Source organism: Entelurus aequoreus, linkage group LG01 (genome assembly GCF_033978785.1).
Source record: "Entelurus aequoreus isolate RoL-2023_Sb linkage group LG01, RoL_Eaeq_v1.1, whole genome shotgun sequence".
In the NCBI taxonomy this organism is placed as follows: domain Eukaryota; kingdom Metazoa; phylum Chordata; class Actinopteri; order Syngnathiformes; family Syngnathidae; genus Entelurus; species Entelurus aequoreus.
The window spans coordinates 8,233,048-8,305,136 of NC_084731.1; the positions used below are offsets into that span (position 1 = coordinate 8,233,048).

General features: G+C 40.7%; 1 protein-coding gene across 2 annotated transcripts; it reads left to right on the forward strand.

The window, feature by feature from the left end:
- Positions 1-18,161: 18,161 nt before the first annotated feature.
- On the forward strand, positions 18,162-60,005 carry LOC133647877 (fibronectin type III domain-containing protein 4-like). Of its 2 annotated transcripts, XM_062043612.1 has the most exons (7): positions 18,162-18,545; positions 45,655-45,770; positions 48,801-48,902; positions 52,723-52,825; positions 52,900-52,989; positions 53,059-53,225; positions 58,952-60,005. In XM_062043612.1, exons 1-7 carry the CDS (start codon positions 18,467-18,469, stop codon positions 58,991-58,993), a joined length of 699 nt encoding a protein of 232 aa, XP_061899596.1. In that variant the 5' UTR covers positions 18,162-18,466; the 3' UTR covers positions 58,994-60,005. The 2 variants fall into 2 exon arrangements, with proteins under 2 accessions (XP_061899596.1, XP_061899604.1); XM_062043620.1 differs by lacking the exon at positions 48,801-48,902.
- The last annotated feature ends 12,084 nt before the right edge of the window (positions 60,006-72,089 follow it).

Consider the following 72,089-nt stretch of genomic DNA (forward strand, 5'->3'; position numbering starts at 1 on the left):
CCTAACCCTAACCCTAACCCTAACCCTAACCCTAACCCAAAGGCACAAAAAGAGGGCAAAAACCAAAGGTATAAAGTAGACTAAAAATGTACCATAGTAGCAATATATATATGCTACTATGACATATATGACATTAGAGATGTCCGATAATGGCTTTTAACCCTAACCCTAACCCTAACCCCAACCCCAACCCTAACCCTAACCCAAAATTTTAGGCTTTTTCTAAAGTTAATTTAAATAACCTGCAATAACCTGTGATTAACTTAGACTTAGACTTAGACAAATGTTACTGATCCACAAGGGAAATTGTTCCACACAGTAGCTCAGTGAAAAAGGATGGAAAGGGTAAGGCTGTAAAGGATAATGCACACAAGGGCACAAAAAGAGGGAACAAAACCAAAAGTATTAAGTAGACTAAAAATGTACCATAGTAGCATATATGTATATGCTACTATGACATATATGACATTAGAGATGTCCGATAATGGCTTTTAACCCTAACCCTAACCCTAACCCTAACCCTAACCCTAACCCTAACCCTAACCCAAAGGCACAAAAAGAGGGCAAAAACCAAAGGTATAAAGTACACTAAAAATGTACCATAGTAGCAATATATATATATGCTACTATGACATATATGACATTAGAGATGTCCGATAAGGCTTTTAACCCTAACCCTAACCCTAACCCTAACCCTAACCCTAACCCTAACCCTAACCCAAAGGCACAAAAAGAGGGCAAAAACCAAAGGTATAAAGTAGACTAAAAATGTACCATAGTAGCAATATATATATGCTACTATGACATATATGACATTAGAGATGTCCGATAATGGCTTTTAACCCTAACCCTAACCCCAACCCCAACCCTAACCCTAACCCAAAATTTTAGGCTTTTTCTAAAGTTAATTTAAATAACCTGCAAAAACCTGTGATTAACTTAGACTTAGACTTAGACAAATGTTACTGATCCACAAGGGAAATTGTTCCACACAGTAGCTCAGTGAAAAAGGATGGAAAGGGTAAGGCTGTAAAGGATAATGCACACAAGGGCACAAAAAGAGGGAACAAAAACAAAAGTATTAAGTAGACTAAAAATGTACCATAGTAGCATATATGTATATGCTACTATGACATATATGACATTAGAGATGTCCGATAATGGCTTTTAACCCTAACCCTAACCCTAACCCTAACCCTAACCCTAACCCTAACCCTAACCCTAACCCTAACCCAAAGGTACAAAAAGAGGGCAAAAACCAAAGGTATAAAGTACACTAAAAATGTACCATAGTAGCAATATAAATATGCTACTATGACATATATGACATTAGAGATGTCCGATAAGGCTTTTAACCCTAACCCTAACCCTAATCCTAACCCCAACCCCAACCCTAACCCTAACCCAAAATTTTAGGCTTTTTCTAAACTTAATTTAAATAACCTGCAATAACCTGTGATTAACTTAGACTTAGACTTAGACAAATGTTACTGATCCACAAGGGAAATTGTTCCACACAGTAGCTCAGTGACAAAGGATGGAAAGGGTAAGGATGGAAAGGATAATGCACACAGGGCACAAAAAGAGGGCAAAAACCAAAGGTATACAGTAGACTAAAAATGTACCATAGTAGCAATATATATATGCTACTATGACATATATGACATTAGAGATGTCCAATAATGGCTTTTAACCCTAACCCTAACCCAAACCTAACCTTAACCCTAACTCTATCCCTAGCCCTAACCCTAACCCAAAATATTAGGCTTTTTCTAAAGTTAATTTAAATAAACTGCAATAACCTGTGATTAACTTAGACTTAGAAAAATGTTACTGATCCACAAGGGAAATTGTTCCACACAGTAGCTCAGTGACAAAGGATGGAAAGGGTAAGGATGGAAAGGACAATGCACACAAAGGCACAAAAAGAGGGCAAAACCCAAAGGTATAAAGTAGACTAAAAATGTACCATAGTAGCATATATATATGCTACTATGACATATATGACATTAGAGATGTCAGATAATGGATTTTAACCCTAACCCTAACCCCAACCCCAACCCTAACCCTAACCCAAAATATTAGGCTTTTTCTAAAGTTAATTTAAATAACCTGCAATAACCTGTGATTAACTTAGACTTAGACAAATGTTACTGATCCACAAGGGAAATTGTTCCACACAGTAGCTCAGTGACAAAGGATGGAAAGGGTAAGGATGGAAAGGATAATGCACACAAGGGCACAAAAAGGGTGTAAAAACCAAAGGTATAAAGTAGACTAAAAATTGACCATAGTAGCAATATATATATGCTACTATGACATATATGACATTAGAGATGTCCGATAATGGCTTTTAACCCTAACCCTAACCCAAACCTAACCTTAAGCCTAACCCTAACCCCAACCCCAACCCTAACCCTAACCCAAAATATTAGGCTTTTTCTAAAGTTAATTTAAATAATCTGCAATAACCTGTGATTAACTTAGACTTAGACTTAGACAAATGTTACTGTCCACAAGGGAAATTGTTCCACACAGTAGCTCAGTGACAAAGGATGGAAAGGGTAAGGATGGAAAGGATAATGCACACAAAGGCACAAAAAGAGGGCAAAAACCAAAGGTATAAAGTACACTAAAAATGTACCATAGTAGCATATATATATATATGCTACTATGACATATATGACATTAGAGATGTCCGATAATGGCTTTTAACCCTAACCCTAACCCTAACCCCAACTCCAACCCTAACCCTAACCCAAAATATTATGCTTTTTCTAAAGTTAATTTAAATAACCTGCAATAACCTGTGATTAACTTAGACTTGGACTTAGACAAATGTTACTGATCCACAAGGGAAATTGTTCCACACAGTAGCTCAGTGACAAAGGATGGCAAGGGTAAGGATGAAAAGGATAATGCACACAAAGGCACAAAAAGAGGGCAAAAACCAAAGGTATTAAGTAGACTAAAAATGTACCATAGTAGCAATATATATATGCTACTATGACATATATGACATTAGAGATGGCTTTTAACCCTAACCCTAACCCTAACCCTAACCTTAACCCAAAGGCACAAAAAGAGGGCAAAAACCAAAGGTATAAAGTAGACTAAAAATGTACAATAGTAGCATATATATATGCTACTATGACATATATGACATTAGAGTTGTCCGATAATGCTTTTAACCCTAACCCTAACCCTAACCCTAAACCCAACCCCAACCCTAACCCTAACCCAAAATTTTAGGCTTTTTCTAAAGTTAATTTAAATAACCTGCAATAACCTGTGATTAACTTAGACTTAGACAAATGTTACTGATCCACAAGGGAAATTGTTCCACACTGTAGCTCAGGAAAGGATGGAAAGGGTAAGGATGGAAAGGATAATGCACACAAAGCCACAAAAAGAGGGCAAAAACCAAAGGTATAAAGTAGACTAAAAATGTCCCATAGTAGCATATATATATATGCTACTATGACATATATGACATTAGAGATGTCCGATAATGGCTTTCAACCCTAACCCTAACCCTAACCCTAACCCAAACTTAACCCTAACCCTAACCCTAACCCAAAATATTAGGCTGTTGCTAAAGTTAATTTAAATAACCTGCAATAACCTCTGATTAACTTAGACTTAGACAAATGTTACTGATCCACAAGGGAAATTGTTCCACACAGTAGCTCAGTGACAAAGGATGGAAAGGGTAAGGGTGGAAAGGATAATGCACACAAAGGCACAACAAGAGGACAAAAACCAAAGGTATTAAGTAGACTAAAAATGTACCATAGTAGCATATATATATATGCTACTATGACATATATGACATTAGAGATGGCTTTTAACCCTAACCCTAACCCTAACCCTAACCCTAACCCAAAGGCACAAAAAGAGGGCAAAAACCAAAGGTATAAAGTAGACTAAAAATGTACCATAGTAGCAATATATATATGCTACTATGACATATATGACATTAGAGATGGCTTTTAACCCTAACCCTAACCCTAACCCTAACCCTAACCCAAAGGCACAAAAAGAGGGCAAAAACCAAAGGTATAAAGTAGACTAAAAATGTACTATAGTAGCATATATATATGCTACTATGACATATATGACATTAGAGTTGTCCGATAATGCCTTTAACCCTAACCCTAACCCTAACCCTAAACCCAACCCCAACCCTAACCCTAACCCAAAATTTTAGGCTTTTTCTAAAGTTAATTTAAATAACCTGCAATAACCTGTGATTAACTTAGACTTAGACAAATGTTACTGATCCACAAGGGAAATTGTTCCACACTGTAGCTCAGGAAAGGATGGAAAGGGTAAGGATGGAAAGGATAATGCACACAAAGGCACAAAAAGAGGGCAAAAACCAAAGGTATAAAGTAGACTAAAAATGTCCCATAGTAGCATATATATATGCTACTATGACATATATGACATTAGAGATGTCCGATACTGGCTTTTAACCCTAACCCTAACCCTAACCCTAACCCTAACCCAAACTTAACCCTAACCCTAACCCTAACCCAAAATATTAGGCTGTTGCTAAAGTTAATTTAAATAACCTGCAATAACCTCTGATTAACTTAGACTTAGACAAATGTTACTGATCCACAAGGGAAATTGTTCCACACAGTAGCTCAGTGACAAAGGATGGAAAGGGTAAGGATGGAAAGGATAATGCACACAAAGGCACAAAAAGAGGACAAAAACCAAAGGTATTAAGTAGACTAAAAATGTACCATAGTAGCATATATATATATGCTACTATGACATATATGACATTAGAGATGGCCTTTAACCCTAACCCTAACCCAAAGGCACAAAAAGAGGGCAAAAACCAAAGGTATAAAGTAGACTAAAAATGTACCATAGTAGCAATATATATATGCTACTATGACATATATGACATTAGAGATGGCTTTTAACCCTAACCCTAACCCTAACCCTAACCCAAAGGCACAAAAAGAGGGCAAAAACCAAAGGTATAAAGTAGACTAAAAATGTACCATAGTAGCAATATATATATGCTACTATGACATATATGACATTAGAGATGTCCGATAATGGCTTTTAACCTTAACCCTAACCCTTACCCTAACCCTAACCCCAACCCCAACCCTAACCCTAACCCAAAATTTTAGGCTTTTTCTAAAGTTAATTTAAATAACCTGCAATAACCTGTGATTAACATAGACTTAGACAAATTTTACTGATCCACAATGGAAATTGTTCCACACAGTAGCTCAGTGACAAAGGATGGAAAGGGTAAGGATGGAAAGGATAATTCACACAAGGGCACAAAAAGAGGGCAAAAACCAAAGGTATAAAGTAGACTAAAAATGTACCATAGTAGCATATATATATATGCTACTATGACATATATGACATTAGAGATGGCTTTTAACCCTAACCCTAACCCTAACCCTAACCCTAACCTTAACCCTAACCCAAAGGCACAAAAAGAGGGCAAAAACCAAAGGTATAAAGTAGACTAAAAATGTACCATAGTAGCATATATATATATGCGACTATGACATATATGACATTAGAGATGTCCGATAATGGCTTTTAACCCTAACCCTAACCCCAACCCTAACCCTAACCCTAACCCCAACCCCAACCCTAACCCTAACCCAAAATATTAGGCTTTTTCTAAAGTTAATTTAAATAACCTGCAATAACCTGTGATTAACTTAGACTTAGACAAATGTTATTGATCCACAGGGGAAATTGTTCCACACAGTAGCTCAGTGACAAAGGATGGAAAGGGGGACATGTGATTATATTTTTGCGGGTGATCCCGATCACTGTCTGGATTTGGGATTTGTTTTTTTTAAAGCTTCTATATTATTGTGAGATATGGCCTGCATGCTGAGGGCTGCACTTTCTGCTTTTCTAATTAAATATGCCATCAGATTAACTTTAATTATTAACTTTGCTCAATAAAAATTGTATTTCAATGACCATTTGATCGTGAATTTATTTCCTGGGGATGCAAATGGCAGAAATTAAGTCAAATGGTCCATGATATGATTTTTTTTTAAATGCATGGAAGCAACGTCATGTCAGGGCATTTTTTCTCCACTTGCATTGGGGTTATAAGACACTATAAAGCACTCTTCTATGAGGAATTAAAATGAACCACCGCCTTCCTTCTTTTTTATAAAATCTGTTTTTCATCAGCTTATATATTATTTAGGTAATATCTCATTCATGTCAATATATAGGAGAACAAACATGACAAAACCTCCCTAACAGTTAGAAATCCCACAGTTTATATTAAACATGCTTCACTGATGAGAGTATTTGGCAAGCGCCGTTTTGTCCTACTAATTTCGGCGATCCTTGAACTCATCGTAGTTTGTTTACATGCACAACTTTCTCCGACGCTGCCACTGAAAGACGTGTTTTGTGCCACCCCTTCTTTGTCTCATTTTGTCCACCAAACGTTTTATGCTGTGCATGAACGCACAAAAGGTGAGCTTTGTTGATTTTATTGTTTCGCTGGAGTGCTTATCAGGCATATTTGGTCAATCCATGACTGCAAGCTAATTGACGCTAACATGCTATTTAGGCTAGCTGTATGTACATATTGCATCATTATTCCTCATTTGTAGGTATATTTGAGCTCATTTAATGTCCTTTACTCATGTCCTCTGTGTATTTAAATCATATTTGCATGTCTCATGACACATTATCTGTATATAATATTGCCTGAATTTCTGATAGTTGTTTGTGTGCCATGTTGTTCCAGACCACAGCAAACGTTACCCAGCTTGCAAAGATTGTAATAAATCCATTAGAAGAAGACAGCCTGCTGTTTCCGTTAACTTGGACTTACACATCTATACCTTTGGCCATTTCCAGGAGTTATCTCGTCCTGGGAGAAGCCTCCATTTGACTATTTATTTCCAATGTTGCAAAAATGTGTAGAATAAAAATTAAAATACAACATGTATGTCAACAAAGATTTGCGTCAACCTTTGATAGTAGGCTAATATAGCGAATATAGACACTTACATCATGTGTTGTCTTCATTATAACACTTATATAAGACTTTTAATCCGCCGCTTCCAGTCTGTGGAACGCTCTCCCTGACCACCTGAGGGTACCACAGACTGTGGATGCTTTTAAAAAAAACTTAAAAACCCTTCTTTTAAAAAAAAAAAAAAAAAGCCTTGTTTAGATATATGCATACTAGTTTTAGCTATTTGGCTGTTCTGGTTTTTATTTTTATTTATTTTTTATTATATTTTTATTTTTATATTTTTAATACACTGTAGCACTTTGAGGTTGTTTACTCAGTGTAAAGTGCTTTTTACAAATAAAATCTATTATCATTATTATTATTATTATTAAAGTAATTTTGATAGTAGGCTAATATAGACACTTATGTTGCCTTCATTATAACACTTATAAAAGTCTTTCAATTTTTTCGCGGCTCCAGACAGATTTTTTGTTTTTTTTGTATATTTGGTCCAATAAGGCTCTTTTAACATTTTGAGTTGGTGATCCCTGGTGTAGGTCATGAAAGTCTCAAAATAAGGAGGCTATTTTCATCCCACTGCTCATTTGTTTTTTTTGGCCCTGAGCATATTCAAATTCATTCATTAGTATACAGGATGTTTAGTTACTACACTAATTTGCTTTGTCACCTATGACGCAAAGCTAAGCTGTGGATTTTTTGTTCAGATATATTATTTTTATAGATATATTGACTTACATGGGTATCAAAATGGACCCACGGCATCTTTTTCATTTTTATGCATGTGAAGGTTTTGGACACACCTGGTCTGGCGGAGGTGAACATTGACCATTGCTGACAATTGAGCTCAAAATGATAAATATTTGTGTCAAAATTGACGCGTAAACGCCTTTAAATTCATATTTCACCTGAATACTACAGACCGGCCCCAGGAGGACTAGTCTGGATTTTGCTAATGCTCATCTTGTATGTCGTAAAAGGTTATAAATATACATGGAAAAAAATGAAAATGTATGCAAATATGTCAAATCCTGAATTAAGCAGCCTCCTTGCATGTGTGTGTTCTGCTGGAGGAGGATGGAAGTTGCTTGACTCATCATCTTATCCCCAAAGGTCAGATGATGTCCTGCAGGCTGCCGGCGCCCCCTGCTGGACAGAATCGGCAAACCTTATACTGGACTACAATATGTTTATTATTATGCTGGTCAGGAAGTCCTTTCTTAATACTGGTTAGTCATAGACTACTTTATTGTAGCTCTTTTGAATTTATTGAATTTATACAGTTTATTGAATTTATTTATTTATTTTAATTTATTTGTTATTTAATTTATTTGTTATTTTATTTTATTTATTGTATTTTATTTTATTTGTATTTATTTTTTATTTTTTACTTTATTTAATTTATTATAGCTCTTTTGAAGCAAAATATTCATCTTTTTTTCCTTTTCTTTTTTTTGCATTTTGTTTAATGGAGGCAATCCTTTGCAATGCATCATGGATAATTACACAAAGGACCCTCGTTAGCATATTGGAGCAACCGAGCAAGTAAGACTTGCCAACATGTTCTCCAGGGAGAGGCGATGAGGCACATCTCATCTTCAAGCAAAAGGCAAACTCCAGCAAGAAAACATCACTTGAAAGGTGACTTTTCCTGTATTCAAAACTTTTTTTTTTTTTTTTTTGCAAAAAGTCTCCCTTTTGTACTAAATGTCCTCCCGATGACGCAATATTGTCCCTGTTTGCTGTCAGCAAATCAGCCCGCAGGTGTTTTGTGGACAAGACGGGACTGGAGAAGCTTTCGGCATACTTTAAAGGGGATACTTGCTGCAGGCGTCATGCACAAGAGGAGTGGAAAGATAGAGTCAAATATCAGCAATGATTCAGTGGGGACACTGCAAAAAGTCAGTGCTCAAAAACAAGAAAAAAAAAAATTCAAAAGTTAGGGGCATTTTACTTGAACTAAGCAAAATGATCTGCCAATAAAACAAGATAATTTGGCTTGTCAAGACTTTCCAAAACGAGTAAAATTAGCTAACCTCAATAAACCCAAAAATACCTTAAAATAAGTAAAATTCTCACTAATAACAAGTGCACTTTTCTTGGTAGAAAAAAAGAGACCTTTTTGCTCAATATGTTGAAAAATATTCTTAAATGAAGTAAATGCTAGTGCCATTATCTTGACATAATGATATGCGCTCGGCATTACATTTCTTGAAACCAGCAAACTTATACTAAAAACTAATTTATTGTTCTTAATGGAAAGGCAACAAGGCAACCGCTTGTTACTCTCGGGGTCTGCTAGCCGCTCAGGCAAATCATATGGTCTAAAAATGCATTTTTCCATGGATAACATGACATCATCGCGCCAAGTGCCTGCTCTTTCAGTCAATTAGTGCGCTTATATACAGCCCGGCCCCCGGCCAACATTTTTTTAGTTGTAATTTTGAAGAATTTACCTGAATGTGCATGAACTATTTCTGTTCAAAATTGTTAGAAATGTCAAATGTTAAATGTTTAAATATTAACTGTCGGTTTACTGTACTGTGCCAACTGTACTACTATATGAGTAATTATTTTCTATTGTTTCATTGAGCTGGACGATCGTCCAGCTCTTCCCAGGGGGATCCCCAGGCGTTCCCAGGCCAGCTGGGAGACATAGTCTCTCCTCCGTGTCCTGGGTCTTTCCCGTGGTCTCCTACTGGTCGGACGCGCCCTAAACACATCCCCAGGGACGCGTTCGGAGGGTATTCTGACCAGATGCCCGAACCACCTCATCTGGCTCCTCTCAATATGGAGGAGCAGCGGCTTTAGTCAGAGCTCCTCTCAAATGACAGAGCTTCTCACCCTATCTCTAAGGGCAGGCCTGGCCCTAACCAATCTGGCGCCCTAGGCAAGATTTTAGGTGGCGCCCCCCCCACATCGGCAGTGAAGTGTATATACTCACAAGAAACTGAATAGCTTTGTCTTTGACCTTTTTTTAACTTAAAGAAAGCAAATTAACATATTATATGAGAATGTTATGTTATGATTATCTTTAACCAAATCACAGCAGTGCTCAAATTAAAAAACAGCATTCCCTCTCATGTGATATTGCTTAATTAACATTAATGATGTGCACTTTAACAACTAGGCTTACAACTATACCTAATATATAAAGGGGTGGAAAAGTGACTATTACCTGCAGGGCAAACATTAGCTAACCAGAAGGCAATAACAATGTAAACAAAAAACACCTGCTTAAAAGATCTAATACAAATGTCCCTGAGGAATGTAAGGTGGGAGTACTGTAAATATCTAACGTTACATTATTATTTTCCATAACAATTTAGCCCCCTCCACAATATTAACCCGACGTTAAAACAGAACTAGCTATTTATTGATTAGCAATTGCCGAATCATGTAACATTAGCTTAATGCTAAAAAGTCAGGTTACTATCACATTCTGTAACAGACAAATAATTTCATATAGGCTAACGTTACCTCCCTGCTACCTCTGTCTTTTTCTCGTTTCTCCTCCTCTTCTTTTCTATTTTTTCTTCCCTAGGCACCTGACAGTTTTGGCCGTTTTGACATCTTGTGTTGATTTTTTGATGCGGTGACGTCCATAAACAGTCATGATACGGGAAGGGAGGGGGCGCACCGTGCGGGGGGAGAGGGGGGGTGGGGGCGTAATGTTGTAACACATAATATTTCTATTAAATAGGCTTTACTTTGCATTTTAATTAACGTGGGATTATTTTTTGTATTTAGAAATAATAGTACCAACTTTTTTTTTTTTTTTCTTTCTCCAACATTTGTGGCACTGGCGTGGCGCCCCCTGATGGACGGCGCCCCTAGCATTTGCCTATACGGCCTATGCCACGGGCCGGCCCTGTCTAAGGGAGAGACCCGCCACCCTACAGAGGAAACTCAATCCAGCCGCTTGTACCCGTGATCTTGTCCTTTCGGTCACAACTCAAAGCTCATGGCCATAGGTGAGGATAGGAACGTAGATCGACCGGTAAGTTTAGAGCTTTGCCTTAAGGGTCAGCTCTTTTTTCACCACGACGGACCGAATCTACAAAGTTACTCAAGTATATGTAGCACATCCGTACAGGTCGTCATGAAATTTTATGGAAACGTCTAGGAATGTTGATAACAAAAACAAGCAGGATGTTGGTCATGCTGGTGTTGACCAGTGGTTTGGGGGCAGAAATCGTAATCAGTCAATGATACTGAAACATGTCAAGTAAAAAGTACTGGTGTCAATGTTGGGGTTTTGGTATTGGATCAGTACCAACATGTACATTATCGCATGGCTCTATACTACACAAAGACATGTGTTGGTGCTGTTGTTGTGCCAGACCGTCTACGTGGGTGGACACACTTCCCTGCCATGATGAATAATTCATTTCATTTTGTATTTTGCTCTTCAGAACAAACATAGAGAGATAAAAATATGATGTGGAGGTCACAAGGACAACATCTGAATGCTCTTGGTTCCTCTGTACCTTTTAAAAGAACATATTTGCTTTTATTGAATGCCAGAAAATCAATTACATTCTCAGAGACCTTTGTCCTTCAATCAGATGTGGAAGCTGCTAGAATACAATTGTTCTCTTAAAAAAGGACTAGCACCAGAGATCGTGCCAGCGATTAATCAAACCGTAGACTTCATCAATGGATTTTGTTTTTTAAGAGCATTTATCAAGAATGTCATTTTTTTCCTTGCGTGTCGTCTCTGGAAGAACCCCTGCTTTTCCTCTCTTGCAGCATAGCTTATTTTTTTATTAGAAAATAAGTATTTGTGCTTGGGCAGTTTCTTGCAATTTCCAAATAAAGCCATGCATTTATGATTAATTTGTACTACTGATAGGGATAGGTACTGATACGGTACCAATTCCTGGTACCGAGAAATAGATACCGGTACTTTTGTGTGTGTTCGTGTGTTGATAAATATTAATGTGTTTAATAATAAAAGAATTGTTTTTGTTTAAAGGCCTACTGAAAGCCACTACTACCGATCACGTAGTCTGATAGTTTATATATCAATGATGAAATCTTAACATTGCAACACATGCCAATACGGCCGGGTTAGATTAGTAAAGTGCAATTTTAAATTTCCCGCGAAATATCCTGCTGAAAACGTTTCGGTATGATGACGCCTGTGCGTGACGTCACGGAATGTAGAGGACATTTTGGGACAGCACGGTGGCCAGCTATTAAGTCGTCTGTTTTCATCGCAAAATTCCACAGTATTCTGGACATCTGTGTTGGTGAATCTTTTGCAATTTGTTCAATGAACAATGGAGACAGCAAAGAAGAAAGCTGTAGGTGGGAAGCGGTGTATTGCGGCAGGTGTTGTGCCAGATAACGCACCCCCGCCGTAGAATGCACCCCCTGACTGTTGTGCCGGATAATACACAGCCGGTGTTTCATTGTTTACATTCCCGAAAGATGACAGTCAAGCTTTACCATTGGCCTGTGGAGAACTGGGACAACAGAGACTCTTACCAGGAGGACTTTGAGTTGGATAGCAGACGCGGTACCGTGAGTACGCAGCTGCGGCTTCCAAACATTTGATCGCTTGCCCGTACGTGCGTGCCGCTATGTGCATTTCACGTATGTAACTTCGGGGACTTTGGGGAAATATATGTGCTGTATGAACTTTGGGGAGATGAACAGTACTTTGGGCTGTGGGATTGAGTGTGTTGTGCGGGTGTTTGAGTTGTATTGGCGGATTATATGGACGGGAGGGGGGAGGTGTTTGTTATGCGGGATTAATTTGTGGCATATTTAATATAAGCCTGGTTGTGTTGTGGCTAATAGAGTATATATATGTCTTGTGTTTATTGACTGTTTTAGTCATTCCCAGCTGAATATCAGGTCCCACCCGCCTCTCACAGCATCTTCCCTATCTGAATCGCTCCCACTGCCCTCTAGTCCTTCACTCTCACTTTCCTCATCCACAAATCTTTCATCCTCGCTCAAATTAATGGGGAAATCGTCGCTTTCTCGGTCCGAATCGCTCTCGCTACTGGTGGCCATGATTGTAAACAATGTGCAGATGTGAGGAGCTCCACAACCGGTGACGTCACGCTACTTCCGGTACAGGCTTTTTTATCAGCGACCAAAAGTTGCGAACTTTATCGTCGATGTTCTCTACTAAATCATTTCAACAAAAATATGGCAATATCGCGAAATGATCAAGTATGACACATTGAATGGACCTGCTATTCCCGTTTAAATAAGAAAATCGCATTTCAGTAGGCCTTTAACATATACTGTAACAGTGAGTTGATAATTATAACTGTGCTGTCCAGTGGTTATACATTGTTTTCTTACACTTATGAGTCTCTTTTGCAAGTATTATATAGAAGTCTTTCCATGCGGTTGCAATTCTAAGACAGTAGATGGCAGTAGTGTATTGACTACGGTGTGTTGTCTAGCCAGGGAGTCTTTGCGTCAATCAAATCAATCTTTATTCATATGGCACTTTCCATACCAAGTAGCAATAAATAGTGATTTAAACAAAAAAAAAGAAAGGAGAAGAAAACACTTACATGCAATCACACACACGCATGCACACACAGCACTATTGACCATAACAAAAACAAAACAAAGACAAAACATGGCATGGCACTGAAAATTAAGGAAACGCAACCCTTAGAATAGCCATCTATAGCCATCATATCCTAAACAGAGAAGCCCAGACTTCCCTCTCTCCAGCTACTTGGTCCAGCTCTTCCCGGGCAATCTTGAGGCGTTCCCAGGCCAGCTGGGAGACAAAGTGTCTCCTCCGTGTCCGAGGTCTTGCGCGGTGGGACGCGCCCTAAACACCTACCCGGGAAGGCGTCCGGGTGCATTCTAACCAGATGCCCAAACCACTTTATCAGGCTCCTCTCGCTGTGGAGGTTCATCGGCTTTACTCTGAACTCCTCCTGAATGACAGAGCTGTTCACTCTATATCTAAGGGAGAGCCTTGCCACCCGACAGAGGAAACTAATTTCAGCCGTCTGTACCCGTGATCTTGTCCTTTTGGTCATAACCCAAAGCGCATGACCATAGGTGAGGATAGGAACGCAGATGGACCGGTAGATTGAGAGCTTTGCCTTCCGGCTCAGCTCCTTTTCACCACGACGGACCGATGCAGGGTCCGCACCGATTGGCCTGTCGATTTCATTATTCACTCTTCCCTCACTCGTGAACAAAACCCCAAGGTACTTGAACTCCTCCACTAGTTGCAGGATCTCGTCCCCAACGAGAACCCTTGACTCGGAATAGGAAGGGTTGATTTTCATCCAAATCGCTTCACAGTCAGCTGAGAACCGATCCAGTGAGAGCTGAAGATCCTGGCCAAATGAAGCCAGGATCACATCATCCGCGAAAAGCAGAAACACAATCCTGCAGCCACCAAACCGGATCCCCTCGACAGGAAAAAAGTTGTCCATAAAAGTTGTAAACAGAATCAGGTAGAATGGGCAGCCTTGGCAGAGTCCAACCCTCACTGGAAACGGGTCCAACTTCCTGCCGACCAAGCTCTGACACAGATGATACCGGCATCCCTTACTGCTGGTGGACCGACCATCTTGCGGCCACAGCTCCGATCAGCTGCCTTGCAACTTGGTCCACTCGGACTCAATGTCCGGCGCCTCCCTCGTTACCTTCTTCCGTGGAGGGAGAAAAAAAAGGGAACAACAAAAATCTAAATCAAACATGCAGAGAAGTGTCATTGAATAAAAACAACAACAACAACAAAGAAAAAAAGAGTTGAGGTAAGTGGAAAGGTTCATTGACAAGAGAGAGTGTCGCATTTATCCATTGATGTCTTTAATTTAGCTATGTAACTAATTATGCAGCCCCAGGTCAAGTCAAATTGTTTAGGTGTACACCTCAGATGATATTTAATTTTGTCTAAATCTAAGAAAAGATGAGGTCCTTAAGCCATAGGGAGGCCTTGGGGGCAAACCGTGATTTCCACTCCGATAGAATCCTTCTACGAGCTAGGAATGATGCAAAGGAGATACTATCCCCAGAAGTCTGCTTGGTTTTTTGACAGTTTGGTGGGATTGCAAAAACAGCCAATTCTGCACAAGGCGTCAATTTAAAATGTAATACATCTGCAAGATGTTTAAAAATATTAGTCCAGTCGGCTTTCAGACAGGGACAGGACCAGAACATGTGTGTCATGTTTGTTGGAGTCGATTGACAGCGATTACATGTATCTGCAATATTGGCATACATTCTGGAAAGTTTGGCGTTAAACAACCTTAAACTGTATTAGATTAAGCTTTGAACAAGACGTGCTATCATTTAGTTGTACTAATGCAGATTTCCAGTCGTTGTTATCTAAAACTTTGACAAATTCTGCTTCCCGGTCGTTTCTAATTTTGTCCGGAGATGTCTCTTTAAGATGGGAAATTAGACTTAGACTTAGACAAACTTTAATGATCCACAAGGGAAATTGTTCCACACAGTAGCTCAGTAACAAAGGATGGAAGGTGTAAGGATGGAAAGGATAATGCAGGTATAAAATAGACTAAAAATGTACCGTAGTAGCAATATATAATATCAATCAATCGATGTTTACTTATACAGCCTTAAGAGCTGTCTCAAAGGGCTGCACAAGCCACAATGACATCCTCGGCTCAGATCCCACATCAGGGCAAGAAAAAACTCAACCCAATGGGATGACAATGAGGAACCTTGGAGGGGACCGCAGATGTGGGGACTCCCCCCACCCCCTGGCGACCGGTGCAATGGACGTCGGGTGGATCGGGCATAATATTGTTTGAGTCCAGTCCATAGTGGATCTAACATAATAGTGAGAGTTCAGTCCATAGTGGATCTAACATAATAGTGGGAGTCCAGTCCATAGTGGATCTAACATAATAGTGAGAGTCCAGTCCATAGTGGATCTAACATAATAGTGAGAGTTCAGTCCATAGTGGATCTAACATAATAGTGTGAGAGTCCAGTCCATAGTGGATCTAACATAATAGTGAGAGTCCAGTCCATAGTGGATCTAACATAATAGTGTGAGAGTCCAGTCCATAGTGGATCTAACATAATAGTGAGAGTCCAGTCCATAGTGGATCTAACATAATAGTGAGAGTCCAGTCCATAGTGGATCTAACATAATAGTGTGAGAGTCCAGTCCATAGTGGATCTAACATAATAGTGAGAGTGCAGTCCATAGTGTATCTAACATAATAGTGAGAGTCCAGTCCATAGTGGATCTAACATAATAGTGAGAGTTCAGTCCATAGTGGATCTAACATAATAGTGGGAGTCCAGTCCATAGTGGATCTAACATAATAGTGAGAGTCCAGTCCATAGTGGATCTAACATAATAGTGAGAGTTCAGTCCATAGTGGATCTAACATAATAGTGTGAGAGTCCAGTCCATAGTGGATCTAACATAATAGTGAGAGTCCAGTCCATAGTGGATCTAACATAATAGTGTGAGAGTCCAGTCCATAGTGGATCTAACATAATAGTGAGAGTCCAGTCCATAGTGGATCTAACATAATAGTGAGAGTCCAGTCCATAGTGAATCTAACATAATAGTGTGAGAGTCCAGTCCATAGTGGATCTAACATAATAGTGAGAGTGCAGTCCATAGTGTATCTAACATAATAGTGAGAGTCCAGTCCATAGTGGATCTAACATAATAGTGAGAGTCCAGTCCATAGTGGATCTAACATAATACTGAGAGTCCAGTCCATAGTGGATCTAACATAATAGTGAGAGTCCAGTCCATAGTGGATCTAACATAATAGTGAGAGTCCAGTCCATAGTGGATCTAACATGATAGTGTGAGAGTCCAGTCCATAGTGGATCTAACATAATAGTGTGGGAGTCCAGTCCATAGTGGATCTAACATAATAGTGAGAGTCCAGTCCATAGTGGATCTAACATAATAGTGTGAGAGTCCAGTCCATAGTGGATCTAATATAATACTGAGAGTCCAGTCCATAGTGGATCTAACATAATAGTGTGAGAGTCCAGTCCATAGTGGATCTAACATAATAGTGTGAGAGTCCAGTCCATAGTGGATCTAACATAATAGTGAGGGTCCAGTCCATAGTGGATCTAACACAATAGTGAGAGTCCAGTCCATAGTGGATCTAACATAATAGTGAGAGTCCAGTCCATAGTGGATCTAACATAATAGTGAGAGTCCAGTCCATAGTGGATCTAACATAATAGTGTGAGAGTCCAGTCCATAGTGGATCTAACATAATAGTGAGAGTCCAGTCCATAGTGGGCCCAGCATGAGATCATCTTGAGTGGAGACAGGTCAGCAGCGTCCCCAACTGATGCACAGATGAGTGGTCCACCCTGGGTCCCGACTTTGGAGCAGAAAAGAGACGGCTTAAATGCTTCTACTGAGGTAGCATCTCTAACTGTTACCGGTAGAACATTCCAGAGTACTGGAGCCCGAACAGAAAACGCTCTATAGCCCGCATACTTTTTTGGGGCTCTGGGAATCACTAATAAGCCGGAGTTCTTTGAACGCAGATTTCTTGCCGGGACATATGGTACAATACAATCGGCAAGATAGGCTGGAGCTAGACCTTGTAGTATTTTATACGTAAGTAATAAAACCTTAAAGTCACATCTTAAGTGCACAGGAAGGGTTGAGTTTTTTCTTGCCCTGATGCGGGATCTGAGCCAACGAGGATGTCGTTGTGGCTTGTGCAGCCCTTTGAGACACTCCTGATTTAGGGCTATATAAGTAACCATTGATTGATTGATTGATTGATATATTATAATATTATTATTACTTTGACTCGTATTCTTGTGGACTTGTGTTCTGCGCATGCCTCGGTTAATGTATTTGGCCGTTACACTCAAGGTGGATTTATATTTTAAAATAGTTTGTTATGGATAGGATCATGGCCATAGAGTGGATGATGATGTAATACATCATTTGTGTAAATCAGTGCCCACGTGCAGCCCACGCAGCCTCTCTTTCCCCATTCACCCACCATTACCCGTCATTCAGTGTGGTGTGTGTGTGTGTGGGTGTGTGAGAGTGTGGGTGTGTGTGTGTGTGTGTGTGTGTGTGTGTGTGTGTGTGTGTGTGTGTGTGTGTGTGTGTGTGTGTGTGTGTGTGTGTGTGTGTGTGTGTGTGTGTGTTTAGTGATTGGCTCGCCTCTCCATCTCTGTCAGAAGCCGTGCAGCTGTAGGTTGTGCGCGTCTCTCCATTTTCCTCCATAAACATAAACCGACTGCTGTGTTTTTTTTGCACCAATCCAACCACCTGCAGCCCTGCGGCAATAAATAATCGGCCGCGGTCGACGCCGAGCGCGATCCACCTGTTTGCGTCGCCGTGATGCTCTTCTTGCTGAGACGATGCTGAGCTGATCCGCGGTGATCTTGCGGAGACGCGTCCAATAAGCGGCGGGTGGTGGAAGCCCGGAGGAGAGAGGAGCGCTGGGAAGGATCCGGACGTGTGCGCCGCACTGCCAGGAGGAGGTGATGCCCGCGTCTTCTCACCTGGACCCCGCCGGGCTGGTGCTCCTGCTGCTGCTGCTGGGTGGCTGGGCGGTCGGAGGAAGTGAGTCCCTTGTCTTGTCATTGTGTGTCTGTGCGTAAAATACAACAAGAACAACAAAAAAATAATAATAATTGGTCGGAATATGTCATTTAAATGCCACAAACAAAGTATTTTTCTTCGTTTTGTGTAAGCCGGCGACGTAAAGTGACAGGCAGAACAATTCAATAATTGACCTGTGTATCCACCTGTTGCCGCTGTTTAACAAGATTTGTATCAATCAATCAATGTTTACTTATAAAGCCCTAAATCGCGAGTGTCTCAAAGGGCTGCACAAGCCTCAACGACACCCTCGGCTCAGATCCCACATGTGCAATGGACGTCGAGTGGATCTAGCATAATATTGTGAGTCTAGTCCAGGGGTCACCAACCTTTTTGAAACCAAGAGCTACTTCTTGGGTACTGATTAATGTGAAGGGCTACCAGTTTGATACACACTTAAATAAATTGCCAGAAATAGCCAATTTGCTCAATTTACCTTTAACTCTATGTTATTATTAATAATTAATGATATTTACACTTAATTGAACGGTTTAAAAGAGAAGAAAACACGAAAAAAAATGACAATTAAATTTTGAAACATAGTTCATCTTCAATTTCGACTCTTTAAAATTCAAAATTCAACCGAAAAAAAGAAGAGAAAAACTTAAAAAAAGAATTTATGGAACATCATTAGTAATTTTTCCTGATTAAGATTAATTTTAGAATTTTGATGACATGTTTTAAATAGGTTAAAATCCAATCTACACTTTGTTAGAATATATAACAAATTGGACCAAGCTATATTTCTAACAAAGACAAATCATTATTTCTTCTAGATTTTCCAGAACAAAAATTTTAAAAGAAATTAAAAAGACCTTGAAATAAGATTTAAATTTGATTCTACAGATTTTCTAGATTTGCCAGAATAATTTTTTTGAATTTTAATCATAATAAGTTTGAAGAAATATTCTTCGTCGAAAAAACAGAAGCTAAAATGAAGAATTAAATTAAAATGTATTTGTTATTCTTTACAATAAAAAAAATAAATTTACTTGAACATTGATTTAAATTGTCAAGAAAGAAGAGGAAGGAATTCAAAAGGTAAAAAGGTATATGTGTTTAAAAATCCTAAAATCATTTTTAAGGTTGTATTTTTTTCTCTAAAATTGTCTTTCTGAAAGTTATAAGAAGCAAAGTAAAAAAATTAATGAATTTATTTAAACAAGTGAAGACCAAGTCTTTAAAATATTTTCTTGGATTTTCAAATTCTATTTGAGTTTTGTCTCTCTTAGAATCAAAAATGTCGGGCAAAGCGAGACCAGCTTGCTAGTAAATAAATACAATTTAAAAAATAGAGGCAGCTCACTGGTAAGTGCTGCTATTTGAGCTATTTTTAGAATAGGCCAGCGGGCTACTCATCTGGTCCTTACGGGCTACCTGGTGCCCGCGGGCACCGCGTTGGTGACCCCTGGTCTAGTCCATGGGTGTCAAACTCTGGCCCGCGGGCCAAATTTGTAATTTCACTTGGCCCTTGAGGCGATATCAAATTAACACTAAAGCTGGCCCGCCGATTATATATTGCGGCGGTGCCGCGGTAGCACCGCATTCACCGCTACTTCTAATACTTGCCAACCCTCCCGGGAGTCTTCCAAACTTCAGCGCCCCTCCCGAAAATCGTCAAGTCTGCTTTTCAGCCGGTTCAACAAGTGCCGGCCCAGTCACATAACACGTGTGGCTTCTGCACGCACAAACAATTTAATGCAACGCATACTTCATCAACAGCGATACAGGTAACACTGAGGGTAGCCGAATAAAAAAACGTTAACACTGTTAGAAATATGCGCCACACTGTGAATCCACACCAAACAAGAATGACAAACACATTTCGGGAGAACATCCGCACCGTAACACAACAGAACAAATACCCAGAACCCTTTGCAGCACTAACTCTTCCGGGACGCTACAAGGTGTGTGTGTGTTGGGGGGAGGTTTGATGGTAGCGGGGGTGTATTTTGTAGCGTCCCGGAAGAGTTGGTGCTGCAAAGGATTCTGGGTATTTGTTCTGTTGTGTTTATGTTGTGTTATGGTGCGGATGTTCTCCCGAAATGTGTCATTCTTGTTTGGTGTGGATTCACAGTGTGGCGTATATTTCTAACAGTGTTAAAGTTTTTTGTACTGGCACTCTCAGTGTGACCTGTATGGCTGTTGATGAAGTATGCGTTGCATTCGCTCGTGTGTGCGTACAGAAGCCGCACATATCTTGTGACTGGGTCTGAACGATGTTAGAATGGATGAAAAGCGGACGTGACGATAGCTCGTAGAGTATGTTAAAGGCAGTGCATTTAAGGCACGCCCCCAAGACTGTGGTCCGTCCAGGTGGACAAGATATAATGACTGATGAACACCTTCGTTCAATAATGAAGGTTGCCTCAGCTCAAAGCCTGAGCCCCTACACCAGCATCCAAGAAAAGATGCCAGGTATCTGGCTTAAGCACATCAGATTAGATCAGTGTGTTGCAAACTGAGCAGTTTAAAGTCCTGAATGGTTGGTTTATTCATTATTTTATTTTCAAATTTAATAGCCTGTGGAAAAAGTTAATGTTGATATTTACCTCAGAAGGCTGCAAATAGAAAAGAGGCCTTCAATTTGTATTTAAATTGTATTTGATATGCCATTGATATTTTTTAATTATTATTATTATTATTTGAAACTCGATTTTGCATGTCACTATAAAGTTATATAAGCCTTGCTTGTTCAATATTTAATGCAAAACTTGTTTGGGTCCCTATTAAAAGGTTAATTAGTTCAACTTTGGCCCGCGGCTTTGTTCAGTTTTAAATTTTGGCCCACTCTGTATTTGAGTTTGACACCCCTGGTCTAGTCCATAGTGGATCTAACATAGTTGTGAGTCCAGTCCATAGTGGATCTAACATAATATTGTGAGAGTCTAGTCCATAGTGGATCTAACATAATAGTGTGAGAGTCCAGTCCATAGTGGATCTAACATAATAGTGTGGGAGTCCAGTCCATAGTGGATCTAACATAATAGTGAGAGTCCAGTCCATAGTGGATCTAGCATAATATTGTGAGAGTCTAGTCCATAGTGGATCTAACATAATAGTGAGAGTCCAGTCCATAGTGGATCTAACATAATATTGTGAGAGTCTAGTCCATAGTGGATCTAACATAATATTGTGAGAGTCCAGTTCATAGTGGAGCTAACATAATAGTGAGAGTCCAGTCCATAGTGGATCTAACATAATAGTGAGAGTCCAGTCCATAGTGGATCTAACATAATAGTGTGAGAGTCCAGTCCATAGTGGATATAACATAATAGTGAGAGTCCAGTCCATAGTGGATCTAACATAATAGTGAGAGTCCAGTCCATAGTGGATCTAACATAATAGTGAGAGTCCAGTCCATAGTGGATCTAACATAATAGTGAGAGTCCAGTCCATAGTGGATCTAGCATAATATTGTGAGAGTCCAGTCCATAGTGGATCTAGCATAATATTGTGAGAGTCCAGTCCATAGTGGACGTAGCATAATATTGTGAGAGTCCAGTCCATAGTGTATCTAACATAATAGTGAGAGTCCAGTCCATAGTGGATCTAACATAATAGTGTGAGAGTCCAGTCCATAGTGGATCTAACATAATATTGTGAGAGTCCAGTCCATAGTGGATCTAGCATAATATTGTGAGAGTCCAGTCCATAGTGTATCTAACATAATGGTGTGAGAGTCCAGTCCATAGTGGATCTAACATAATAGTGTGAGAGTCCAGTCCATGGTGGATCTAACATAATATTGTGAGAGTCCAGTCCATAGTGGATCTAGCATAATATTGTGAGAGTCCAGTCCATAGTGGATCTAACATAATAGTGTGAGAGTCCAGTCCATGGTGGATCTAACATAATATTGTGAGAGTCCAGTCCATAGTGGACGTAGCATAATATTGTGAGAGTCCAGTCCATAGTGGATCTAACATAATGGTGTGAGAGTCCAGTCCATAGTGGATCTAACATAATAGTGTGAGAGTCCAGTCCATAGTGGATCTAACATAATAGTGAGAGTCCAGTCCATAGTGGATCTAACATAGTGCAAAACGCCACAGGTGGGAGCATATGATGCCATAAATGTGCAGGGAAAATGAGTGTCTCCATGGTGATAGCCATACATACATGCAAAAACTTCATTTAAATAGGGCGGTCTGCACCACTTTTGCACTTGTTATTACAAGTACACATAGCCCAAGTAGATCACCAGCAACACACAGGGTACACACAATGTTACAGTCCGCACACACGGTTTAGCGCATGTATTTGGTTGCATGTAAACACCTCAATCGATCAATCATCAGACAAATGGCGCTGCCCCAACATTTAATACACAAGAGAAGGAGACGAAGCTGGAGGGAGGGAGGATGTTTACACCAACAAGAAGACAAGTTAATGCTAGAGAAGCTGAAATATAATTGCATTAATATAATAAAAAACTACCTTTTTTAATGAGCGGCAGAACTTTTAGACAACAACAATGACGAGATAGATAACTACAACCCGTTATCCTGAACTAAGTTGTGAAAAATATTTAACTAATGAATATACAGTCGTGGTCAAAAGTTGACATACACTTGTAAAGAACTTCATGTCATGGCTGTCTTGAGTTTCCAATCATTTCTACAACTCTTATTTTTTTGTTATAGAGTGATTGGAGCACATACTTGTTGGTCACAAAAAAACATTCATGAAATTTGGTTCTTTTATGAATTTATTATGGGTCTACTGAAAATGTGAGCAAATGTGCTGGGTCAAAAGTATACATACAGCAATGTTAATATTTGCTTACATGTCCCTTGGCAAGTTTCACTGCAATAAGGCACTTTTGGTAGCCATCCACAAGCTTCTGCTTGAGTTTTTGACCACAAAATTGGTGCAGTTCAGATAGATTTGTTGGTTTTCTGACATGGACTTGTTTCTTCAGCATTGTCCACACGTTTAAGTCAGGACTTTGGGAAGGCCATTCTAAAACCTTAATTCTAGCTTGATTTAGCCATTCCTTTACCACTTTTGACGTGTGTTTGGGGTCAGTGTCCTGTTGGAACACCCAACTGCGCCCAAGACCCAACCTCCGGGCTGATGATTTTAGCTTGTCCTGAAGAACTTGGAGGTAATCCTCCTTTTTCATTGTCCCATTTACTCTCTGTAAAGCACCAGTTCCATTGGCAGCAAAACAGGCCCAGAGCATAATACTACCACCACCATGCTTGACGGTGGTGTTCCTGGGATTAAAGGCATCACCTTTTCTCCTCCAAAGATATTGCTGGGTATTGTGGCCAAACAGCTCAATTTTTGTTTCATCTGACATCACATGGACAAAGATAAGACATTCTGGAGGAAAGTTCTGTGGTCAGTAATTGTAATCCATGGTTAAAAACAATCCATGGCACAGCGAAACGTTTCTTTTCGAAAAGTTGGTCTGAGCAAGCCATCTATATCTATTCAATCCAACCATTCAATCAGCCCACACCTGCTTTGCTGTGCAAGTGGATTTGCAGTGAGGGGAAGGAACCGAAGAGGGAAGATGGAAAAGCAACGTATACAAGAAAAGAGGAAACATCAGCAACTGCCGCATTCGAATTTGTGATGTCAACAACTTCACACTCACTATGTCCTTGTTGTTACTATTTCGACCACAACAACACCAAAGTCCCGTTGTTTAGAACAGATCTAATGGAGACTACTGGAAGCAACTTAACATGACCTTGATTGCGTTATTTCCAGCAAATTAAAGTTCATATGTGATGCACACCACCTTGAAGTAACAGCACAGTGAAATGAAGATGGACACGTACAAATATTAACACCTGCACACCGAGGGTGTAGGAACCAAAAGAGCATTATTTTCCTTGGCTAACTTCGTTATGTCTGACACAAAAGTCAAGCTTTCCCTACTGTTTGATTGCCTTGTTTTCAACTTCTGAATGTCTTTATCCATACTTGCCAACCCTCACAAATTTTCCGGGAGACTACCAAATTTCAGTGTCTCTCCTGAAAATCTCCCGGGACAACCATTCTCCCGAAAATCTCCCGATTTCCAGCCGGACAACTATATTGGGGGCGTGCCTTAAATGCATTGCCTTTAACGTCATCTCACCTGAAAAGGAGACTTTTATATATGTTTCTGTTATCCATAGGTTTATCTATAACCCATAAAGTAGGCAGGCATGGAACTAGTTCTCAGCGTGTGTTTATACCAGCCGGCACGTTCACACACTGACACACAACATCCGGATTCCCATCATGCATTGCTTCAAAACTACGGCAAGTTGTACTATCCAAAATTTCCAGCCGGACAAACAATATTGGGGGCGTGCCTTAAAGGCACTGCCTTTAGCATCCTCTCACCTGAAAAGGAGACTATTATATATGTCTCCGTTATCCATAGGTTTATCTATAAGCCATAACACGGTGGCCGAGTGGATATAGTCACTCATGAACGGTCAGAGAAGCACAAGGCTGGTCACAGCCCAGTATTATGGGCCACCTTGCAAGCAACATTCCGTTGTCATTTGCGGATGTTTTCAACAAATCCGTGAAGGATATGTTCCCGGATTCAGAGATCGCTAGCCAGTACTCAAATGGCAGAACAAAAGCTACTCAAATAGTGAAAGGTAAGTGTTATTTTTTTTTAAAGTAAGCAGCAAGTACAGTACAGTTAGTAGGACAACTGTGTTTTCATTACTGTTTACTGTACTATATATATATATATATATATATATATATATATATATATATATATATATATATATGAAATACTTTAAGTTCAGTGAATTCTAGCTATAAATATACTCCTCCCACTTAACCTCGACCCCCCCCAAATCTCCCGAATTCGAAGGTCTCAAGGTTGGCAAGTATGCTTTATGCCACACACCATGCACACTCACGCGATAGTAGTTGAACTTTTCTGTTATTGGCATAGGTCTATCATCAATGAGCTGTCCATATTGTCTCTTTGTGCAAGACTCAAGCACCTGATGAAGTAGCCAAAAAACAGGCTTTTATTGGCAGCGTTGCAAGTTGCAAAACAGGCACAAGAAAACCCTATCAAGTTGGCAGAGTTTTTGCTCATAACCCACACCACTCTAACCGTCACTTTCGTGACTCCTCCCGCACATACACCACATCCCGTACGTCACTCCCCAAGCTCCAAACACAAACACATTACATAAATAATACAATAACACATGAACAGAATAACATAACCCTAAGGGTCATTACACTGTCATTACATTACGATTAGTTATTTATGCCCGACGGAACAACACAGTCTCTGAGGCGGGGAGGCAGCCTGCGCTTCCCCAGGATGCCAGAGCCTCTTCAATCTGCAAGTCCGGGATGCGCGGAAGAGGCAACTGTCTCTGTGAGATGAGTCAGTGTGGTACATAGAAGGGAGAGGGGAGACATTGGATGAGGGGGGTTCGCTCCTGGTCTTCTGGGAAGGTGGGAAGGGTGTGTCCGCTATATGGTGCCAGTTTGTCTCTGTGGAAGACAACTTTCCTGCCCCAGGGTGGAAGCTGCACACTGTAGACTACCTCCCCAACTATCTCCAGCACCCTGCAGGTCCCCTCCTAGCTGTTGTGCAGCTTGGGACACCGCCATTTTTCCTCTTCAGGCTGTAGACCCACACAAGGTATCTCGCTTGGAAGTGTCTCCTTTTTGTTGTAACATCATAGCTCAGCTTTTGACGTGACCCGGCGTTTGCCAGCTGGTCTCTGGCAAAGGTGTGTTCTTCTTCGCATATTCCGGGCCAGGTGGAACATATGGACCACCTGGTGGTCTGCCGAAGGCAACCGCTGCATCAGCAAAGCAGGCGTACACCGGGTGGAGTCCTGAACAGTCGACCTGTAGACAATGAGGACCAGTGGAAGGTGGGTGTCCAAGTCCCGCTGGTGTTCTGCGGTCAACATAGCTAGTTGTTGTGCCATCGTCTGGTTAAACCTCTTAACCAGGCAGTCACTCTAGGTGTGCAGAGGGGTTGTGCGGGTCTTCTACATTCCAAGGCCGTCACACGGGGCTGCAAACATCTTAGATTCAAAATTGTAGCCCTGGTCGCTGCGCATGATGATGGCTGTCCAAAACTGACTAAACATACGTTCCACTAAGGCGTCTGCTACGGTCTCAGCCTCTTGGTCCAGGACAGCATATACTTCTGGACATTTTGTAAAATATTCCATGGCCACTGAGACATAACAGCTACATTTGTCTGTGCGGGGAAAGCGTGCCATGACATCCAAAGCCACTCTCTCCATCGGCGAACTTGCTAGCTGTTGCTGCAGCAGGGCGTGGGAGTGGTTTAGTGGCCCCTTGTGTGAAGAACAGGCATCGCAACTGCGGCAGAAGTCCTCTATGTCTCTGTGCTGCTGTCCCCAACAGGAGCCCTGTTGCAGGCAACAAATGACGGCGTGGCGAAGTTGGTAGAGTGGCCGGGCCAGCAATCGGAGGGTTGCTGGTTACTGGGGTTCAATCCGCACCTTCTACCATCCTAGTCACGCCCGTTGTGTCCTTGGGCAAGACACTTCACCCTTGCTCCTGATGGCTGCTGGTTAGCGCCTTGCATGGCAGGTCCCGCCATCAGTGTGTGAATGTGTGTGTGAATGGGTGAATGTGGAAATACTGTCAAAGCGCTTTGAGTACCTTGAAGGTAGAAAAGCGCTACCCAATTATCATTTATTTATTTATTTAAATGGACTTAGAGATGCCAAAGTGGCCTGAGACAGTGCCGCCATAACACACTGCCATTATTGCTGTCCTCATGGGTTTGGGCATCGTAATCTGCCACCTCTCTTCCCCCACAGCAGGGTCCCTCCAAGCCCGCTGCAGTATGCATTCATTTAAAAGAAGTGTTTTAAACTTGGCTTACAGTGCCTTTGTGAAGATGGAGAGCCCTGGGACCTCTCCCAAGGGTGGCCTCTGCCCTTGCTCCAGCCAACTCATCACTGGAACTAGCTTTGCATCTTGTTCTTGCTGTGTCTGCCAATCCACTGCTTCCACAGCCTGAATCATTCTACAGGGGAGCTGTGCTACCCTGTCCAACTGTGTGAGCTCTCTGTCCATCTCAGCGGCAGCCTGATGCAGCTCACGGCCATCGAGAGAGTGCGTCCACATTGCTGTGTCGTGCACCAGCCCTGTGCTCACCAGTGAAATTGAAGGACCGGAGCTCTTCCAGCCTTAGTGCCATCTGGCCCTCCGGCTCCTTGAATGACATCAGCCACTGCAATGCCACATGGTCAGTCCAAATGGTTAACGGTGTGCCACACAGGTAATACCTGAAATGCTTCACAGCCATCACCACGGCTAGGAGTTCTCGCCTCGGGACACAGTAGCGCCCTTTACTCTTACTCAGTATATGGTTGAAATACGCCATTACTCTTTCGCTGTCCTTCCCCTTTTGTGACAGCACTGCTCTCAGCCCGACGTTGCTGGCATCCGTGTCCAAGATAAAGGGCAGTGCTGGGTCAGGGGCGGCGGCACTGAGGATTCAGTTAGCGCTCTCCTGAGGTTATCAAGTGCCTGTTGACATTTCTCGTTCCAGTTAAAGATGCAGTCTTCTCCACAACAGTTTGAAGAGGTGTGCCGCAACAGAAGAAAGTCCTTTCACAAACCTCCTGTAATAGGAGGCCAACTGAGTCTGGTCTGCAGGTGTGGGCCAGCTGTTTACAGAACGGATCTTTTCTTTAAGCGTGCTAATGCCCTCACGGAGCTGTAGGCCTGCGGCCGCCACTCTACGCAACACTTCCAGCAGCGCATCCAGGCTGGCTCCAAATGAGCTTCCATGCACTAACAAGCTGTCGAGGTAGACCACACTATTGACGAGGGACTCCAGCTAGCACACTGTCCATCTACCTCTCAAAGTGGTAGGGGCATTACACAGGCCGAAGCTCATTACTTTAATTTTCCTGAGGGAACTCTCCTGAAGGAATCAATAAAGTACTATCTATCTATCTATTTAAACTGCCACAGTCCTCCGGTGGTGCAGAAGGCAGCCTTTGGTTTGTACCCGGGTGAGAGTGGGACCTGCCAGTACCCACTCCTGAAGTCAAGTGTAGAAAACCATGCAGACCCTGCCACCAAGTCCAGGGACTCGTCAATCCTGGGGAGGGGGTACGAGTCCTTTCTGGTAACGTTGTTTAGCTGTCTGTAGTCGACGCAAAAACGCACCCTCGAGCTGTTCTATTTAGGCAACATCACTGCAGCAGAGGCCCACGGGCTATCAGAAGGTTTTATTATGCCATATTTCAGCATCTTGTCCAGTTCCTTGTCAACAGCCTCCTGGCGAGCAAGGAAAGGCGGTGCGGTTGCACAAAGTGAGTCAAACTTACTTCCCTTTTTTTTTTTTTAAATGTCCTTCCACTACAGAAGCAACTACCATAGTCTCTTCTTCTGCTGGTGATTTAGACCCTTACAGTTCTTTACTCAGATGTCTTTCATTGCAGAAGTCCGTTTCTCCCCGTCCATCTGCCGTTCCACCAGCGACGCTAATGGTGCCTCCACGGTGCTAGCTGCCTCTCCAGTAGATGTCGAACACGTGGTGGGGGGGTGACAGGTGCACCACACCGCTGGCCATACGTTTGACACTCCTGTCTAAGATTGAACATTTTGATTTAACATTTGGATTTGTGATTTGACATTTAGACTTAAAATTTAAATTCACCATTTAATGTTTACCTCAAATGTGAAGAAAAATGTGATCAAGGTGAGAAAAGTAAGCTACAAACATTTGTAAATGTAACAATAGTAATCAAAACGTTCAAAAAAGTGAGCTAAATATTTAAAACAGTGGTTCTTAACCTGGGTTCGATCGAACCCTATGGGTTCGGTGAGTCGGCCTCAGGGGTTCGGCGGAGCCTCCGCCGCGGAGGTCAAGACACACCCAACTCATCGTGTAAATAAAAACTTCTCCCTATCGGCGTATTATGGATACCCCCAAAATATTCCCTCTATTTTTTCCATCTGATTTGCAGGTGTGTAATTTGTTGTGGTTCATGCACAGTTCATTTTGTGCACCAGTAAAAAACATATAACATTGTCTTGAATTTGAAAAAAAAAACATTTTATTTTTTACTAAAGAAGGGTTAGGTGAATGCGCATATGAAACTGGCGGGGTTCCGTGCCTCCAACAAGGTTAAGAACCACTGATTTAAAATATATCAGCAAGAAAAGTGTGATTAGTTTTTTACGTTTCCATTCTCCGGGATTTTGGGGTCCAGGGCAGTCTATTATGGCCTTAACTTTTTCATAGTGTCACCGACTCCGACACCGACTTTGTTTGATTTTTATTATATTTTATCTAAGTAACATTGGATTGTTATTTAAAGTTATTTTGTTATGTCTGTCTGTGATTATTCTCATTCATCCATTGTATTCTTAGGGCATTGAATCCATCACAACAAAACTCTTGAGGTTTTCTTAAGATTATCAGTTAATGAACAAAGACCAACAATATGACAGCTATGGTCTAAAGGGATGGTGCAGGATGAAAAGTATTCAATTCTGTAAGATACAGAGACAAGCCCCAATAAGTATGGTTTCACTCGTTTGTGTTGCAAAAACCACAATCGTTAAGAGACACTTTTCTACGCAACATATACTGTACTCTGCTTTACGCCCTGGCACCCTTGAAATGTAATGTCCTTTTTATACCAACACATTTTGAACATTTTAAGTTAACCTGTGGGAGTTTGATGAACAGGCAAAGAAAACCCACGGACACAAATACAAATATAGAGAAAAATCTTCCCAGGAGTAAAATGCTACAGCTGCAAATTTGACTACGTGTTTCCTTTTTGGAGGGAACACGAGTGTGTCCCAATGTTCTTGACTAACTAGTCTGTCACATTTAGGCTGCTTCAATTAAGTGACAGAAGCAAATTTGGGGTAAGTGGGTAGTTTACGCCTTCATATTTCAACAAGAAAAAACATTGTAAAGCTGTCAAAATTGTAATCGATTGCATGCTCTGTGGCCTTTTTAATTAGCTGCATTGCAAATCCACAGGTGTTTAAATCATCCAGTCAGCCTTTCGGCTTCCTTGACATCAGCTTGAGCAAAGCCTCCGCGACGTGCAGGTCCATCCCAGCTGGCCGCGTGCCAGGCAGGATGAGGCTAATCTAAGTATTGATTTAGCAAATTAAGTGCTTTTAGACTCCTGGACTTCACCCTTTCCAACATAAACAAGCAGATCAGCCACTCAGTTAAATTCCTTCTTCGACGGGCCAAAACATTAATTTTATCTGAGATATGAGAAAAAAAGCTGATATATTTATTTTGCTTTAAACTTGCGCTAATGTAGAACTGAACTATGATGAAGCCCGCTTAAGTCGGTCCCCCGTCAGCCTGTCTATGTCGCCCAAGTCAGCAAATCAAACATGTTTTTCTCATTACTTAAAAGTGCTCATATAAGTTGTTGTCCGCTGATATCATAAATTTCCATGTACCTCTAGTAGTTGCTACACACGTTGTAAATCACACACTGCAGGGTAAAATTACTTCTTGAGGCCATACGTACAACTTGACATAAATTACACAGATCGCTTTACCCTTCGCACAAGTTCAAATTAATAATTGGCCATAAGTCAACATTGGCAGCCACCTGTAATGTTCTGTGTATAGAAGTTGTGTACTGTGAGACAAAATACTTTTCTCACTACTTGCTCTGCTGATCTGACCACAAACTCCACAAAATCTATCCATCCATTTACTTCCGCAACGTTCCCAGGCTAACCGGGAGACATAGTCTTCCCAACGTGTCCTCGGTCTTTCCCGTGGCCTCCTACCGGTCGGATGTGCCCTAAACACCTCCCAAGGGAGGCGTTCAGGTGGCATCCTGACCAGATGCCCGAACCATCTCATCTGGCTCCTCTCCATGTGGAGGAGCAGTGGCTTTACTTTGAGCTCCTTCCGGATGGCAAAGCTTCTCACCCTATCATGGGAGCTTGTACCCGTGATCCTGTCCTTTCGGACATAACCCAAAGCTCATGACCATAGGTAAGGATGGGAACGTAGATCGGCCGGTAAATTGAGAGCTTTGCCTTCCGGCTCAGCTCCTTCTTCACCGCAACGGATCGATACAGCGTCCGCATTACTGAATATGCCGCGCCGATCTGATAACCTGACTCTCGAAAGATCCTTGTAGTTGGCTGAGCTCCACACAAGGATCTGAGAAGGCGGGGCCTTGTAAATAAATCATTGTATATGATTGGATAAACCACCTGTCCGTTATCTTGAATGACGGGCTACTTCAACCACTCACATCGGAATCAACTCGTGACGCTGATGAGAGCGACGCTGGGAAATCCAAAACAGAACAGCCAACATATTGGATAACAACAGAGCGAAACCGTTCTCTGTTCATCTTTTAAAGAATTAATATCCGATAGATTCGACAAAACAGTTGCAATAGCAGAATCAATGTCAGTACACGACTCCTCGCTGCGTGCCGCCGTTGTTGTTTGAATCAAACAGTCGATTCGGTGCTACATCACATCTATGAAATCCCGCCCGGCGATCCTGATTGGTTCATTATTGTTTGATATCTTGAATGAGTTTGCATTGCCCTCGATCCCAGATCCTTGTGTGGAGCTCAGCAAACTATAAGGATCTGGCGGGAGTCAGGTTACCAATCTGCCTATCGATCTCACGATTCACTCTTCCCTCACTCGTGAACAAGACTACGAGGTACGAACATGAAGTCATCTGATACATTTCTCCAATATCGATATTAAAATCATTGCCGTGCTATCAAAAGCTTCTGTTAGCAACACCTTTCAAAACCAAAGTCCCCATTTCTACTAGAAAATTGATGTTTTATTATTGTTAACTGTGTCATTATCCCTAAGGACCAATTCTTCGGTGTGCTTGAATGAAAAAAGGTGTGCGACTGCGTGAATTCAGCATTCACCACCTCAACTGACCCTTGCGCCTGCATCCAAAATGCACACTCTGGGTGGAGTGTTAGGTAATTTTGCTTGTATGCACTTGTAAAATAATAACATCATATTGCACTTGAATTTTGGAAGCAGTGTGCACAAAACATAATCAAATTATAAAAGAGACTTCCTGAAAACCATTAAATCTGGTGGGACACCGACTTAAACAAGTTGAAAAACTTATTCGGGTGTTACCATTTAGTGGTCAATTGTACGGAATATGTACTGTACTGTGCAATCTAATAATAAAAGTCTCAATCAATAAATCCAAAAAAATCTATTCTGACCTCTTAAATTGAGACATCTGAAAATTGAGATGTGCATAAAAGGATGATAATGCCACTCTGAATTACCTATTAAAAATCTTTTTTTGGTGAGTGAGCCCACACCTGAAGGGGACCGCGTGTATATCGGCATTGTTTGAACATCCTGGTACAAACGGACGTTCAATGTGTGCAACAATTTCATCTGGACAGTGATCATTGAACTATGTGACTATTTAACAAAAATACATTTCTAATGCAGCGTCTATCAGTTGAGACATTAATTTTTTTGACAGTTAATGTCAAACTGTCAGCTGTCACTCTCCGACTTGCGCACACACACAAACACACACAAATATGGGACACACCCAGATAATTGCCCTGGCAAGCCTCTCTGACGTGTAATGACTTCACAAACATTTGTACTAAACACAATTCTTAACATCACACATAACATCATGGTGGTTATAATTACAGTAAATAAAGTTAAAAGTTATTCACATCCAGCCAGGAAGAAGACGCTGTTGTAGTGTGCATACACACACTACATCACCATAGCGACACACTGAAAGTGTTAATCTTTTTCATGTATTTCAAAAACATTCCCAAGTGTTAGTAAAAAAGATTCCGCAATTTTCACGCATGTCAGGTTCAAACACTGATGGCATCTATTAAACAAGACAAGAAGCAAATAATCAAATAGAGACAGAATTCAATTTGGACTCAATATTGAGGAGAGTTGCCTTTACACTGTACTGCCTCCTTCTTTTATTTTGGACCCTCCCCAACCACATGGCCACGACTGTTTCCATAGAACAAACGTCGCAAAAAGTTCACAGAAAAGGTCGTAAACAATTAACAGAAAAGGTCAGTTCAAAAAGAGTTCGTAAAATAGTTAAAAAAGAGGTCCATGAAATAGTTCAAAAAGAGTTCGTAAAATACTTCAAAAAGAGGTCGTCTGGAAATTGGGCAGATCCTGTCATCTCTCCGCTTTGAAGTCCTTGGGTTAGAACAATATCTTTCTGTTGATTACCATTCATGAAAGAACATAGGAACACCTTCATCTTGCTTCCCCCCCTACACAGTGGAGTTGTACGAGCCTTACTCTTGGTAGGTTTCAAAGACAGCTTTTGTCTTCTTGCCTGGAACTCATTTCAACACAATGTTTTTTGTGATAACTTACAAACAATTATTCTAACAACGCAACTAAGAAAAACAAAAACGACACGGCAAAGCACGCCTCACTTATGCAAGGGTGGGCATGTCCGCAGGCTGGATGGGAGAGTACAAATAAGAGAAACGTGCGCAATTTGAAAAACGTAAATAAACACTTAAGCGGAAACAGGAGAATAGGCCCTAAGCACATAGATATTGGTCTAGTTACAAAGCATTAACATTTGTAGGCTGTGACTTTCTATTTAGTGCCAAGTCGGCTTCAAAATAAAAGCATGACAACTAACAGCAACTAATGAAATGCACCCTTTATTTTTTGCCACCAGATGCAAGGCAAGGCAAGGCGATTTTATTTATGTAGCACGTTTACAACCATTTTTAAATTGGACCAAAGTGCTTTACAGGTTAAAAAGCATAGAGCAAAAAACTAAACAAAAACAAACAAAGAACATAAACAATGAATGAGCTAAACAAGATAGTGCAAAAGCAATACGGTAAAAGGGTTCGAATAAAAAGTAAAATTGCAAGATAAAAATAATGAAATAATAAAAGTGCGACAAATTGGAAAAATATAAAAACTAAAGAGGGGGACTAGAAATGGTGGCCTAGTGGTTGAAGGCCAGCGAGAAGAGATAGATCTTAAGAAGGGTTTTGAACAGTGGTCCCCAACCACAAGATAAAACAAATGTAAATTAAAATTTTTTATTTTATTTTATTTTTTTATTAAATCAACATAAAAAAAACACAATATATACATTATATATCAATATAGATCAATACAGTGTGCAGGAATACAGTCCGTAAGCACACATGATTGTATTGGGGACGGCGTGGCGAAGTTGGGAGAGTGGCCGTGCCAACAATCTGAGGGTTACTGGTTCAATCCCCACCTTCTACCATCCTAGTCACGTCCGTTGTGTCCTTGGGCAAGACACTTCACCCTTGCTCCTGATGGGTCCTGGTTAGCGCCTTGCATGGCAGCTCCCGCCATCAGTGTGTGAATGTGTGTGTGAATGGGTGAATGTGGAAATACTGTCAAAGCGCTTTGGGCTCCTTAAAAAGGGGTAGAAAAGCGCTATACAAGTACAACCATTTACCATTTATTTCTTTATGACAAAAAATTTTTTTTAAATAAAAAAAAAAAAAACATTAATCCCCCCCACACCCCCAGGTACGTGGGACAAATTTTCAAGCGTTGACCGGTCCACAGCTACAAAAGGATTGGGGAACACTGGTTTTGAAGGCTGTTCCAGAGTTTAGGGCCGGCAACGGAAAAGGCTCTGTCCCCTCTGGTCTTTAGCCTGGATCTGGGTACCGCCAACAGTAGTTGGTCACCTGACCTTAGGGCTCTAGACGAGGTATGATGGTGCAGAAGCTCGGTCAGGTATTGTGGGGCCAGGCCATTTAGGGATTTAAAAACAATTAAAAGTAATTTAAAATCAATGCGGTGACGGACAGGGAGCCAGTGGAGTGAGGCCAGGACTGGGGTGATGTGCTCGCGTTTTTTGGTGCTGGTGAGGAGACGGGCAGCCGCGTTTTGCACAAGCTGCAAACGGCGGAGTGATGCCTGATCAATGCCAGCGTACAGTGAGTTGTTGTTGTCTAGCCGGTGTGTCCAGAAGAAGGATTTGTGCTTGTACGAAACCTTTGGGGCTTTTGTTTACATGGCTGCAATGTACCCTTCTCCGTCAGGGGCGTCACTAGGTTTGAAGAACATAAGCGTCATCGTTATTCACCAAAATAAAAGGTTACGGTATAAATATTTAACATATTTACAGAAACATGCACAATTTATGTTTTAGGAACTCATATCAATCAATGTTCCACCACTTACCGCCAACACGCTCTTCAGAGCAGACATCGAGGCAAATGTCCCCAAAACTGCGGCAGACATCTTCTTTCATGGTCTTCTCCGTGGTTCAGAAAATGTTGACTTTGATTGCGCAGAACCCTTGAAATTGCAATAAAATGCGCAAGTACTGAGACGACTAAAATTGCAGCATGTCTACTTCCGAGTTTACTTCCGTAAACCCTGCAGGACGTGCGTCGTCATGACGCCACGTCTATATTCGGGTCAGTTTGTTTTTACGTTGGAGTCCGGACACAATGACTGCATTAAAAGATAAGATATGACAACAAAAAAATTCTGAATTGGACATCCTACCCTGCAGTGCCGTGAACGCACTGAACATAAACTTAATGGTTCTGCGAGCTTGCTGGACCTTGCAAAGGCAACAGTGAAAACGTAGACTGGATTCCAGTATAGCAATGCGAATGGAATGGATTTGATTGGATTATAAGCGATGACAAAGGGTCTTCAAATTATTTATAATCATAGTGAATAATAACAGGTTATGTTATTATTTATTTAAACCCATATTCTTGCATATTTATATTGACATTTTCTGCAATATATTGTAAAAAATAAATAAACAATCTAATTAAATTAAGAATATTTTAGGGGGGCTTCAGCCTCCGCAAAAAATAGGTCCAACGACGCTAATGTGAGAGAGAACAACAAACCGGATTAAAATGGAACATATACAAAATTTTAAAAAATGAAGCGAATGTACCGAGACAAACTGGACCCTGTTCCAATGGCTCTCTACCTCAAAAAAAAAAATTTAATAATAATAATAATTAGTGGAATTGATCCGTATGAGAGCATGTCCAATGGACAAGAGTAAGCTGCTGTCATGATCTGTGGTCTAGATCATGTTTTGTTTGGTTATGTTCTGTTGGTTTTTGAACTCCACAGTTCCTGTTTTTGTGCACTCTTGTTTGTTTTGGTTTCCATGACTACTCATTAGTTTCACCTGCACCTGTTCTAATCAGGAGATTATTATTCAAGCCTGTCGTTGTCAGTTAGTCGGTCTGGCGACATTGACATTTTCATGCTCTGCTCATGCCATTGTTCATGCTGCTCTGTCCATGCCATAGTTCTTGATGATCTTTTCATGCTCTGTTTTGACTTTTCTTGCCATAGTTCATGCTGTTCGATTCATGCCGTGTCCCGTAAGTCTTTTTGTTTCATGTCCATAGTTCTTGCTATTTGTTTCAAGCCACAGTTTAGTGAGTTTTTTCATGTTTTTAGTTTCATGGTTCATGTCCATAGTTTATGCTAAGTCTCAGCTTTTGTTTCCTGCATTAAGCTTGTCTTCGCCTTGAGCGCTTTTTGTAGTACTTGAATAATTAAATAATGTTCCTACCTTCAAGCCTTGTCCAGTATAGTCCGATTGCATCCCGGGAGAATAATCCTCGCAGTAAGCTGCGAAAAACCCCTCGTCCTGACAGCTGCCGCTATTGTCAAAGCCTAACTTGTCTATATCTTGTCAACGGAGTCAGTTTTTATACAGGTAAAACATTTCAGAATGCAAAGTCTGTTAAGGCTCATTGTCCGCCGTTCAAATTGTACGTAATCTGAAGCTTCCATCTCTTCCTGCTCAGTGGCCTGGTGGTTATATTGTCTGGCCTGAGATCGGTAGGTTGTAAGTTCAAACCCCGGCCGAGTCATACCAAAGACTATAAAAATGGGAGCCAATACCTCCCTGCTTGGTACTCAGCATCAAGGGTTGGAATTGGGGGTTAAACCACCAAAAGGATTCCAGAGCGTGTCCACCGCTGCTGCTCGCTGCTCCCCTCACCTCCCAGGGGGTGGAACAAGGGGATGGGTCAAATGCAGAGGGTAATTTCACCACACCTAGTGTGTGCGTGTGACTCTCAGTGGTACTTTAACTTTATGTGTCCAAGATGGAGTCAGGGTGCCCAGCCTCATGTCAAAAGCAGGTAAAAAAAACAGCCTACTATTACTTTTAAATACTTTGTTCACTGCGCTAATTCTCCGAAAATAATATGCATTCGTGTTTGTGCTTAACCATGACTAAAAGTAAACAGACAAAATGCTTGACGATATTGCAGCCTTTGTTGTTGGTAGCCCGCAGCTAGTACGCCTACTAAATGCTACGTGTGGAACAGAACAAAACATGCTTTGATACAAACTTAGCAGTCTGAAAATGCCTTGAACACACCAACGTGTAAGAGGGGATGGCGTTATAAGTGATGTTTGATCATCTCGCTGCTATTTGCTGTCTTTTTATTAGCTCACTGACTCAACTTCTAAGGCTTTGCTTTCAAGCTGGAAATGAGAAAAATCTCACAATAATTAATTTTTCCCTGAAGCTATCGTGACGATTGTGGCGGTTAATGATGCCGCACGTCATGTTTTGAACTTTGTTAAAAAAAACAACAACAACAAAACTTCAGCACAAAGTCTTGCATTTAGTCGTGTGAATAAGCTGTTCAGAGGCCAGCAAGATCCACAATGCATTGAGTTTACTACATCACACTTTCAAGCCCTATATGGAGCATCATATGGCAACAGAAGAGTCAAAACACAAATGGGGGCAGCAATTGTTAGCAAAGTGTAGTCGGTTTAAAAAATAATCCTGAACTATCACCCATGTTACTTAGGTCTCTGGCCAACGACACAAGTGAATGTGCAAGCAGTGGTTAGCTCAGGGGTCGGCAACCCGCGGCTCCGGAGCCGCATGCGGCTCCTTGACCACTCTGATGCGGCTCAGCTACATACATGCCGACGCCCCCGATTTTCCCAGGAGACTTATGGATCTCAGTGTCTCTCATAGATTACTCCCAGGGTAAAAATAATCCTATTTCCACTCTAATTACTAAATAAAGGACGTGCCCTAATTGCACTGCAGTAATTGTCCTCTATAGCATTTACATACAGTGTGCCAGTCCAGCCACATGTTGCATGTTGTTATTACTTGCACACACAGGAGACAGCAAAGCATACTTACTCATCAGCCACACAGCTTACACTGACGGTAGCCGTACCGTATCAAACAACTTTAACATTGTTACGTTACAAATATGCACCACACTGTGAACCCACACCAAAAAAGAATGAAAAACACATTTCTGGAGAACATCCCACTGTAACACAACATAAACACAACACAACCATTACCCAGAATCCCATGCAGCCCTAACTCCTCCGGTCTACATTATACACCCCCGCTACCACAACCCCCCCCCCCACACATCAACCCCCCCCCCTCTCCGTGCGTTGGTTGAGCGGAAGAGTTAGGGCTGCATGGGATTCTGGGTATTGGTACCGTCAGTGTAAGATGTGTGGCTGCTGACCTAGTACGCCTTGCTGTCACTTACGTGAGCAAACTGAAACTGCATTCTACATGTGGTCGAGCAGGTACACTATTAGGGCAGACTGTAGAGGGCGCCAAACGTAGTGTCATCACGCTCTGATATTCGTAAGTCTCCCGGGAAAAATGAGAGGGTTGGCAAGTATGACGCTGTCAAGCGCCAATTATTCAAAACTCTCGGGCTGCACTAACATCAAATTTCCACATGAAAGTGTGTGCCGGTGCGTGTGTCTGAGACCCCTGGTTAACATAGCACAAAGCATTTAAGCTCTGTATGCGGTGTTTTTCATTTTAAATTTAAAATTTTTTTTTTGTGGCTCCCATTACTTTCTTTAATTCGTGAAACTTGCCAAAATGGCTCTTTGAGTGGTAAAGGTTGCCGACCCCTGGGTTAGCTTATGTCAACGACAGTTAGCCATTCCATAAAACCCGTTCCACTTTCTATCATACTGACAGGAGACTGTCAGGTGTACCTAAAAAAGTGGCCTGGCAGTTTATTGTCTTGCCGTGACACATAGAACATGTGAAGTCACTCCCTGCATCCTGTCAGCCATCAGAAAATTCATAAAAATCCAATCTCATCTCTTGATATACTGTATCTACATCAGCATGCACAGCTTGTCACACACACACACACACACACACACACACACACACACACACACACACACACACACACACACACACACACACACACACACACACACACACACACACACACACACACACACACACACGCACACACATTCTTGTATTTGCCACCTTCTTGAGACCTCCGTAAAATGCCAACCTCTTTAGGACCAGCCTTTCTAGATATATAAAGATGTGTATTTACAACATTAATAATATATACATACTATGCAAATATAAAAAAGCTTGTTGTGAAAAATGAGTTGGAATTTCACAAGAAAAATGTTTAATTTTGGCAGTATTATAATAAATGTTGTCATTTTACTCAACGCAAGTCAAAATTTTACAAGAAAAACGGAACATGTGTGCAATATTATGATAAAAGTTGGAATTTTACTCAATAACAGTCGCACTTTTACAAGAAAGACTCGCAATTTTATGAAGAGTCGTAATTTTACTCGACAAAAGTCACAATTGTATAAGAAACACTTACACATTTGGGCAATATTATGATAATAATATGAATTTCTACTTGGCAAAATGATGACAAAGGTCATATTTTTGCCAAGTAGAAATTCAGATTATTATTATAATAAAATTATGACAAAAGTCATAATTTTACTCAAAAAAAACGTCACTGTTTTACAAGAACAACAAAAACATTGGCAATGTTGGGATACAAGTCTGAATTTTGTACGACAAATGTCACCATTTTGCATTAAAAAGTAATAATTTTACATTAAAAAGTAATAATTTTACGAGAAAATATTGCAATATTACAGAGAGAATATGAGAAATTGTTCCCAATTTTAATAGGAAAAAAGTCCACACATTGTGAGAAAAAGACTGCTTTTATTGAATTTTTTTTTATTTTTAATTTCTTGTTTGTAATTGGTTTATAATCTTCATAATTTACTTCAAGTTATGACAGTATGTATCTATAAAAAAAAATATATATATATATTAATTTTGGCCGAAGGGGGCGCATTTCAATTTCTTACACACACTTGTTATTTCATATGTTGACCAGAGGGGGGAGCACTTTTAAAACCGACACACAGTCTGATTCTGATTCAGTCAGTTAGAAAAATCCCTCCTTTTAGGGACCACCCTAATTTTAATAAATGTCACCACCAGGGGTGCAAATGAGACATTCTCTATTAGATGCAATGTTACTGGGACCATGATTTATGTCATCACTTGTTCACACCTCCTCATATGGAAGATACTTTTCCTTGTTGATGTCTCAATAAGGGTAGAAATACAAGAACACACACACAGCCACACATGCACACGCACACACAGATTCTTCACTGCGAGCCATTAGCCAGATGAAGCTGTCTAAGTCGATTCAGCAAACTGTTTGTTCCTTGTGATTTAACATCTGACGTCACCAAATACTCCAACATGGGGACCGGCCAAGGAAGCAAATGTCACCTGCCTCGTTTTTTGCGTTGTTGCGTCTGGAGAAAAAAACAGCTGTGCGAGGCAAAAATGGCTGCGCATGGTGCCAACAATGTTTTAGTCTAGTTAGGTTTGGTCTCTCGCAAAGGCTTTTACAAAATATATGGATGAGCATCAATATATAACCTGCACAGGGACCTTATGTCCTGCACTAATGCAATTTTTCAGAGTTTCATCAATCAATATATTTGGTTTTATCACCATGTCTTGCTCTACCATGACTCTCTCCATCACTGATCCTCCATCCCCCTCCTTTGTTCATCCATCCCACTTTGCCCATCTTGCACCTCGCCCTCTAAGACCTAAGCATTGAAAATTCACTTGCCATGGTCTCGAGATCTGACTCGTTTATCCCTGTTTATGTTTTCCAACGGCGTTCACCCTTATCTCGCTATGTGAGCCCTTTCCTCCCGTTAGTTTGTTTGAAGTATTTGCAATGTGGATTGGCGGTGTGCGGCACAGGAACGTGGGTGGATTCTTCTGGAGTTAAGATGTTTGGTGAGCTACAAAACCCAAAACCAGTGAAGTTGGCACGTTGTGTAAATCGTAAATAAAAACAGATTACAATGATTTGCAAATCCTTTTCAACCTATATTCAATTGAATAGACTGCAAAGACAAGATATTTAACGTTGGTACTTGAAAACATTTTTGCAAATATTAGATCATTTGCACAAGGGGCAAAACAGATTGAGAAAGTTGAGGAATACTCATCAAACACTTACAGTATTTGGAAAATCCAACAGGTGACCAGGCTAATTGGGAACAGGTGGGTGCCATGATTGGGTATAAAAGCAGCTTCCATGAAATGCTCAGTCATTCACAAACAAGGGTGGGGCGAGGGTCACCACTTTGTCAACAAATGCCTGAGCAAATTGTTTAAGAACATATCTCAACCAGCTATTACAAGGAATTTAGTGATTTCACTACCTACGGTCCGTAATATCATCAAAGTGTAAATCACGGCACGTGAGCAGCAAGTCTGAAAACTAGAGATGTCCGATAATATCGGTCTGCCGATATTATCGGCCGATAAATGCGTTAAAATGTAATATCGGAAATTATCGGTATCGTTTTTTTTATTATCAGTATCGTTTTTTATTTTTTATTAAATCCACATAAAAAACACAAGATACACTTACAATTAGTGCACCAACCCAAAAAACCTCCCTCCCCCATTTACACTCATTCACACAAAAGGGTTGTTTCTTTCTGTTATTAATATTCTGGTTCCTACATTATATATCAATATATATCAATACAGTCTGCAAGGGATACAGTCCGTAAGCACACATGATTGTGCGTGCTGCTGCTCCACTAATAATACTAACCTTTAACAGTTAATTTTACAAATTTTCATTAATTACTAGTTTCTATGTAACTGTTTTTTTTTGTTTTACTTTCTTTTTTATTCAAGAAAATGTTTTTAATTTATTTATCTTATTTTATTTGATAATTTTTTTAAAAAAGTACCTTATCTTCACCATACCTGGTTGTCCAAATTAGGCATAATAATGTGTTAATTCCACGACTGTATATATCGGTTGATATCGGTATCGGTAATTAAAGAGTTGGACAATATCGGCATATCGGATATCGGCAAAAAGCCATTATCGGACATCCCTACTGAAAACCAACATTGAATGCCCGTGACTTTCGATTCCTCAGGCAATACAGCATCAAAAACCGACATCAGTGTGTAAAGGATATCACTACATGGGCTCAGGAACACTTCAGAAAACCACCGTCAGTAACTACAGTTGGTCGCTACATCTGTAAGTGCATGTTAAAACTCTACTATGCAAAGCGAAAGCCATTTATCAACAACACCCAGAAACGCTGCCGGCTTCGTTATGCCCGAGCTCATCTAAGATGGACTGATGCAAAGTGTAAAAGTGTTCTGTGGTCTGACGAGTCCACATTTCAAATTGTTTTTGGAAACTGTAAACGTCGTGTCCTCCGGACCAAAGAGGAAAAGAACCATCTGTTATAGGCGCAAAGTTGAAAAGCCAGCATCTGTGATGGTATGGGGGTGTATTGGTGCCCAAGCATGGGTAACTTACACATCTTTGAAGGCACCATTAATGCTGAAAGGTATTATGAAGCCTAAAATACCACAACGAAGACCCCAGACTGTTGAACAACTTAAGCTGTACATCAAGCAAGAATGGGAAATAATTTCACCTGAAAAGCTTCAAAAATTAGTCTCCTCAATTCCCAAACATTTACTGAGTGTTGTTAAAAGGAAAGGCCATGTAACACAGTGGTAAAAATGCCCGTGTGCCAACTTTTTTAAATGTGTTGCTGCCATTAAATTCTAAGTTAATGATTATTTCCAAAAAAAAATTAGTTTCTCAGTTCGAACGTTAAATATCTTGTCTTTGCAGTCTATTCAATTGAATATAAGTTGAAAAGGATTTGCAAATCATTGTATTCTGTTTTTATTTATGAATTACAAAACGTGCCAATTTCACTGGTTTCAGGTTTTGTATAATCCGTAATAATACACATTTCTCCTGTATCACTTCATTGTGAGAATGGCTCGATGCGCTGGCCAATTCCTGCACGCCCACCATGTCAGTTACTAAACCAGAATGCAGATCCATAAAATACAAAAAGCCACTTTGCTACAGTGTTTATACATTACACCCCCACACATCGAATATAGCCGTGTAGAATCCTCTGATGGAAGCTGATCACATAAGTGCATGCTCACCATTGCTGTCTATGAGCTTTCCTGAATAATAAGATGCTTGTTTCCCAGTTGCAATTAGCAAACAAGCTCCATATCCTAAGACATGTTCACAAACATCCTTAACCTTAACCTAACATCTTCTTACGTGCATTGGAGTCATTATTTGATCGGATTACAAATCAACACCTGGAATGTTCCCACGCCTACACACATGGCGCAATGTTGCCACAGCAATGGAGTAGAGTCCCTGCATGACAGGGTTCTCTGACAGGCAGTAAAAGAATCACTTATTGATTGGAATGGAGGGTTGCTCATCACCAAGAGGAGCGTGATGGATGGACGCTTTATCCTCCCTTGAAGGGAAATACTGCTTCAAAGAATAAGGGGATCACTTACATCATACATCTAAGGGTTCCATGCATTATATATTCAATTAATAATAGAATACGTACATAATGATTGATTAATGGGAAACATAGACCATTAAACAACTAAGGTCTGAATTCAGAGTCATTCTTAAAACCGAAGGCTGATCTAACTTGTGAAATTCCAACTTCTAAAATAACTCATAATGTGGCTCACTAGTGCATATGGCCTGCATGCACTCTGTACAACATTTCAGCATGTATCAGTCAGCTCCTGGACAGTCTGTGGTGCAATGTGTCAACAATATATAGTGTCCCAGAGGGGCTCAATTGGATTAGATTAGTAAAATCAATACTTTTGTCCTCTAGAAACAGCTGACACACTCCAGCCACATGAACCTAGGGCCCACTGCACCAGCATGTGATCTGATAAAGGGTCTAAGCTACAGTAGCATCCCTCCAAGGATATGACCCACTACTAAGTAACTGTTAAAACTGGAGGATGTTGCAGGAAATTAAACTTTCTACACGACATCCCTCAAATCTGTCATCAACTAAGAAGGTCCTTCTACCCACCATGGACCGTTGGACCCCTACCAGTCTGCGATGCTTTCCTCATCAACAATGTTGCAGTAGAGAAGGCCAGTAGAACTAAATTATTGCCAGTACACATCCATGAGGACCACTACCCTTGAAAGAGGCTGAGCAGCGTCTCTGTCCATCGCAAACTGAAGAAGACGAGAATGCCCCCACTCATCATGTACTACCTTCTACTGTGGTACATTTGAAATCATCCTGACCAGCTGGATCACAGTCTGGTCCCTAAGCAGCATGTACTATTATCGTAAAGCTCCGCAGCGCAAAGTGGGCATGAGTGGAAAGGTTATTGGGAATTTTTCAACACCCACTGAGCACTCAGGATTGTGGGTTACCACAACCTCCTTACTATCAGAGAATTCATCCACCAGTCTCCAGGCTTGCTCCACTAGACTCTGGAACTGTTTTGTGTACCAAATTGTGACGGAACTGAACTTTTTTCATTAGTTGCTACTGTTTGGTTGGTTAAAGAAAAATGTAATAATTTATGAGGTTATAGTATATTATTTTTTGTTTGATGCTTTCCATTGATCAGATTTCCAAAAACAATGGTGGTTTTCATTAGTAATGTCTTCCAAAAGGTCAAACGAAGACATAATTGTACGAGAACCGAATACATTTTTTTGCGAAATGTTTGGCAAAACTTTTTGTCGAAAACCGATTTGTACAGAACGTTTCATTGTGATTGCCTCCCAACATAGCTCTATGGTCACTTGTTTTTTTTCCTCCAAATTACAGTAGTCTTTTTTTGTGTATGTGTGTGTTACCATGGCAACAGCTGTGCCAGCTGCCCCGGTGAACGTGTCGGTGACCCAATTAAGAGCCCACTCAGCCATGGTGACCTGGAATGTCCCCCAAGGAGACACAGTCATTGGCTATTCCATCTCGCAGCAGGTATGTTGTGTAGATGTGTGTGTGTGTGTGTGGGTGTGTGTGGGTGTACAAATGTGTGTGGTTTACTTTTGGGGGCTGGGTCAACAAGCTTAAAAAAATGATGTGGACGTTTTGTATCTGTACTGCAACCACATAATTTTCCCATTGTGGGATGAATAAAGTATCCAATCCAATCCAATTCTTCTCGATCTGTTCCAAATCAAAGTAATTCTCACTCCTGAATGGTTGAAGACAAATATTTCAGGGTTAAAAACAGAACATTTTATTCATGGAAATTAGTTAAGATTCAACTATTAATATGACTTGTGAGTGTTGTTTATGTCACCTTACCGCTCAACATCATATATGTATTTTAGTTCCTAGAACTATAGGTTCCCACCGGCCTGTGTGGTTTGTGTTCCCACCACATTTCATAGTTCAGGGTAGCTTGAAAATAACCGACAACAGTAGGTCAGATTCCTTTAGCTAAACTGTAAGTAAATAAAATACAAAGCAATAAGATACAAAACGTTGTGATTTAAAAACAAAGTGTACCACATTTTACACAAACTGTTGTTTGTCTACAGTGTCCAACAGTCAGAAAGTGGTCTCCTCTGTAATTGACAAATTTCATGATGGTCAGGCAAGTCATTGTTGTCAATTTCAGGTGTAAATAACAATATATAAAGAATACATGTTAGTTTTTATCTCACAGCAGCAACATGAACACATCAGATTTAGCGTTAGCCTTTTAACATTAGAATTCGATTCTCTCGGGTAGAGGCTAAAAAGTACACAAATGGCGTGTCGCTGTCTACTGTTACAACATGTAACAAAGTAAATAGTTACTAGTTTATGTGGTTTACCTTCGTTCCACTCGTTTATGGGCTCCTCTTCATCCTCAAACAAGTCCCAGTCAACGGCTCCATTTGCCGCTTGGAAGTCCACCTGTATACTGAATATTCTTCTGCAAATGTTTAAAGAGTTTGTCCACTTCTTGTTGCTTCATGTATCAAAATGAAGAGTGTACAACTTTGTAAACATTATGAAATTGCACACTAGTTTAACACTACAAGATAGTTCAACTAATCAGTGTACTTCAGCACACAGATGGCACGCATAGGTTATGCAACTCAAGTTCCTCCTGTGCTTCTTTCTCTCAGTTGTGAAGTATCTCGTAACAGAAATACCCAAAAACTATGAAATAAACAAGTTTTCCCCGCATACTGTACTGGCAGCTGACATTTCCAATACAGCGTTTTAGAAACGCCCCAACAGTGTTCGAACAATGGGGGGTTTTATAGCACAGTCCGCTGCGCTAAAGTTCCTGCTCAAACTTTCCAAAGTCCTACTTGGCGACCAGGGACCAATATAGTTCCTGGTGGAAGTTTATTTACCGGAATTTTTTTTGGGTGGAAACGCAGGGGGGTGTTTTATTTACCAGTTTAATGGGAAAGTCCCTGCAATAGTATCTACGGTGGGGGAAAAAAGAGTCTAATGTTTTCACTCTTGTAGTACGTAATGTGGAAGTACCATACTTTATACTGATGTTGGTATGTTGTTTAAGTTATATCTGGTTGATTTTTATGGTACCCCTAAATCTCGTGAACTGTTGGGTATGACAACTTCATAAGATTTCTACGAGATTGTTAGACTTTCTCACATCACAACTTTTGAAAGTCCATGTATGACGACCGGCGAACGTTGCTATGTACTATTTGTTGTTGTTGTTTTAAATGGCAGCCAGAATGCGTTTTTTTGGATTCAACAATTGTATAAACCGGAGTGAGGCGGCAATGAAAAATAAGTTTCGCTATCTCAGGAGAAAAACACCGGTAAGTGCTCCTTTCTCCACATCACAGACAGCTGTTTTGTTTGACAAATTTGACGCTTGATTCTCCAATATTCATTTTTTTCTACTGATTGCCAAAAACCATTAGCATAGCGCATATCTTTACAGCTTCATGCGGTAGAGGGCTGGGTGACTGGATTCAAAACTTGATCAATCTAAACAGAGAAGGTGTTGCCGGCCAGCAGGCTGCGGATTCTGAGCACTTTGACCAAGAGGAGAAGAATGCAGATTTACCCTGGCCTGTACACAACTTGAGATTGACGTAGTGTTTTCTTCTTAAAAACTTGCTGACCCAATAGGCTTCAATGTAGTTTTGACTAGGATAGGGCACCTTTTAATGTTGAGAGTTTCTCTGGTGGCACCTAATTAGTCACACTTCCTGTCTCATGTCCACAAAAAGATCTTGTCTGTTTGCTTGGCTACAGTCAAGGTTTCACGCGCCCACAGTTTGGCAGCAGATACCAGCTGCACTCTAAGTGGGCGTCATCTAGTGGAAAGGATTTTACCCGCTGCCTATCTCACAGGCCAGTGGCAATTTCTTTTAAATCTTTTTATTTTATTTTTAAAGTCACCTCTTGTCTGACTCCTAAACTTTCACTAAGACTGGCTCTGGGATGGGAAAATCTTCTGGCATCGCTTCAAAGAGTCAGAAATAGTAGAGGCTTTTATCTGATGCCGTTTGTCCTCAGTCCAATTCCAAAAAGCGAGTTGGCATTTTCTGACAATCAATTGAATTGCCGAGGGAGATGCTTTCACACACTGCAACATCCCGAGCGCCAAGGAGACGCAGGACAGGAAAACTGCAGACAGAGCCTCACTTTTGCATTTCTAAATCCCAGCGCGATTACGCAACGCTCTGTTTCTGACACAAACACAGAGGAAACCACACTTCCTCCTTGTAATCTGTGTTCATGAATCCCAGCATACTGATTATGCATGAGGCACACGTGAAGTCATTCTGGTGTGTATTTGTTAAAATGCACCACATAAGCTGCATTGCTATGTGAGAGCACATCTGTTAAACAACCAGCCTTGTGTGAGCATGTGCGCAATTGTGTGTCCAGATAAGGGATTTGATTTGTTTAGACGCTCTAAATTGTTTTTTTTTGTCTGTTGCCTCAAAAAATGATTATTGTGACAAAACTCCTCCCAATTTCCTTGAGGGGAAAGGATTTATTAGATGTTTGTCTCATCCGCAGAGACAGGACGGCCTGATGCAGCGCTCCATCCGGGAGGTGAACACCTCAAGCCACTGGTGTGTGCTGTGGGATCTGGATGAGGACACACACTACAGCGTGCAGGTGGCACACACTCCTCCCAAGTTTCTTTAACTTTGATGACCCTCAAGAGTTTCATGGGCCGACATTGTCCTTCGGTGTGGGGACTTAGTAAAACACTCATTACAAAGATGTTTCATTGAAATCTCCCAGGCCCGCGGGTGGCATGATCTTTCACCCTTGTGAGGATAAAGCAAAATCCCCTGCGGGAATCCATTATTAATATGGAGGACAAGTATACGGCACACCGCAAGGACAGCTAGTTTTTTCTTTGTTTTTAACGAGGCCTTTATCAAGGGTATGTTCACCGGTAAAGCATATTAATTAACAAAAAAAAACCAACAACATACAATAGTACTGTGGTTTTTCTTAGTGAACCATTCCAAAAGTGGACAAAGACCTAAGACAAAACAAACACCCAGAATCCCATGCAGCCCTAACTCTTCCGGTCTACCCCCCCCCCCCCTACCACCAAACCCCGCCCACCTCAACCGACGCACGGAGGGGGGGGGGGGGGGGGGGGTGTTGATGTGTGGGGGGGGTTTGGTGGTATGTAGACTGGCTGCATGGGATTCTGGGTATTTGCTGTGTTGTGTTTTTGTTGTGTTACGGTGCGGAGGTTCTCCAGAAATGTGTTTGTCATTCTTTTTTGGTGTGGGTTCACAGTGTGGCGCATATTTGTAACGTAACTGTTTTAAAGTTGTTTTAAACGGCCACCGTCAGTGTAAGCTGTGTGGCTGTTGACCAAGTATGCCTTGCTGTCTCCTACGTTAGCAAGCAGAAGCTGCATACAACATGTGGCTGGGCTGTCATGCGATTTGTGCAGGCTATAGAGGACAATTGTTGCAGTACCGCTAAGGTACACTCTTAATTCAATTGTTAGGGTGAAAATCGGACAATATTAACCCCGGGAGATCACTAGGAGAGGCACTGACGTCTGTAAAACTCCAGGGAAAACCGGGAGGGTCGGCAAGTATGCAGCTGAGCCGCATCAGAGTGGTCAAAGAGCTGCATGCGGCTCCGGAGCCGCGGGTTGCCGACCCCTGACCTAGTTCTACGAAAACAAAGCCATTTTTCCTATAAGAAATTATGCTAATCCACTTAATCCGTTCCAGACAGTCAAAAATATAAACACGGTCGTTTAGTTTTGCAGTATTGCAGAAATCAATGTGAAATGCATTTAAATGACAAATAAAAGTGATAAATTATCATTTAACATTCCTTTTACCTTCATTGACGACTTGTGTTGGTGAAGACTGCAATGAGCAGAGGAGGAGAAAGGGGGCGGCATCTTCTTATTTAGTTTTTTGTATTTAATAGTGTTTCTTAGCCTTTTTATCAGTGCTGGCACATACTACTTGCGTTGGCCCCATGGTGGCTTATTATGCTGGTGTATTCAATAAAAAGAAGGGAGACTGAATCACTAACTCTGGATTTTTGTTAGGGCACTAGCGCATAACAAACTGACTAGTTTTCCATAATGTTTGGCCGTAAGATAACCAAGACGGTAAATGAAATCTGGGGTAAAATTTTGCCAAAACATTTTCATCGAAAACCAAATCATGAGATAAATCTGGTGTATGATAACTGAGATAACACTGAAATATGTTTACATTTTTATGAGTCGGGCTTTCGTCTTCGCATCTTCCATGTATTTGTTTTTGTCTTGTCTGCGTGATACGATATGTGAAGACATATGTATTATTAAAGGGGACCTATGATGATTTTCCTCTTTTTTTGACATATTAATGTTGTTACAATGTTGGATACTCGTGTTAAACAATGCCAAAGCCTCAACTCATAAAGTTCCTGCATTTAGGCGTGAGCTTGCGCGCAGTTTCGGAAGCCTTTGAATGCTGTGTTTTGCAGTCTTTTTTTTAAGGTGGGCCGTCTGTGATGTCACAGATTGACAGACGTACTTATGTGGGCATCCTCGTAAATGCTGCTAGCCAGCCAGCCTCCTCGCCCTCTGCTGAGCCGAGACTGCTGCCTGTTATTCCTTTTCGCCTCCTGCCCTCCTGAAATGAAATTAAACTGAATTAGCCACTAAGTTCAAACAACAAAGATGGAGCAGCTTTGTTATGATGTGGCATTGTGCACCACACAAGATGTGCATAATGTTGTGGCTGGTGACTATATATCGTTTAGGATAGGATGGGATGGGATGGACTTTATTTATCCAACAATGGGGAAATTGTGTGGTTGCAGTGCACATTCAAAAAGTACACAAAAAATAAGGTGAAACCACATGAAAACAAGAGAGAAACACAAAGAACATAAAATGCATTAAAATAGCACAGCAGCGCCATTTCTCCGTACCGCTACAAAAGCATAACACAACGAAAAACCAAAACATGAGCATTAAATAAAAAATATTGCGCACATGCGATTGCACCATGCATGGACAAACAACAAAACAAAAGCACCATTTCAACACCCACATACACCATGGTGGCCTCTGCAGTGCTCTACGTCATCGTCTGCTGCTGGGGCAGCACATCCAGAGACAGGAATAAACCCAACAAAGCACCAAGGGAGCTGACTACATCCTAGGCTGCCCACTAGCTCTCCACATGTCCAGTCCGCGCAGATGAGCGAGAATCCGTTGAGGGAGACCGAAGTGTCCGTTACATGATCATTCAGCCAGGTGTCCGAAAAGTGTGTCCATCCCAATGCTCTATGCTCCCTGTGCAGCCCTGTTTCTTCCTCTGCATCTCCCCACGTGGACTTCAGTGTGGTAGAGAGCCAACAGCTGGTCTGCACGTAAACATGCCCATGGCAAAAGGCTCCCCCAAAGCATGCCCAATAATCTTACAAAAAAAGCACCACAGAAGTCACAAAAGTGCAAACTCTTGTTGCGCAGTCCCAAAGGGCCCGATCCAAAAGGCAAAAAACGCATGAAAACAGGAGGGAAAACCTCAAGAACACAATAAGGGGACACACAAGAGCACGGAGCTCCTGCAACCAGCAGCCACTACAGCGGCGTCATTTTGACATTTTTTTTCGACTGTGTCTGAAAGAAAAATAGTGGTGATTTTTCCAGATATATATTTAACTATGCACCTGTTCAAAAGACAGAGTGATCATTTTGGAGCGGGTGGGACTTGGAGGTCTTCATTTGGGGCGGCATGGCGTAGTGGGTAGAGCGGCCGTGCCAGAAACCTGAGGGTTGCAGGTTCACTCCCTGCCTCTTACCATCTGTAAGTCAGTCTACCCCAGGGCAGCTGTGGCTACGAAAGTAGCTTACCACCACCAGGTGTGAATGAATGATGGGTTATATATACACCTGTATATATAAATCTAATCCATTATAATTATTATTATTTGCATTCTAAAGGGAACGGATTCATTTCCTGCAGACACAAACCATTACAGACATGCAAAATGCAAGTTATAAATGTGACGGTGGTGCAAAATTGAGACCATTGCATACCTAATACATACTGTGTTATCTAGACCACAAGAAAGTGTGTTGAATCGTCATCCTGTAGGTCTTCTTAACTTCTCCATTTTTTCTACTCCCACATCCCAAAAACATACAACATGTTGGGCTAATTGGAGACTCTTAAATTGTCCAAAGTTGTGAAAGTGAGAGTAAAGGGTTATTTGTCTACATGACAAATGCAAGTTGTGCAGGTGAGATAGGCTCCAGCTCACCCACGACCATAACGAGGACATGCGGTATTGAAAATTATATCCAGGTGGAACTCGACATCAGTCTTAACACTTTGAAAACAAACATAATATATCCTTACAAAACTTTGCTGAGAGAAGAGAAATAACCTAATATCTTACGATCAGTTTTTAAAGATAACCCTACATGTATTGTATGCGCTGTGTTCAGGTGCAGTCCGTCGGGCCGCACGGCGACAGTCAACCAAGCAGAGCCCTCCACTTCAGGACATTGGAAAGAAGTGACCACTATCCGGCCGGAGTTTTGGACCACCGTAAAAACGATGCAGAAACCAACATGGCAGAGATATAACAAAAAACAAACAAATTCTGTCATTTGTGTCCTCAGATGAGCCGGCCATGGAGGGTTTGGGTATGACACCTCACCTGCAAACTGGAGAGCTGCTCATCATCACGACAGTGCTGCTGCTTTGGGCAGGTCAGCGTTCTGTGCTGTACACACCTCACAAACACACACACGCTCACACACCGCTGTCTTCCACCACAGCGGTCATCGCCCTGTTCTGCCGCCAGTACGAGATCATCAAGGACAACGACTCAAGTGGGACCAGGGAGAAAACCAAGAGGCCGCTTGTCCAGGCTGCATCCTCCTACTACAACGCCTCAGCCCCGAGCTCGCCAATCTACCACAATGGCGACATCCACAGCGGAAGGGTGATTCCTTTATTGCTAAACCTCCTTCTCTTATTCTCCTTCTTCTTGCAGAACCTCCGCATGCATGATTGGCAGCTGGGCATATTTGAATTCAGAGCCGCCTCTGCAGTTGCATCAAACATCTCCTAGCAACCAGAAGTGCTGTCATGTGAGCTAAATATAAAACAAGTAGTCTGGAGGCACAGTATGCATTCCATAAAGTGCACCTAGTCTTTGATTCCCATTCTTGCCTGTTCAGACCAAAAAATAACTTAAAGACTAAAAAATTAGGAAACATCAGGCAAATTGAACATATGTAAAGAAAAATAGCATAATTATTATGTTGTACAGTAGATCCAAGCTATTTGCGGGCGTTACGTTCTGAGATCACCTAAATATTGAACAAACACCACTCATCAAGACATCAACATTTTTTTTTAGATTTTTGACACTTTAAAGCCCTTTTCCCTCCAAACCCTCCTGCTAGTTTAAGTTGACAGTCTCCTCTGATTTCAATATTTGCAATAAAAGTGACAGTTGTAATCATTACAATATATTCAGCTCCAGAACCCTCCCTGACTCTCTTCAATTGCCATTGTTCACTCACGATGAAGGAAGCTGACAAGCACAGAATAATAATCCATGTTAAAGTCCAAAATATGCACTACACACTTATTACATTTATAGGTACTCACTACTAATGATAATGAAAGATGATCAATAGAACAGACGTATTTGGAGCCTTATGCGTGATCCTCAAGCTAACCACAAATTCTTCGTTGCAGCTGAAGGGGACAGGCAATAGGCTGTCCCCAATAATAATCACATGACACATATCGATAGACAAACAATAATTCCCATTATACCTATGAACAATTGAGACTCTCCAAAACCTTCCATGCATGTTTGAACACGGTGTAAACCTGCAACTTTCACACAGAGATGCCCAAATGGAGATTCACACCCTTGATTTCCTAACTGTACTGCCACCGTCTTAACAAGTAGGCCACCGCCATGCTGTATTTTTATGCTAAACATTTAATCAGAATCGGCTTCATTGGCCAAGTCTGTTTAACACACAAGGATTTTGACTTGGTAAACAATTTATTGTAAACAATAAATATTAATGATCAAGTCATTAAATAACTAATATGTGCAAAGCTGATAATAGTGGAGTGGTGAATAGAGCCTGATGAAGTGAACACGAGTTACTCAGTAGCAGATTAGTTCCAGAGTTATTTCACAGCAGTCATCAGATTCATAGCCTGAGGGAAGAAACTGTTCTTAGGACGGGTTGTTTTGGCGTACAGTGATTTGTAACGATAGGAGTTTGAACAGCTTGTGACTAGGGGGATACAGTGACCTGCATTTTTCCTCACCCTGGACTGGTACAAGTCCTGCATGGGGGGGGAAGGTGGACACCGATGATCTTTTCTGCAGTCCTAATTGTCCGTTGCAGTCTGTCGCTCCAGTTTAGTTGCAGATCCAAACCAGACACTGGTGGAGGTGCACAGGACAGACTGAATAATGGAGGTGTAGAACATGATCAGCAGTTCATGGGGCATGTTGAGCTGACACAGGAAGTACTTCCTCTGCTGTGCCTTTTTTCTGTTTGTTTGGGAGGTCCACTTCTCCTGAAGTCCACTGTCATCTCCACAGTCTTGAGCGGGTTCAGCTCCAGATGTTACTGACTGCACCAGAGAACTAGCTGTTCCACCTACCTGGCGATGGGTGACCATGACCAGACCATGAGTCTGTAGGCAGACCACCCTGTATGGGACCAATGACGATGGTGTTGTCTAAGAACTTTAAGAGATTTACAGAAGGGGCCCCTAAGGTGCAGTTATTGGTATAGACCAGCGGTCGGCAAGCCAAAACGTTGAAAGAGCCATATTGTACCAAAAATACAAAAAACAAATCTGTCTAGAGCCGCAAAAAATTAAAAGGCCTAACATAAGTGATGTAATGAAGACAACACATGACATAAGTGTCTATTTTAGCTATATTAGCCTACTATCAAAATGACTATGTGTCGCAGGCTGAAGCAAATCTTCATTGACAGAAATGTTCATTTTTATTCTACACATTTTTACAACATTAGAAACCATTAATAAATCAGAGGCTACTCAGAAGGTGAGATAATTCCTGGAAAATCACTGGCTTTTAATGGCCTAAGGTATAGATGTGTGTCTCCAAGTTAAAGGGAACGGCAGGCTGTCTTCTTTTAATAGATTTATTACAATCTTTGGCAAGCTAGGTAATGTTTGCTGTGGTCTGGAACAACATTGCACACAAACAACTATCTGAAATGTGTCATGAGACATGCACAACTAAATTATATACAAAGTGGACAAAAGTAAAGGAAATTAAGTGAGCTCAAATATACCTACAAATTAGGCAAAATGATGCAATATGTACATACAGCTAGCCTAAATAGCATGTTAGCATTGATTAGCCTGCAGTCATGCACTGACCAAATATGCCTGATTAGCACTCCGACAAGTCAATGACATCAACAAAGCTCACCTTTGTGCACTCACGCACAGCATAAAACGTTTGGTGGACAAAATGAGAAAATTTTAAATGTACACAAACCGTTGCGTCACAGTCCACACTATGGTGAGTTCAAGAACCGCCAAAATTGATAGGACAAAATGATGTTTACCAAATACTGTCATCAGTGAAGCATACACACAAACATATTAAACAGTGGACTTTCTAACAATTGGGAAGATTTGTGTCATGTTTGTCCTAAAACAAACAAAAAAAATTAACAAAAAAAATATCCCCCCATCTTTTTCCATTTTCAATCCTTTTTAAAAATGCTCCAGGGAGCCACTAGGGCAGCATTAAAGAGCCGCGGGTTGCTGACCCCCGTTATAGACTATGATGACTAGGGTAAATTAGGGGCGCCAGTACTGATTGTTTTACTATAATCAAATGTATCAAGTATCACTGACTTAGGCTTGATAAGATGTGTTTTCTGTGGAAAAAAACGGCCTTGTATCAAACAACACAGCATAACAGAGTACTTATCAGCCATGTGCACAGAACATACTTGCCAACCCTCCCGTTTTTAGCGGGAGAATCCCGGTATTCAGCGCCTCTCCCGACAACCTCCCGGCAGAGATTTTCTCCCGACAAACTCCCGGTATTCAGCCGGAGCTGGAGGCCACGCCCCCTCCAGCTCAATGCGGACCTGAGACTGAGTGGGGACAGCCTGTTCTCACGTCCGCTTTCCCACAATATAAACAGCTTGCCTGCCCAATGACGTCATAACATCTAGGGCTTTTTAGAGAGTAGTGCACAACTGCGCACACAACAAGGAGACGAAGCAGAAGAACGAGGAAGTTACAGACATGGCGACGCCGTCGACGAGCAAGATGAAGAAATACGCTTGCAAGTTCCAAAACGAATGGAAACAAGAATTTCAGTTCATCCAGGACAGTTCGAAGGGGAAGGTGTATGTTGCCTGTAAATTTTGTAGAACAGACTTCTCCATTGAACACGGTGGCCAAAATGATATACTCATCATGAACGGAGAAGTTAAACAGGACAATACTGCCATCTAATGGATAGCCACCGGAACACTGAAATTCAAGTTTTTTTGTTTTTTTTTCTATGTAAACAAAATAAATGTATATATATATATATATATATATATATATATATATATATATATATATATATATATATATATATATATATATATATATATATATATATATATATATATATATATATATATATATATATTAGGGCTGCAACAACTAATCGATTAAATCGATTAAAATGGATTACAAAAATATTTGCCGATTAATTTAGTCATCGATTCGTTGGATCTATGTTATGCGCATGCGCAGAGGCTTTTAAAAAAAATAATAATATTTTTTTTTTTAAATAAACCTTTATTTATAAACTGCAACATGTATTTATGTAAACAAAATAAATATATATATATATATATATATATATATATATATATATATATATATATATATATATATTAGGGCTGCAACAACTAATCGATTAAAATCGATTATAAAAATATTTGCCGATTAATTTAGTCATCGATTCGTTGGATCTATGTTATGCGCATGCGCAGAGGCTTTTAAAAAAAAAAAAAAAATTTTTTTTTTAAATAAACCTTTATTTATAAACTGCAACATGTATTTATGTAAACAAAATAAATATATATATATATATATGTATATATATATATATATATATATATATATATATATATATATATATATATATATATATATATATATATATATATATATATATATATATATATATATATATAATTCTCTGAAACTCAAGTATTTCATACATATATATATATATATATATATATATATATATATATATATATATATATATATATATATATATATATATATATATATATATATATATATATATATATATATATATGTATATATATATATATATATATATATATATATATATATATATATATATATATATATATATATATATATATATATATATATATATATATATATATACGTATATATATATATATATATATATATATATATATATATATATATATATATATTAGGGCTGCAACAACTAATCGATTAAAATCGATTATAAAAATATTTGCCGATTAATTTAGTCATCGATTCGTTGGATCTATGTTATGCGCATGCGCAGAGGCTTTAAAAAAAAAAAAAATCTTTTAAATAAACCTTTATTTATAAACTGCAACATGTACAAACAGCTGAGAAACAATATTCAAAATAAGTATGGTGTCAGTACGCTGTTTTTTTTCAATAAAATACTGGAAAGGATAGAAATGTAGTTCGTCTCTTTTATCCGATTATTAATCGATTAATCGAATTAATAATCGACAGATTAATCGATTATCAAATTAATCGTTAGTTGCAGCCCTAATATATATATATATATATGAAATATATATGAAATATGAAATACTCGAGTTGGTGAATTCTAGCTGTAAATAACCGCGCGCCCCCCCCAGCCCACCCCCGACCAAGCCCCCACCCCCTACCCCCACCTCCCGATATTGGAGGTCTCAAGGTTGGCAAGTATGGCACAGAACGACCCCGAGTAGTGCTCAGGCACCTGCCCTTTTGCTCTGCATAGGAAAAGTGCACTTTGCTGGAGCCCAATTTTCCCCATTTATGTTTTAATATCTGACGGGGCATTTATTTGAGTTCTTGTGAGAATTGTTACCAGATTTGCTCCCAAGCCCCCGCTGCACCCCCCTCCCACTTTTCCTCATTCAGTGTTGAGCCTATACAGTACACTAACTACAGTCTCCTTTGACCGAATCCGGTTATAACAATGTTTGGGCAATCTCCTGAGGCACTTTAATGCTACATTAACCACTATATTAGCGCCACAAAAACATTATACCTGTCCCTACAGTGTCCTAAAAAACATAGAAAAAACAACTCGAAGCCCTAATTATCCAGCTGTTAACATATGTTATCATTTGTCTCTATGCTGAAAGGAAGCACGATGCCTAGGCACTCACTGCTGTGACTTTGATAATAGGAATAGTTTTTATAGATAATTTAACCCCAACATTTCTGTACACCCATGGCAGTGTAAGTATATATCCATCCATTTCCTACCGCTTGTCCCTAGAAGTGTGCAAAATGTAAACACCGCCTATGTATTTGACATGAAAAAGAAAAAAATAATCATATACACACTGTTTACTGTGTCCATGTTGTTCCCTCTCTCAGCTTCACAGAGCTTCCTCCTCCATCAGCATCATTCGAGTCTGAGAGGTCGGCTTCGGGGTCAGCGGGGTCTATTTCAGAGTAAAACGTGGACAAAACAAGCAACACTTCTCAACTAATAATACCTGGCCGTCCCGGAGAGAAGATAAGCTGCTGCCATCTTGTGGCAAAAGACTTCAATGGTTCGACGTGTGCTGATCAAAATGGACGCGGCAGAGGTTTTGCTTTTCCCGCTGGTTGACGTCACCCTCACTTCCTGTTTCCGGTTTTACTTTCCCGCTCGTTCACGTCAACGGCTTCTGACTGCGCAGACGCGGAAGTAGGTTTGTTTCCACCATTACTTCCATAGACATGTTATAAGGAGACGCAGCATTGGCTGCTGTGACGCGAGATATTCGGCCGCCATCTTGAAGTGGTGACGAGGAGCCGGCGAGCAGCCTAAATTGACAGGTGACAGGCAGAAAACAAAGATGCCGGGCTGGTGTTCAGCGTTTTCCTGCTCAAATGAGCGGTCTGTTGAAAATAGGAATCGGGGGATTACTTTTCACAAGTAAGATTGAACATTAACGTACTATTGGTTGTATTTTGTGAAAATAATATTACCACAGAGTTGAGAAGGAGCAAAGATCTTTAATAGGGATGTCCGATAATGGCTTTTTTGCCGATATCCGATATTATCCAACTGTTAATTACCGATTCCGATATCAACCGATACCGATATATACAGTCGTGGAATTAACACATTATTATGCCTAATTTGGACAACCAGGTATGGTGAAGATAAGGTCCTTTAAAAAAAAAATTATTAAATAAAATACGATAAATAAATTATAAACATTTTCTTTAATAAAAAAGAAAGTAAAACAGTACAAAAACAGTTACATAGAAACTAGTAATTAATGAAAATGAGTAAAATTAACTGTTAAAGGTTAGTACTATTAGTGGAGCAGCAGCACGCACAATCATGTGTGCTTACGGACTGTATCCCTTGCAGACTGTATTGATATATATTGATATATAATGTAGGAACCAGAATATTAATAACAGAAAGAAACAACCCTTTTGTGTGAATGAGTGTGAATGGGGCAGGGAGGTTTTTTGGGTTGGTGCACTAATTGTAAGTGTAACTTGTGTTTTTTATGTTGATTTAATTTAATTTAATTAAAAAAAAAAAAAAAAAAAACGATACCGATAATAATAAAAAAACGATACCGATAATTTCCGATATTACATTTTAAAGCATTTATCGGCCGACATCTCTAATCTTCAATAGTACTGAAATCGTAGCCGCTAGCAAACAAGAGTACGACCATAATAGAATTGCTTGTCAATGAAATTAATTACATTTAAAAATGTCATACTTGAATAACATAAAGTTGAAATAAATGATTGTGACACCTAAAACAAAATTCACCAGCCGCCACTGATTATGATGCATTCTCATTTTAGGCAAAGTATAAGACAATACTTTCTTAACAGTATAATTGTTACCAGGAATAAGTCTTCAAGTAACAATATTCAAATACTAACATTGTTGGGTAAGACAGAATTTGGTTTTGTTCTGAATCCAGTGAAACAGATTGGTGGTTTTAGCTGATATAAAGACGTTCATGTGTTTATATATGTTTAAGTATTTGGCAGATGCTTTTATCCAAAGCGACATACATAAAAAATACATATAAAACAATCACTGTAAACATGATCATTTAAGGGAAGAATGTAATACAAAATATCAATACAAAGTGTCAAGACACAATAAACTATCTGCTGCTACAGCAACAGAGATACAGTCTATAGGTCCCTAAGATATATAGATATCTAATGTATTCATACATTGTATATGTAGGATATACGCATGTATATATAACCTAATCATATTGTTTCTTCAATTTTTTCCCCCTTCTCTGGGATTATATTCCCAGTTTTGATCTCGGATGTCTGGTCACTTATAGCATATAAGAATATTCTATTACTGTTAAGCAAACTGAATAATAAAACGCACCAAAACATGTGTCCTTTATCATAGCTACACGTATGACAAAAAAACTGTGTGAAAATCAGTGGTATTCAGTGAGGTAAGATGAATTAAATGCACTGACAGTTCATTGCTCCTGCCAAATGAATTGCAATGAGTGGAGCGGATCACCACTCCAAGATGGCGGCCCCGCGTCTCGTCAGCGGCAGTAGGCAGTAGTGGTCGATGCTGCGTCTACTTATAAGATGTCTATGGTCAATACACTTCAATGTGCACACTGCATACTTATTTACCATAATTAACTATTGTTTTAAGAATGTTGAATGTAATGTTGTCCCAAATCTTTTTACTGTCATGGCGTACTTACCAAAAATTATGATCATTTTGTTAAACTAGATGAGGCCATTCCTGAGGGAATTGCGTGTGAATGCTCCAATGCTGAAGTTGAACTGAAATCCTGGATTTTTTTTTATTTTTTAGAATTGTTGAAGTACAGCACACAATTCCTGAAAAGGCTGAATATTTTAAAGTTGGAACAGTTTGAATCAGAAGAAAAAACGTGGGGATTGGGGAACTTTGAAAAAATGTCCCATTGATTTCAATGGGAATTTCCAAACAACTTGGGAGTTTCGGGAAAAGCGGGAATTTTTTTGAAAATGGTAAAAAAAAACATGAATGGCCTGAATGAGTTGAAATAGTTGGCGTTGAAATTGTTCTAGTTGGTCAAGAAATGTTGAAGCAGTAACATGTTGAATTGATAAATAGTATTATGGAATTCCTGGAATTTTGTGAAAACCGGGAATTTTTCCAGTTCAAAAAAACACTTTGTTTTTTTGTCCTGATTAAGAGAAATGTTTTGACGGTGGGACGGTTGAAATGCGTTGAAAAATGTGGAAGGAGTAGTCGTCAGGAAAAAGGGTGGAAATAGGGCTTTGGAAAACCGGAAATTCTAGAAAATCCTGGAAAAAAAATGTTGAACTTGGAAAAGGGGAAGTTTGAATTTCCAGAATGGTGAAATGTGTTGAAGGTGGAATTGTTTGAATAGGTTGAACAATGTGGAAAGGGTGGAAGTTTGAAAAATGGCCAATTCATTTTGAATGGGAAAAAATGTCCCGGAAAACCTGGAATTCTGGGAAACCTGGGAATTTTGGGGAATTTTGTCAAGGAAAAGCCTGCGATTCCCGAATAGGCTGAACAGTTTGAAGTTGGAACGGTTTGAATCGTGCGAAAAGAAGAAGAAGTTGAATAAATAGATTAATTTTGGTGTAAAAAACCATATGTGTGAATGCTTACAATTAGGATCCATCTGAGTGAGTGCAACACCCGGGTATTTTTTGCTGTCCTCAAGCGTGTGGAAGTGCGTGAATTGAGACGCGGCCATGTAATTATTCCATGATAAGATTACTAACATTATCCCAGTTTGTCATGTTTCTGCGAGAATCGACCATGACTGAAATGTAAAACACAAAGTGCTGCATTGTAAAATTCCTAATGCATTTAATTAAAATGAATTCATGTTTACCATGAAGCTGGTGCGTTTAATATATATGTGCCAACGAACCAGATTTCTCTACAGAATCTCCTCTCTGGTCAACAAAAGCACCATGAAGATTCTAGCGGGAACTCTCGCTCAACCCTTTTCCGATTACGCATGCACCTCCTGGTACCCCAGCACCTCCAAAACCCTCAAATCTAGACTCCAAACATCCCAGAACAAGCTAGTCAGGTTACTTCTAGACCTCCACCCCAGATCACATCTCACTCCTACCCACTTCTCCAAAGTGGGCTGGCTCAGGGTGGAGGACAGAGTAAAACAACTTGCACTGAGCCTAGTCTATAAAATCCGCTACACCTCCCTGATACCGAAGTACATGTCAAACTACTTCCTTAACGTAAATGACCGCCATAACCACAACACCAGGGGGAGCTCCACAAACCACGTTAAACCCAGATTCCGATCTAACAAAGGTCTTAACTCATTCTCCTTCTATGCCACATCAACGTGGAATGCACTCCCAACAGGTGTAAAAGAAAGGGCATCTCTATCCTCCTTCAAAACCGCAATAAAAGAACACCTCCAGGCAACTTCAACTGTAGACTAACACCCTCCCCCCACCACATCCCACCTCCCCGGATTGTAAATAATCAAATGTATATACCGCCCTCCACATCCCACCCCCCGGATTGTAAATAATGTAAATAATTCAATGTATATACTCTGATGATTAACTTGTGTGATGACTGTATTATGCTGATAGTATATATTTGTACCATGAATTAATTTACGTGGATCCCGACTTAAACAAGTTGAAAAACTTATTGGGGTGTTACCATTTAGTGGTCAATTGTACGGAATATGTACTGTACTGTGCAATCTACTAATAAAAGTTTCAATCAATCAATCAATGCAGTTCCACATTTGAACAGCAGAGGTCACTGGAGTTCTGTCTTCCTGCTCTTTTAAGTTAGAGGGTTTTTTTGGGGGGAGGGGGGTTTAGCTCAAAAAGGTTACAGTCCTAAAAAAACATTTTTAATGACCTAGTTACATTTAAATAAGTATGATCAGCTAAATGAGGGTAGAAAGAAAAAAACAAAAACAAGAAATGAGAGATTTTCTAAAGAATGCATATTTCTATTGAGGTAAATGTCAGCGTTCCCCCTGCAGCCAGCATGAGGTCAAAGGTCACCAGGAGTTCGGGCACCCTCGGCACTTCTTAACCTTCTTCCTTAAACATAAAATATGTCCCCGCTCCACTTTTCATCGCCTCGCCGGCTTCCGCCTGCCTGCGCTGCGCACGTACGCCGGCGCACAAAGAACAGGAAAGAGTTTCTGGGTGGGGGAGGCGAGGGAGGTAAAGGGCGGGTCGAGCCCGGGCGACACGTGGAAATACCACCGCCTGCCTGGGGGGCTGTGGTCCTCTGTGAAGCTGAGAGGGAATTTGTCGGGCGCAAAAAAGACGGATCTAGCGAGTGGATCCTGTCTCAGCCCCTCATTAATGAGAATTTATTGTGACGTTTAGTACACTGTGACATTCAGAGAAGTCATTAAAGTGGTGACAAAAAAGGAAGCCCGGCCCAGAAACAGGTCTGATGTATGACAGGTGTGAATATGCTAATAACCACACAAACTGTCTCGTATTTGTTTACAACCACTGGATGCTTTGCATTGTATTAAACTACAAGGATAATATAATAGACTCCACGGTTGTATATTAGACGATGTATGATTTATTGCAGGAGCATGCTTTACTACTCTCGGTTTTATTAGTACGGCAGTGGAACCAGTTTCAATCAATCAATCAATCAATGTTTACTTATATAGCCCTAAATCACGAGTGTCTCAAAGGGCTGCACAAGCCACAACCACATCCTCGGCTCGGATCCCACATCAGGGCAAGAAAAAACTCAACCCAATGGGATGACATTGAGAAATCTTGGAGGGGACCGCAGATGTGGGGACCCCCGCCCTGGGCGACCGGTGCAATGGACGTCGAGGGGATCTAGCATAATATTGTGAGTCCAATCCATAGTGGATCTAACATAATAGTGAGAGTCCAGTCCATAGTGGATCTAACATAGTAGTGTGAGAGTCCAGTCCATAGTGGATCTAACATAATAGTGTGAGAGTCCAGTCCATAGTGGATCTAACATAATAGTGTGAGAGTCCAGTCCATAGTGGATCTAACATAGTAGTGTGAGAGTCCAGTCAATAGTGGATCTAACATAGTAGTGTGAGAGTCCAGTCCATAGTGGATCTAACATAATAGTGAGAGTCCAGTCCATAGTGGATCTAACATAGTAGTGTGAGAGTCCAGTCCATAGTGGATCTAACATAATAGTGTGAGAGTCAAGTCCATAGTGGATCTAACATAATAGTGAGAGTCCAGTCCATAGTGGATCTAGGATAATAGTGAGAGTCCAGTCAATAGTGGATCTAACATAGTAGTGTGAGAGTCCAGTCCATAGTGGATCTAACATAATAGTGTGAGAGTCAAGTCCATAGTGGATCTAACATAATAGTGAGAGTCCAGTCCATAGTGGATCTAACATAATAGTGAGAGTCCAGTCCATAGTGGATCTAACATAATAGTGAGAGTCCAGTCCATAGTGGATCTAACATAATAGTGTGAGAGTCAAGTCCATAGTGGATCTAACATAATAGTGTGAGAGTCAAGTCCATAGTGGATCTAACATAATAGTGAGAGTCCAGTCCATAGTGGATCTAACATAATAGTGAGAGTCCAGTCAATAGTGGATCTAACATAATAGTGAGAGTCCAGTCCATAGTGGATCTAACATAATAGTGTGAGAGTCAAGTCCATAGTGGATCTAACATAATAGTGAGAGTCCAGTCCATAGTGGATCTAACATAATAGTGTGAGAGTCCAGTCCATAGTGGATCTAACATAATAGTGTGAGAGTCAAGTCCATAGTGGATCTAACATAATAATGAGAGTCCAGTCCATAGTGGATCTAACATAATAGTGTGAGAGTCCAGTCCATAGTGGATCTAACATAATAGTGAGAGTCCAGTCAATAGTGGATCTAACATAGTAGTGTGAGAGTCCAGTCCATAGTGGATCTAACATAATAGTGTGAGAGTCAAGTCCATAGTGGATCTAACATAATAGTGTGAGAGTCCAGTCCATAGTGGATCTAACATAATAGTGTGAGAGTCCAGTCCATAGTGGATCTAACATAATAGTGAGAGTCCAGTCCATAGACTATCGTTGAATCTTAGTAAAACTAAAATAATGCTATTTGGTAACAATAGAAGAGAAAGTCAAACACAAATACAAATAGACGGAATAGAAATTGAAAGAGTAAATGAAACTAAATTTCTAGGTATAATGATTGATGATAAATTGAACTGGAAATCTCACGTAAAAAATATACAACATAAAGTAGCGAGAAACACGTCAATAATGAATAAAGCAAAACATGTTCTAGACCAAAAATCCCTTCATATTCTCTACTGCTCGCTAGTGTTACCATATCTGAGTTACTGTGTAGAAATATGGGGAAATAACTACAAAAGTACACTTCATTCATTAACGGTGTTACAAAAAAGATCAGTTATAATAATACATAATGTTGGATATAGAGAACATACAAACCCTTTATTTATTGAATCAAAGATACTGAAATTCCATGACATAGTGAATTTGCAAACAGCTAAAATTATGCACAAAGCAAACTATAACCTGCTACCCGAGAATATACAACAATTCTTCTCAAAAAAAGAGGAGAAATATAATCTTAGAGAAAAACGTAATTTAAAACATTTGTACGCACGTACAACACTTAAGACCTTCAGTATATCAGTACGTGGAATTAAATGATGGAATGGATTAAGCAAAGCAATCAAACAATGTACTAATATGATCCACTTCAAGAAACTCTTCAAACTTAAAGTGTTTACAAAGTATAAAGAAGAAGAACCATGACAAACATTCTCAATTTATTTCATCCATCCATTCATTCATTCTTAAAGTAATCTTACTTATCTCATCATATGAAATATGACTTACTTCACCAATTATTATTATTAAATTATTACTATTATTTATTTATTTATTTTTATTGTGATTACTTATGGAGTTTATTGTGAAAAAATTGTGAACAGGAAGTGAAAAAGTTTTGCAACTGTTATGTAAAGAAAAGGGGTAGGATTAAATAAGCTCTGCTTCTTCCTACTCCTTTTCGAACATGTTGAATAGAAACTGGAAATTGTGATGTATCATGTTGTATGCTTGCATGTTCGAAATAAACTCAAACTCAAAAAACTCATAGTGGATCTAACATAATAGTGAGAGTCCAGTCCATAGGGGATCTAACATAATAGTGTGAGAGTCCAGTCCATAGTGGATCTAACATAATAGTGAGAGTCCAGTCCATAGGGGATCTAACATAATAGTGTGAGAGTCCAGTCCATAGTGGATCTAACATAATAGTGTGAGTCTAGTCCATAGTGGATCTAACACAGTGGTTCTTAACCTTGTTGGAGGTACTGAACCCCACCAGTTTCATATGCGCATTCACCGAACCCTTCTTTAGTGAAAAATAAAATGTTGTTTTTTTTCAAATTCAAGACAAAGTTATATGTTTTTGGTAACACTTTGGTATGGGGAACATATTCTAAGTAACAAAGACTTAATTTAGAGTTATTTTGACACTAGGGGTACATATTCTAAGTAATAAAGACTTATTTTAGAGTTATTTGGTTAGGGTTAGGGTTATAATAAGGCCATGCCGTTTAAAGATAAGTACTTAATAATGACTAGTTAAGAGCCAATATGTTACTAATTTGCATGTTAATAAGCAACTAATTAATGGTGAATATGTTCCCCATACTAAAGTGTTACCAATAGTTTTTGAGCCTGTTTAATTGTGACAGTAGTCTGCCACTGAACATGCTCCTCTGCCTGGTGAAGGTCAATCAATCAATCAATCAATCAATCAATCAATCAATCAATCAATCAATCAATCAATCAATCAATCAATGTTTACTTATAAAGCCCTAAATCACAAGTGTATCAAAGGGCTGCACAAGCCACAACGACATCCTCGTCCCAGATCCCACATCAGGGCAAGAAAAAACTCAACCTAATGGGATGACAATGAGAAACCTTGGTGGGGACCGCAGATGTGGGGACCCCCCCCCACCCCCCACCCCCTGGGCGACCGGTGCAATGGACGTCGAGTGCATCTAGCATAATATTGTGGTGGTGGTGTGCAGTGGACAGTATTTTGTCCAGAGTCCAGAGTCCTCTTCTCAGCCACCGTCCCCGGTGAGTCCAGCTCTGTACCCATTACAGAGCCAGCCCTTCTCACCAGCCGTGCAGTGTAATTCTTCTTGCAGCTTCTGCCATAGCACACCACAGCGTAGAAGAGGACGTTGGCCACCACAGACTGGTAAAACATCTACAGCTTCTTGCAGATGTTGAAGGACCCAGGCTTTCTTAGGCTCTTTCCTTTCCTGCAGGTCGCGTCCATATTTGGTGACCAGTCCAGCTTGTCAAAACCTGTAGGCCCTGACCACCTCAACGTCAACCCCTCCAATGGAAACAGGTAGTAGCTATGTGGTTTCATCCTTCGAAAGTCTATCACCATCTCCTTTGTCTTGGAGGTGTTGAGCTGCAGATGGTTAGAACTGCACAACGTCACAAAGTCCCCAATCAGACTCCTGTGCTCCTTCTCATTTTCATCCTTCAAACAACCAACTAACACTGTGTCATCCGAGTATCTCTGCATGTGGCAGAGCTCGGAGTCATACTGGATGTCAGGAGTATACAGGGTGAACAAGACGGGGCAGAGCACAGTCCCCTGTGGTGCTCCAGTGCGGCTGACCACAGTGTCAGATGTGCAGTCCTTCAGTCTGACGTACTGTGGTCTCCCCGCGAGATAGTCAGTGATCCATCTGTCCAGGTGCGAGTCCACCCTCGTCTCAGTCAGCTTGTCACTCAGTAGGATTAGGTGAAAATAAAGGCGCTTGAGAAATTGAATAACATGATTCTGATCACACTGCTCTGTTTGTCCAGATTAGAGTAAACCCGGTGTAATAAATAGAGGATAGCATCGTCCAGGCCCACCTACTCCTGGTACATAAACTGCAGTGGATCCTGCGCATGTTGGACCTGGGTACTTAGGTGATGGAGCAGCAGCCGTACAAAGGTCTTCATGATGTAGGATGTTAGAGAAATAGCTCTGAAGTCACCTGGCTCACAGCGATTTTTCGTCTTAGGGACCGACCGGGGTTAGGCACAAAGTGTTCTAGAGCACAAGGACCTTCCCAAGCCGCAAGCTCATATTTTAGACATGCTGAAGCGGCTCCCCCAGCTCAGCAGAGCAGGTCTTTAGCATTCTGGGACACACCTTGTCTGAGTCTGCTGCCTTCCTGGGGCAAAGCCTTTTCAGCTCACCTGGTCCCTGGTAATGTTGGGGCGTTTTTTTTTTTTTGTATTTTCACACCTACATGTGAAGTCCCAGTGTCCATGCTCACTCATTAATGCGACTATTGGTCAGACGCTGTGTGCCGCCCGTACACTGGGGGGCACTTTTTTCCTTATAGCTCGCATCAACGTATTGCTTTTCCGGATGATCTAAGACGTCACACCAGGTATCTGTGGCTCCTAACAAATCAACAGCCTAGCTCAGTTGTACCTGATGTCAGCTGTAATATTGGCACAAATTACAAATATTATGTCTCTAATGACTATGCTGATGTTAAATAGAAGACATTATCTTAGATTATGTTACGAACATGACGCTACTACCAAGAAGGTCTCGGAGCGGATGCTGCAAGTCTGAAGCAAAGAAAGACCGGCGGCAGAGAGTTTTTCCAAAGGAATTCATTCATTCATTCAAATGCTTAAACCAAAAATTAATAAAAGGAAAAGACAATGAAGCATAGGGAAGGCTACGCAAAACAAAAGTAAAACTGAACTGGCTACAAAGTAAACAGAAACAGAATGCTGGACGACAGCAAAAACTTACGGCGTCCACAAAGTACAACTTAAATAGTCTTGCTTGCTAACACAAAGCAGGTGCGGGGAATAGCGCTCGAAGGAAGACATGCAACTGCTACAGGAAAACACCAACAAAACAGGAAGGGCCACCAAAATAACAGCGCGAGACAAGAACTAAATCACTACACACAGGAAAACACCAACAAACTCAAAATAAGGCATGACGACCTGACGGAGTTTAATTTTTTACCGTTTTCTGCTGGTGGTGTGCCTCCGGGATTTTTTTTATGAAAAAAAAACGTGCCTTGCCTCAAAAAAGGTTAAACAACCCTGGTTTAGGGGAATGACCTTAGTCCAGATTCCATGCAGTGTGAAAAGAAGCTCGGTTGCCTGGCAACACAATGAGCGCCAGATGACAAAACGTGAAAAGAGGACATTATTTTGACCACGTAACGGAAACGGGCAAATATCCTTTGGTTCTCATGCTGCCCTCCAAGGACAAAAGAGGGTTTTTCGTTTCTTGTGGGAGATGAATTCTCCGATTGTCTTGATTGGCAGTTGTCTGGTTTGAGAAAATATGTGTTGGCCAAGTGTTGAAGTGACACAGGTAGAGGTCAGCACACCTGGCAGAATGCTGCTTTCTTCCACCGGAGGAGCTGAAAGAGTTCTCGGGGAAAGGTTCAAACCATGAATCTGAGACCGTTACGGTTCACTGAACCTTCTTCCTTCACTTGGGGACATTTCACTGACACATCCCCTGGAAAAGGATTAGAGGTGCAGAGGATGATGCTCCACTGTTACTGCGGAACCTCTTCAAGCCGACGTCTCACATCAACAGAATGGAAACTAGCTTGCATATTTACTCGTGACTGTGGTCACAAACGTACGTACGCCACATCTTCAAAAAGCTAAAAACCTAGACCGGGGTCAGCAACCCTGGTTTAGTGGCTCCCTGGACCTCTTTCAGAGATGTGTGAAAATGGAAATACTGTATATATTTACTTTAATATATTTTCAGTAGGAGAACAAACATGACACGAACCCTCCTAATTGTTAGAAATCCCACTGTTTGTATTAAACATGCTTCACTGATGAGAGTATTTGGCAAGCACTGCTTTGTCCTACTAATTTCAGCGATCCTTGAACTCATCGTAGTTTGTTTACATGTACAACGTCCTCCGACGCTGCCACAGAAAGATGTGTTTTATGCCACTCCTACTTTGTCTCATTTTGTCCACCAAATGATTTATGCTGTGCGTGTTTGCACAAAAGGTGAGCTTTGTTGATGTTATTGACTTGTTGGAGTGCTAACATGCTATTTAGGCTAGCTGTATTTACATATTGCATCAGTATGCCTCGTTTGTAGGTATATTTGAGCTCATTTAATTTCCTTTACTTATGTCCTATATTGGCTGCATTTCTCATAGTTGTTTGTGTGCCATGTTGTTCCAGACCACAGTAAACGTTACCCAGCGTGCAAAGATTGTAATACGTCCGTTAGAAGAAGACAGCCTGCCGTTTCCTTAAACTTGGACACACACATCTATCTATACCTTTGGCCATTCTGAGCCAGTCATTTCTAGAAGTTGTGTACTGCGGTCAAAGTCGAGATGATTGAGTCTTTAGTTCATTATTATTATAGTTGGTACAAAATGCGGCTGCTGGACTTTTGACAAAAACAAGAAAGTTTGATCATATTACGCCTATACTGGCTCACCTGCTGGCTTCCTGTGCACTTAAGATGCGACTTTAAGGTTTTACTACTTACGTATAAAATACTACACGGTCAAGCTCCTGCCTATCTTGCCGATTGTATTGTACCATATGTCCCGACAAGAAATCTGCGTTCAAAGAACTCCGGCTTATTAGGGATTCCCAGAGCCCAAAAAAAGCCTGCGGGCTATAGAGCGTTTTCTATTCGGGCTCCAGTACTATGGAATGCCCTCCCGGTAACAGCTAGAGATGCTACCTCAGTAGAAGCATTTAAGTCCCATCTTAAAACTCATTTGTATACTCTAGCCTTTAAATAGACCCCTTTTTAGACCAGTTGATCTGCCGTTTCTTTTCTTTTCTTTTCTCCTCTGCTCCCCTCTCCCTTATGGAGGGGGAGTTGCACAGGTCCGGTGGCCACGGATGAAGTGCTGGTTGTCCAGAGTCGGGACCCGGGGTGGACCGCTAGCCTGTGCATCGGTTGGGGACATCTCTCCGCTCGGGATGGTTCCTGCTGGCCCCACTATGGACTGGACTTTCGCTGATGTGTTGGATCCGCTGTGGACTGGACTTTCACAATATTATGTCAGACCCACTCGACATCCATTGCTTTCGGTCTCCCCTAGAGGGGGGGTTACCCACATATGCGGGTCCTCTCCAAGGTTTCTCATAGTCATTAACATTGACGTCCCACTGGGGTGAGTTTTCCTTGCCCGTATGTGGGCTCTGTACCGAGGATGTCGTTGTGGCTTGTACAGCCCTTTGAGACACTTGTGATTTAGGGCTATATAAATAAACATTGATTGATTGATTATTGGGCACAATTAAATCTTGGTTAGACTTTGTCCATTATACACTATATAATGTGAGACTCTTATATTGTGCAAAACGGACCAAACTTGCCACAAAATTGACAACAACAAGGTTGCTATTTCAAAAATTATTTGAAAGAACGCAAGTTCCCATCAATCTCACGTGGGTACCCACG

Bases quoted from the DNA above. Each gene is read 5' to 3' on its own strand.
- LOC133647877 (XM_062043612.1), top strand. From the start codon at position 18,467: ATGCCCGCGTCTTCTCACCTGGACCCCGCCGGGCTGGTGCTCCTGCTG. The intron at 52,826-52,899 runs GTAAAAACGATG...TTGTGTCCTCAG, and splicing joins GGCCGGAGTTTTGGACCACC to ATGAGCCGGCCATGGAGGGT. The intron at 53,226-58,951 runs GTGATTCCTTTA...TCCCTCTCTCAG, and splicing joins GCGACATCCACAGCGGAAGG to CTTCACAGAGCTTCCTCCTC.